The sequence below is a fragment of the Mus musculus genome, chromosome 7 (genome assembly GCF_000001635.26).
Source record: "Mus musculus strain C57BL/6J chromosome 7, GRCm38.p6 C57BL/6J".
Lineage (NCBI taxonomy): Eukaryota > Metazoa > Chordata > Mammalia > Rodentia > Muridae > Mus > Mus musculus.
This window is the reverse complement of record NC_000073.6, coordinates 140,350,431-140,422,519: the sequence shown is the minus strand read 5'-3', so window position 1 is coordinate 140,422,519 and position 72,089 is coordinate 140,350,431. Positions and strand designations below refer to the sequence as shown.

The following is a 72,089-nucleotide window of genomic DNA, read 5'->3' as shown; positions in this document are numbered from 1 at the left end:
GAGACTATGCCGGGGCCTAGCATGCACAGAAGTGGATGCTCACAGTCAGCTATTGGATAGATCACAGGGCCCCCAATGGAGGAGCTAGAGAAAGTACCCAAGGAGCTAAAGGAATCTGCAACCCTATAGTTGGAACAACATTATGAACTAACCAGTACCCCGGAGCTCTTGACTCTAGCAGCATATGTATCAAAAGATGGCCTAGTTGGCCATCACTGGAAAGAAGCCCAGGATTTGTTCCATGTAGGACAACCAACCAACCGAATGAAAGGCATTCAGGTTGGCAAGCTATTGGAGTGGCACACAGTAAGCCTAGCCCATGTAACCTTGGATTTTTATAGGTGTGTGAAGCTATTAACATATTTGTCTTCCAAGATCATAACTAAATATGGTCCCAGGAGTTCTTTATGTCCAAACTGCTGGAATAGACAGCACCATTACAAAGGGAAAAAAATGGGATTGAAACCTGGCATTAAACAGTCCCATGTGTACCAGCCCCTAGGTAGCTCCAGGACATCAACAAGTGGAGCTCCTGTAACCATAAACAATGGGATGAGGGACAGTTTGTTAACAAGAAATACATCTTTCTACAGTGATCAAGGGTACATGATGCTTAGGCAAGATGTTTTGGTGGCATCCCTGGGGTAGAAATCACCAAGGGGTCAGTGTCCAAGAGTTGTGCACATGATCTCAGGCATCAGCTTTCTCCATGACTTATGGCTTGGCAACTGTGGCCTATAGAGACTCCTGTTTACCTCACTGTTGGTAATTGCTCTCTGAGGGCCACTCCCAAGAAATCCCAGAGTCCACCCCAGTGGCTAGTCTACATTAGGACAAAAGTACAAAAATGAGACACAGGGCTCTTTGTGGACATAATGTATGAATTCTTCCAAACACATAGACCTTTTGGATTTAGACCGACTTCTCCTGTCATGTGAGTTGTTCCTCTATTCATTTTTTCTGTTTGGGCATCCACCTTCTTGTCTCTCTTTCTTTCTTTCTTTCTTTCTTTCTTTCTTTCTTTCTTTCTTTCTTTCTTTCTTTCTTTCTTTCTTTCTTTCTTCCTTCCTTTCTTTCTTTCTTTCTCTCTCTCTCTCTCTCTCTCCCTCTCTCTCTCTCTCTCTCTCTCTCTCTCTCTCTCTCTCTCTCTCTCTCCCTCCCTCCCTCCCTCCCTCCCTTCCTTCCTCTCCTTCCTTCCTTCCTTCCTTCCTTCCTTCCTTCCTTCCTTCCTTCCTTCCTTCCTTTCCTTGTTTTTAACTTCTCTGAGGATGGGATGATTATCACAAGAGATTTGGTTTTGCTCTGATCAATTTTAGTGTATAAAAATATAAAAAAACAACTCTTACCAGAATCACCTTGCTTCAGAGTTGCAGTTTGAAACTTTAAATGCATGACTCTATAAGTCTGCTCTGTGCCTATGACCAGTTGATCAGTGTGAAAAGAAATCTTGCCCTATGGCTTGGCTCCGTGGCAGAGCTGGATCTCTAGGGAAGACTGTTTTCTGTGAGTCTGGTATAGAGTTCAGCACTCAGAAACTCCTGTGACCTGAGGAGTTACAAGCACATAGGTACTGGGGATGAGACATAATCAGAGGAGGCTTGGAGGTTCATTTGAGTAGCCTTATGTTCCATAAGATACCTTGGGTATCTATAGGGAATACCCTTGGCTTTGTGGGCACAAGTATGGGTCCTGAGAGTTCTATGGATAGCTTAGCTCTTCAGTGGGAGGGGATGGGGTTATCAAAATCTCAGGCACTGTTCTCAAGTTTACCCTGTAGGTGAAAGGCCTTGATCTGTGCACTAACAGGGGGAGAGTGTCTTCCTTGTTCAGCACATATCCTGTTTAAGTTCTTTGTTTTCTTGTAGCCAACATCCCACTGATGGAGTCTCCAGGATGGGTCTGGGCATGTTCAATCCCATCACACAGTAGAAAGGGGCAGAGCTCTTTCTCTGCATGCTGATCAGTCCTCATCCTTCTCTACGTGAGAGGCCTATACACATGGAGAGTCATGGATGATTACAGATATATGTGTATGAGGTGAAGAGAGGACAGATGTGAAACTGGCAGTGTGATAGTCTAGAAATTTGGCTGGATTGAAGCTGGATCTATGCCATAGCATGGTCAGACGCCTTCTCTGGCAGGCACAAGCCTCCACCAGTGCAAGGTAGCTGTTGTCCTCACTGAGTTTATCATTCACAAGGGAGTGACTCGGGGTGGCAATGGAGAAATAGAAAGTGTGGTGTGCAGAAAAGAGGTGCTATGCTATAACTGTTCCATGTTCTAAACCACTCCAGATCCCAATCGTCCTCTCTCCCAAACTGTTTTTCTGCCTGCCTCTGAGAAGGCAGCCCACCCCTTGATAAGTTTGGTCCTTTCTAGATCCAAAAAAGTCTATGCTGTAAAACAGACTGCCCCTTGGTATGCCTTAGCTGACTGGCATACATGCTAAGAGAAGCTCCAGTTCTCAAGGTATCATAGAACATGATGTATGTTAAAGCAAGCAGAATCTCTAGAAGGATATTGCCCATCACAGGCAGGGCTTCCTTCTGATCTGGGTCTACTGTGTACAGAGTGGAGAGTTCATGCTCACACTGTCACACTGTGTTGAGAGATGATGTTATCATTTCTACAGAAACAGAGCCATGAGAAGCAATCCTGGACCCAGTGTGAAATGATGGCTGCCCCATACCCTGTGTCTCCTTGACCATCCCCAGCTGTTTCACAGTAAATCCCAGAACTCACTCTCAAATGGCAATAAACAATTCCACAACTGTGGTGGAGTTTGTCCTGCAGGGACTCTCTGAGGACCCTGGGCTCCAGGCTCTCTTCTTGGCCTTTTTCTTGCTCCTTTACATCCTGGCTCTTGCAGGAAACACCCTCATCATCATAGCCATCAGCCTCAACCCAAGGCTTCACACACCCATGTATTTCTTCCTTGCAAACCTGGCCCTGTTGGACATCATCTGTACCTCCACTGTTGTTCCCAAGCTGCTGGAGGGTTTGGTGGGTAAGAGCAGCCACATTTCTTATAAGGGATGCATGACCCAAGTCTTCTTCCTCATCTGGGTTCTAGGGGCTGAGCTGCTGCTGCTCACTGCCATGGCCTATGACCGCTATGTGGCCATCTGCCGCCCACTGCACTACAACACACTGATGAGCTGGCCCATCTGTGTCCTGCTTGCAGGTTTTGTGTGGGTGATTGGCATAGCCAACACATCTGTGCATATTGGCCTGCTGGTGCGACTCAATTTCTGTGGCTCCAACCAAATTCGTCACTTCTTATGTGAAGTCCCAACACTGCTGCTTCTGTCTTGCAGCCCAACCACCCTCAACAACATTATGCTTGTCATCGCAGATGTTTATTTTGGTGTGCTCAACTTTCTGTTGACTATGATATCCTACAGCTTCATCATTTCCAGCATCCTGCGCATTCGCTCAGCCGAGGGCAAGAAGCGTGCATTCTCTACCTGCTCTGCCCACCTGGTAGTAGTCACCCTGTACTACTCCACCATCATCTACACCTATCTACAGCCTGGCTCTGGATCCTCCTTCCAGAATAGCAAGGTTGTTACCTTACTGTACACAGCAGTCAGCCCTACCTTGAATCCCATCATTTATTCTCTAAGGAACAAGGATGTGAAGGTAGCCCTCAAAAGGTTATTTCCCTGTTTTCATTGAGGAGGCAGAAGTCACCAAATGTGATTTGATCAAGCTGTTGTTGAACTATATGGGATGTGTGACTGAGAATTTGATGTCCTGTCAGAGTACAGATAGTTAATTTATATTGTAGATGTACATCTTCTGTGCCCTCCTTGGAGGAGACACTGGCCATTTTCTTTTGGAAGTGTGGGCATCCAGGTCTGAGGAAGGCTGTGTGTATATCCTGGAAAGCTATCTCTTACATAGAGCTTTTTGGTATCATGCATTTGAGAAAATCACCCAAACACCTATATTGGACTAAGTCCTCTTAGTTTGTACTTGAGAACTGTGTCTGGTGGCACCATGGTCCTTACACCTCTGAGAGGAGAGCGAACAAGGAGCATTCTTTTCATATCAGCAATACCCAGGAAGGTGTGGCTTGACTCCTCTGTTCTTTTTCTGCCGGAACTTTTGCTATCATATCTTGTTTTGGGCAGAAATTTCTGCAGACTGAGTAGATGTTCAATCTCCCTCTGGCCTCTGGATGTCACTGTCCATAGCATCCTCCTGTACTCTCTTCCCTCCCCTACAGTTTTCTCCAGGCTATAATAAACACTCTGTTCTTTGATGCTTTTGCTAGCAACCTACAAATGTTCAGCTGCCCCTGTAATTCCTCACCTCTGGATCTATATGTGTACCTTCTTTTTAAAGACCATGAATTCTTTGCTCATCACTTGTTCCAAGACACTTGTTAGAGTCTATATTGTTTTGACCAATACCTGCTATGTCATGATTATTTTCTCTCCTCATTGGCACACTCATGATCGTGGGAAGCCTCTGTAAATGGCTCAATATCCTCCACTTAGGATACAAGCACACTCATGCACTACTGCACTTGCCAATGCCATTGTGCTCATGCTCATCATACATCAATCAGGTATAGGATCCAGCTCATTTGCTTTTCTACGAAGGGGACTCGTAGAAGTCAACACAGGTTATCAGGCTTGGCAGCAAGCACTTTTACCCACTGAATCATCTTACTGTCATGCACATTTGATCTTGAGATGTGTTTTCTACACTGTATCCAGGGTTTTAATGTCCACTGTGCTTACTGAAAGAGTTCAAGCAAAGTGAATTGGTCAGGATATAGCCGGACATCTACGATCTTCTCCCCACTGCTCTGCTGTTGAGTTCTTGCTCTATATTCACTTCTTAATTTATTTGTTCAGGTGCCCTTCCATTTCACTCATTTCAAAACAGGCTGTAATTATTAATTCACTCTTCCTTAAACAGTTTCATGTGCATATGAGAGACAATAATTTGTTTATAGGTTTTTCTTGCCTGGGCCCCTAAGGAAACATTTCAGACAGTGAAATGGGCAAGTCAGGCCATCACTTACTGAGTTTTGGCAAATACACATAGCTATGTAATGCAAGTCTCCTAGGAGAGTGGAGATGGCAGCCTTCAATGTAGGATATTTTAGCCAGGTTTGATCTACCTGTTGGGCCTGAGGTCATCAGTGCCCATTCTGGTAGTAGTTTCTGTCCTGACATTTCAGCTGCAGGTCAGTTTTGTGTATTATACAACTTTGTACACATGACATCATGCAACACACATTCTGACATGTATGCTCTTTCATAGCATGTTGTTTTTTTATTTTTTAATATTATTTATATGTATAAAGATTTTGACTGGATGTTTTTATGTGTACCACAAGCATGCCTGGTGGCCTCGGAGGTGAGAAGAGTGTGTTAGATCCCCTGGAATGAAGTGACAGATGGCTGTATGCCAACATGTGGATGGGCAAATAGAGCCCAGGTCATCTGCAGAGCAGTAAGTGTTCTTAAATGATGCGACATCTTTCCAGCCACACAACAATATTTAAAATGCACTCCTGTTCTCTTATGTACCCAATGCTATGTTCTTTTCCATTTTGGTGAGTACTAGGATCTAAGGCTATAACACACTTTATTACTCAACTCCCATAAACAATCATACAAATCCTCTTCCATTCCTTTCTTTCTCTGCAGTAAGAGACAGTGAATGGCTTCTCAGGGACTCAGGGTGAGTTGAGGCTGAGTTTTGTAACAAAGTTTTCACTGGGGTTTTACCCTTCATACTCTCAGCAACAGTGAATGGGATTTCTACTGGCTTTTACTCTCACTTACATTCATTGAAAGAAAAGGACTCAGGATTGAAGCCTAATCATCCCTGACTCCTGCTCAGTTCCTGAGAGGGTCCCTGCTGCTCTAGGAGTGACACTGGCATTGGGGTTGTAAGCAGTAGTTGATGTAGTTTGTAGGGCTGCACTTTTGTTATTTAGTGCAGAGGTGCAGTCCTACAAACTACATCAACTACTGCTTCACACATTGTTCTGCCCCTGTGCTCCTTAACACCCCTGGTGATTTCCTTTTTTTTTTTTTTTTTTTTTTGATGTGGTACTCAGGAAGGTATTACTTAAATTCTAAATATTTAGGCATTTCCCAGTTGGCACTGTTGTTCTAGCTTCCTTAGATTCTGTTGCTCCTGGAGAACCCTGTGCCTTTCAGTTCCGGAAAAACTGAGGCATTCCCCAAGGAAATTAAGCATTCCGGCTGTGTTCCCTAGAAGTCAGCAAAGCATATAGAAGATCAACAGGACAATTACTCTGAGACATTAACATTGCATACTCTGTGTAGCTTTCAAAAAGTGTATCTTGGCAACTACAATTGTAATCTCCCTGGGCAACCGCCATTGTATTCTGTCTCTGATAGAGGTCTCCAAAGTCTGATTGTTTGTAGTGAACTTGTCTTATCCTTGGTCTTGCTCAGACCCCTCCATCCTGGTCTGGTTTTCCTTTCTCACTGACTGTACGTACACACACATGCACATATATACACACGCACATATGTTCCATGGGTCATCAAAAAAAAACCTGTATCCTACAATATGAACTAACCAGTACCCCCCAGTGCTCGTGTCTCTAGCTGCATATGTAGCAGAAGATGGCCTATTCAGTCATCATTGGGAAGAGAGGCCCCTTGGTCTTGCAAACTTTATATGCCACAGTACATGGGAACACCAGAGCCAAGAAGTGGGAGTGTGTGGGTGGGGGATTGGTGAGGGGAGTGTATGGGGGACTTTTGGGATAGCATTTGAAGTGTAATTGAATAAAATACCTAATTAAAAAATAAGAGAAAAAAACCCTGTGTCCTGTCATCATTGTGTTGGTGCTCATGCAGAATGGAGGTTAAAGTTTCTGGAGGCAATTAGTTCGCGCTAATGTCCTTGTTCTGTTCATTACTGAGTGGAATGAGGTACTCCACTGTAATAAACCACTTCACTTTGCCTTGTACTTATATCAGTTTCTTTTCCTGTGCATAATAGTTCTGTTGCTAGGGGTAGAAGTGTTTTGGGGTTCTTCTGTCACACTGACTATTTCTAACTCCATGTTAACCCTTTATCAATCAATAATTTCCTTTATTCATGCTATTAACTTCTGCACTGAGCTTAAGACTGTCTGATATTAAAACACTAAGCTGGTCCATATTTCATTCGACTGTTGGTATGATGTATTTTTTCATTATTTTATTTTCTGCATAATTATATTAATTTTAAAATTTATTTACATCCCAAATGTTGCCTCTCCAGTCCCCTGCTCCAAAATTCTTCACCTTATCTCACCTCCTCTTCCCCTCTAAGAATTTGCCTTTCCTGGTCAACCTCCTTCTCTGTGGCATCAAGTCACTACAGTAGTAGGTAAATCCTCTTTCACTGGGGTCCAAAATGGCAGTCACTTCTCTGCTACATGTATGCCAGGGGCCTTGGATCAGCCCATGTATACTCTTTGGTTAGTGACTTAGACTCTGTGAACTCCTAGTTGATACCTTTGGTCTTCCTATGGCGTTGCCCTCCCCTTCAGTTCTTTTTAATCCTTCCCCCAAGTGTTCCACAGGGATCCCCAACCTCAGTCAAATGCTTGGCTGTGCATCTGTCTCAGTCTGCTGCTGGTAGAGCCTCTCAGAGGACAGTCACGCTAGGCTGCAAGCACAACCTACCATCAGTAATAGTGCCATGGTTTGGTCCCCACCCATGGAATGAATCTCAAGTTGGGCCAGACATTGGTCTGCCATTCCTTCTGTCTGCTCTATTTTTGTCTCTGCTTTTCTTTTAGACAGGAGCAATTTGGATAAAAAATTTTGATGGTGGGTTTATGATTCCATTCCTCTACTGGGGGCCTTGTCTGACTGCTGGAGGTGGACTCTTCAAGCTCTATCTCCCCAATATTGGGTATTTCAGCCAGGGTCACCACATTGAGTCCTGGGTGCATCTCACATTCCAGTTTCTGGGACTTTCTAGAGATCCCTCCTACATCCCACCCTCAACAACTGCTTATTTCCATTCATTTTCCTGGCCCTCTGGGCTTCTTTCCTATCCCCCCCCCATATCTGATCCTGACCCCCTTTGCTTACTGCCTCCCCTCTCCCACTCAGGTAAATCACTGCTTCTGCTTCCTATGATTATTTTGGTCTCCCTTCTAAGTGAGATTTAAGCATCCTTTCTTGGGCCTTTCTGCTTATCATACTATGGTCTATAGGCTGTATACTAGGTGTTCTGTACATTTTAGCTGATATTCAATTATCAGTGAGCATATGCCATACATGTCATTTTGGGTCTGGGTTACCTCACTCAGGATAATATTTTCTAGTTTCATCTATTTGCCTAAAAAAATCATGATATCCTTGTTTTTAATAGCAGGATAGTATTCCATTGTGTAGATGTACCCCATTTTCTGTATCTATTCTTCAGTTGAGGAACATACATCTGGGTTGTTTCCAGCTTTTGGCTATTATAAATAAGTCTTCTGTGAACTTTGTGGAGTTTTTATCCTCTTAGACACTGCAAACCTTTCTCTTATTCTTCCATAAGAGTTCCCAAGCTTTATCCACTGTTTGGTTTGGGTGTCTGCCTCTGTCTGAGTCAGTTGGTGGGTTGGGCCTCTCAGAGGACAGCTGTGTTAGAGTCCTGTCTGCAAGTATAACAGAGAGTCATCAATAGTAACAGAGATTGGTGCTTGAACATGAGGTGGATTTCAAGTTGGGTCAGTTGTTGGTTGTCTATTCATTCAGTCTCTTTTAAATTCCCAAGCTCTGCAGACAATATAAATTTTTCTTGTTGACAGTATAAATTTTGAGTCAAAAATTTTATGTGTGCATTAGTGTCACTATTGCTCCACTTGGGTTCCTGCTTGGCCACAGGAGGCAGCCTCCAGACTCGTTATACCCAATGCTGTGAGTCTCAGCTAAAGACACCTCACTGATTCCTGGGTGCCTCCCCTATCTGAAGTTTCTGTCTCTTCCTGGAGATGCACTCTACCTCCCACCCTGTTGGTTGTGGATTTCCATTCATTCTCATGGCAATCTTGGATTCCTGCCTATTCCTCTCTGCCCCTGACCCTGAACCTCACACCTTTTCTTCTCAGCCCCCTCTCCTATCCAGTTCCCTCCCTCCATCTGCCTTCAAGAACTATTCCATTTTCCCTTCTAAGTGAGGTTCAAACATCCTTGCTTATATCTTTTTGTTTCTCCAGCCTTCTAGGCTCTGTGGAGAACAGCATGCGCATCCTGTATTTGATGGCTAATAGCCACTCATAAGTGAATATATACTGTGCATGTCCTATTGGAACTGGGTTATGTTACTGAAAATGATATTCTCAAGGTCCATCGATTTGCCTTCAAAACTTATGATGTCTTTGCTTTTCATAGCTGAATAGTATTCCATTGTATAGATTTTCCATATTTTCCTTATCCATTCTTCAGTTGAGGGACATCTAGATTGTTCCTAGTTTCTGGTTATTATGAATAAAACAGATATGATCATAGTTAAGCAAGTGTCTTGTGGGATGGTGAAGGATCTTTTGCGTATATGCCTAGGAGTGATAAGGTTGTGTCATGAGGTAGAACTATTCCCAATTTTCTGAGAAAATAACAAATTGATAAAAAAAATTGTTTGTACAGATTTGCACTCCCACCACATCCTAGTAAGGGTTTTACTGTTGTGAACAAAGACCATGACCAAGGGCAACTCTTATAAATGACATTTAATTGGGGCTGGCTTACATATTCAGATGTTCATTCCATAATTATCAAGGCAGGAAGCATGGCAGCATCCAGGCAGGAATGGTGCAGATGTTGTGCCCTGAGTCCACAGGAAACCAAGATGAGCCCAAGAATTGCAAAGCCCACTGCAATTTGCAAAAGAGTCTTTTATTTTCAGGTTTAAACTTGGTTTGCCCTCCTAGCATTCACTGTGTTAATGTGAAAAGTGACCTTGAGTCCAGAAAACATTGGTATAGAAATAGAGTGAATATTTACAGAAAAAGGGGAGTAGAGGGTGGAATAGTACTGAAGCTGGAGAGGGTTAATGGGTGTCTGTTCAAGGACTAATTTTATGGCCAGTTGTAACTGTCTGTGACCTGACCTCTGTTTACCTTTTACTTTTTCCATGGTCTCCCCTGAGCTTGTTATTTCTCTAAGGTCTCAAGGACAGGCACCTGGAGATTTATCAGGAGGAGTGTTATGTGTTGGTTTTGGAGACACAGAGGTTGTGCCATACTAATGCTGGGGAAGTGGGGTGCTGCTACAGCAGAGAAACCAGCTGTCTGCATATCTTGCTTGCCATGAGGGTGGGGTGGGGAGGGAGGATGGGAGCCTCTGGCAGGGAAGACAGACGCAAACTCTCTGTATAACACTAAGGTCTCTCTAGTATCAGTAATTCGGGGGTAACAACACAGGAGGAACTGACAGTTCTAAATCTTCATCTGAAGGCTGCTAGCAGAATATTGGCTTCCAGGCAGCTAGGATGAGACTCTTATAGCCCCCACCCACAGTGACACTTCTACTCCAACAGGGCCACACCTAATTGTGCCAGTTCCTTGGCTGAGCATATGCAAACCATCACATACCAGAAATGGAGGAGTGTTCTCTTTGCTCCACATCCTAGCCAGCATGTGCTAATACTTGAGGTTTTTTTTTTATCTTAACTGTTAGGAACCAACAAGCTAATAACTAACAGGTGATCTTCCCGAGCTGGTCTGCCTTGAATTATAATAATCTACAACAGATTCATTCCTATAGACAAGGCCCAAGAGAAAATCATTTTAGGAAAGATTACTGCTATTAATGTGCTTTTCCTGTTATTATTAAACATATATGACAACCATTAAGTGTTATCCTACCCTTTTGAGGAGATCTCTCCAGATCTACCAAGATGCACTATATTGTAGTGATGCTATATAGACAAATAGATGACTTCTTAATTCTTTATGATGATCCCATTAGAATTCCTAAAATTACATCAGTATTTATTAAGCTTTTTTTTTTTATAGTGTGACTGCTCTTAGGTCTCTTCTCCAATGAGAACTCTGCCACTCTCCAATGTGGCACCAGTTAATTGCTTCTAGATAGTAACCAGACTTTCTACTACTCAGAGCACATTCCAAGAGGTTGTAAAACCATTAACCAACGATTATAAAAAGGGAGCTAATGATTTATTGTCGTTTCTAGGATAGAAGAGATAATATTGACTGATTTATCTATATAAAACTTCACTAATAACTTAGCTATGAATTTTAACACTCAGTCTTCCTGTTGAGCTATGACAGGTGATAAGTGTTTGGCCAGATAAACACTCCTAATGCACATTCACTGTTGTCAACTTCTTATTCGATTTATGACAAATTTATGTGTGAATGTGTGATGAACTTTTTATCATGTGACATGCATTCTGAAAAGATGGATAAGTACTGAGGACAAAAATAGAAGGGCAAAGAATTTTCTCTTATCCCCATTTTTTATTCATTCTTCCCCCTGCCCTTTTCTTCACCTTCATAGGCAACTTTTACAACTTAGAAATAAATGCTAAAATCACTTTTCAAGTGTCCCCTTTTTTCCTGTGACTTCGACTACCACTGGAATAAAAGTTTGAGTTGCCCAATTCCTGCTGAGATAGAACAAAGGCTACTTAATCCATCACACTTCCTCAGTTAGGCTACAGGTGTTAATCCCCTTGAACTGGCTAGTTTTGTGTCAACTTAACACAGGCTGGAGTAATCACAGAGAAAGGAGCTTCAGTTGAGAAAATGCCTCCATGAGATCCAGCTGTAAGGAATTTTCTCAATTAGTGATCAAGTGGGGAGGTGCCCTTGTGGGTGGGATCATCTCTGGGCTGGTAAGAGAGCAGGCTGAGAAAACCAGGGGAAGCAAGCCAGTAAAGAACATCACTCCATGGCCTCTGCTTCTTGACCTGCCTGAGTTCCAGTCTTGACATCCTTTGGTGATTAAGCCGAATAAATCCTTTCCTCCCCAACTTGCTTCTTGGTCATGATGTTTGTGCAGGAATAGAAACCCTGACTAAGACACCCCTATAGGTGTTAATTCCCTAAACCAGTGTCTTTTACCCCTCAGAATTTACATAGAACAGTCCCAGAGACCATCAGTCTTTAAAACCACAGTAGAGTCCTACTCTGTGTTCCCTTTCAAGCCATCAGGCTCCCAGAACTTAACCATTCTGACCAGTACAAGATGGAATATCAGAGTTGTTTTGATTTGTATTTTGTATATTTGTATTAATGAATAAGGATTGAACTTTTATTTTTTCTTTCTTCTTTTTTTTTTCCAGTTTACACATTCTGTCACTGAGACAACTCAGGCCACCTTTATTTTTATATCTATGTTGTCACAGCAAAAAGCTTTTACATTCACTTCTAATTTTCTCACATACTGTCTCTTTTAAGAACTAACTTTTAACAATAAAGTGCATACTGTATTTTCTCTGTCCCTTCTTCCCCTCAATTTCTGTTTTTCTCTGCTAACCCATGTACTATATCAAGAAAGAAGAAACGTAGCTTCAGCAAGTAGTTAATATCTAACACAACAAACACATTATTACATAACTGAGTGACTGTGATTGGTAGCAATTGTGGTTTCACTATGGAGAGGTGATAGACTACATACTCAAGAAATTCTAATTTAATTATTGGCACCTAACATCTCCCCATATCCTAATAAGGAGATCTAATTCTTTCAATGCTCAGGGCTCTCAGAAAATTAGTAACCTGAGCCAGTTGTTCATCCTTGCTTGGCTCATCTCTAAATGTTCCTTTTAGGTCTTGGAACCAATGATCCTGCAAGACATTCATAACTGATTGTTTTAAATTTATTTTTTATTTTTTTAATATAATTACTTATCTTTTTTTATTAACAGTCCAGTCATTCATCCCCCTCCTGGTTCACCCTCCAATAGTTCCTCATCACATTCCTCCTCCCCCTGTCTCCAAAAGGATGTCTCCACCCTCCTACCCTGTAACTCTCCCCACCGCCATCCTGCCAGGCTTCCCCACTCCCTGGGGCCTCAAGTGTCTCAAGGACATCTCTCACTGATTCCAGACCAGGCAGTCCTCTGCTGTATATGTGTCAGGGGGCTTGGCCCAGCTTGTGTATGCTGCCTGGTTGGTGGTTCAGTGTCTCAGGGGTCCAGGTTAGTTGAGACTGCTGGTCTTTTTATGGGATCACAATCCTCCTCAGCTTTTTCCTGCCTTTCCCTAATTCATTCAGAGGAGTCCTTGCCTTCAGTTCAATGGTTGTGTGTAAGTATCTGTATCTGCATCTGTCTCAGTCAGTTGCTCATTTGGGCCTCAGAGGACAGCCATACTAGGATATAAGCACACAATAGCATCATTAAGAATGTCAGGCCTCAGAGCCTCCCCTTGAGATGAATCCCAAGTTGGGTTGGTCACAAGACCTCCTTTTCTTCAGTCTCTTCTTCATTTTTTGTCCCTGTAGTTCTTTTAATGGGACAACTCTGGGTCAGATTTTTTGACTGTAGGATGGTAAACCCCTCCCTCTACTTGATGCCCTGTCTTTCTCGTGGAGGTAGACACTACAAGTTGCCTCTCCCCACAACCCCACTGATGGACATTTCATCTAAGTTTCTTCTTTTTGAATCCAGAGTGTCTCTCACCTCTCTGGTTGGTAGCCATCCAGCAGCCATGGAGAACTGGGTCTACCTGAAAGGGGGGGAGTGGAAATGAAAAAGGATGGGTTCAAGAGGTGGATGAAGCCAAAACAAAGTTTCTGATGAAGGTTCAAAGTTTAATATTCAGCACTGCATTTATATAGGGAGAGCCCAGAGACCCATCCTTTGTTTCAGCTGGATTGTGTTACAAAGCAAGCTCATAGGTATTCTACTCCTGTAGGAAATTGAAAATGCAGAGAGGGTAAAACCATGTGGCAAGCACTCAACGTCAAAACTGGGGGAAGGGCATAATTCCACCTTTTGTTATTTTTTTAAAAGATGAGCTGGATGGTGGCACAAGATTTTCTTGTTTTCCATAATCCCATCTAGGGTACAGAGTGACCAGCTGACTATGCCCCTCTTAGGTCTATATTGCTCCTTACCCATCATTGAGGACAAAAATAACTTTTTGATATATTTTTCTGTCTTAGGTTGATAGGAGCTCAAGTACACTCTTACCATCTCTGACCACAAGCCTTCTATAGCCCACTCTTTCCCATTCAGACCAAAGCCATGAAAGACATATGAACATGAACTCAATGCATTTCTTCATAGCACTGTATAACTGCCATGGTGAATAGCTGAACTTGCTGAAAGCTATCCTATGTGAAGGCAACCAATCTGTTTAAGATACAAGGTCCAAAAGTTAAAAGCAACAAAATTATAATTAATGGTCCAAGCAGTGTAGAAATTAAAGTTGTAAGACATTGGGAAGTGGAGAATCAGGATTCAAACCATCCTGGATTCTGTCCTTTTTCTCTTTTCCTTTTGGCTAGTCCTTCTAGAACTTTAGCCATAAAATCCTTTACTATTCCTGAGTGATCGATGTAAAAGTAACATTCCTTCATGGAGGGCTGTACATAGTCCTCCCTGTTGAAGGAATAAAAGACTAGGAGCTTATACGCATGTACTAACACTTGTTCAAAATCCAGATTCTGCCCAATTTTATCCACTGCAAATATACCTTTATAAAAAATATAACTAACTTCCAAATATGTCTCTGAAAATGTCCAGAACTAGCCTTCCAAATGAAGACTGCCATTTCCTTTTATCCGATATTGGATTATTTCTAGACCAGTCCATGATTGAGTCAGGATAACTATTCACATTAAAGGAAAGAGCAGAGTCATTATAAATTCTCTTTTTAATTAATTTTTCTAAGTCAGTTTCCACAGTCTCTATGTTCTTTGTCCCAAAAGGTCTAAAAGCTTAAAGCAAGGCAGCTTGTCCAATCTGGGATATAGGCAAGAAAAGGTGGGTCAAGAACATATGTCCAATATAGCTTTCCTGTCTCCATTGTCAGTGCACTCAGCAAGCTCACAGGTCAGCCTCATTCTTTGTCCCAGCATCAGCATTCCACACCAATCACTCTGGTAGCTAGCATGCTCCTGCTGTATCCTGTGGAAAAAAACCACAAACATGCCCTCCTCCCATATTAAATACTTGATTGGGATCATGGCATATGTCAGTAAGTGGATCCTTCCATTTCACCTAGGCGTAAGTATGCCTAGTTGTAGGGTGCCATAGACACTCAGCAGAGAGTTCCTTGGCATACAAATTTAAAATTTTTAAAAATAAAAAGCACAATTTAAATAATTTTGTGGTATATGTGGATATAATTGTGCCTTTTTGTTTTTATGAAAATATTGTTTTAAAGTTCTATGGGCTTGTTCCACAATACCTTGTCCTTTAGGATAAAAAGGAATCCCAGTAATATGTGTAATATTAAATTGCCTACAAAACATCTCAAATGCTTGAGTGTAGTAGCCAGTTCCATTATCTGTTTTAATCTGATTTGGAAAACCAAGCGTAGAAAAATCATGTAGGCAATGATTGATTACTTTTTTAGATGCTTCTCTTGTTAAAATGCAGTTGCAATTAGAAAGCCCAAAAAGGTGTCAAGTCACATGTACATATTTTAATTTTCCAAAATCAGAACTATGAGTACCATTCATTTGCAATAATTGATTAGGTATAAGTCCTTGAGGATTAGTACTATTATGTGTGACATAAAGAAATTGAGGACATTGAGAACAAATCTTCACATTCTCTAAAAATAGCAAATTATTGTCTCAAACTATTACTATTTTGATGATATAAATTATGAAATTGTATGGCCAACTGTTCCTGTGTAAGGCCTGTAATATTGTTTGAATTTGAATTTGTCTTGAAAGATCCTGTTTTCTCCGAGTTTTACTAGTACAGTAGTCTAGGTTGACATCTGTGGTTTTCAGAGGTTGAAAGATATGTCTAGGCATTTCTAGCTTTTAGAGTCTCTTTTGAGAATTCAGGTGTAATTCTGATAGGTACACCTTTGTATGTTACATGACCTTTTCTCCTTGATACTTTTAATATTCTTTATTTGTTCTGTAGATTTTTGTGTTTAGATTATTATGTGGCAGGAGAATTTTCTTTTAGAGTCCAGTCTAATTGGTATTCTATAAGCGTCTCATATGTTTATAGGCATCTCTTTCTATAGGTTGGTCTATGATTTTGGTAAAAATATTTTCTGGGTCTTGGGGATGGAACTTTTCACCTTCTTTTATTTCTGTTGTTCTTAGGTTAGATCTTTTCACAGTATCCCAGATTTCATGTATGGTTTGTGTCAGGAATTTTTTAGCCTTAACATTTTCTTTAACCAATACATAATTTCTTCTATTGTATTTTCTATGCCATAGATTCCCTTTTCCATCTCCGGTATCCAGTTGGTGATGCTTGCATCTGTTGTTCCTGTTCTCTTCTCTAGGTTTTCCATCTCCAGGATTCTCGTAGTTTCTGTTTTTAAAAGGAGAGACTGTTAAAGCATCATCTACTTACTCCAAATATTCAAGGGGCTGACAGACCGAAGAAAGATTCTGTCAAGACAAGCTTGGTGAATAAAAGATTTTATGCGCAGCTGCATTAATCAAAAGTCCCACCCCTAGATAATTTTGTTATCTGTACACTTTAGCATCTCTGAGATTTGTATAGACAGCAAAGACTGGTGATTGGATTCCCAGGAGAGCACCCTGTGACCTTTTCCAGGGGAGCATGCCAACAACCTGATTACCATTACCACAGATCTAGCTCCATGCTCTATCACTCTGCTTAGTTCATTGCTATTACTGGAGACTAACATCTCCTATGAGCCATTGAATCCACTGTGCTTCTGGGTGGCAATAGATGTATCAAGCTATACGAGAGGAAACATTATTGCTTTCTCTCACATGTTCTCCAACTACAGCAATTGTGATGCAATTCAGAGGCTAATTAATGACCTTTACACCACATTGGGTTAGGTGAGGATTTTATTCAAGAAGCAAAGTATATTCTAGATAAATAAAATGTTGAAGAAGGCTATATTGTGACTTTTGGGGTATTACTATTCTTCAGGTTCTAAAGTGTATGAAAGACTTAATGCCTTCTGGGCATACACCAATGCTCATTCTCTCCACTAACTAAATAATTAAAAGGAAGGGAAGACAAGAGACTGGAAATTGTAGGGAATTTGGAATATAATTATAGCCATTATATAATATCAAGAAAGTTAGGGTCCCTTTTTGGGTTCTAAGTGTTATGGAAGTGATAATTTAAGAAATAACTCGTGGAAGTGCAAGGAGAACTTATTAGAGATGAAAGGAAAAGCCTGGGCTTCAGGCAAGCTGTAAATCTTACAGCTTCTCAGAGTAAAAGAATGGAGATGAGAAGGCAGGACAAGGAAACATTCTGTCTGAAATCAAACAAGTAAGCAAGAATGCAAATAAACAACCATAGGTCCGCCACATTATTGGGGAATTGATTTGGAAACAAGAAAGAAAGCCTAACACGCTAGGGAATTTTTAAAAATCCAGGGTAAGCAAACTGTCCATCTTGCAACTGCCTTGGGGGAAAGGGATGGGAAAAAGAAGGAAGAAACCCTGTTTGAAAATCACCTGAAGCAGGGTCTGACACATACAACAGATAACCAGGGGTGGGGAGCAGAGTGAGAGAGAGAGAGTGAGGAAGCAAGACAGTGCTAGTGATCTCAATGGCACACATATGCTCTGTCCAGCATCTGAAGGGACATGGTTAGGACTCAGGAAAGCTGCCAGACCCAGCCAAGCCTCATGGCAGCTCCCATAGACTGTGCAAGTGGCAGGGGGATTCTAGGAAGGAAAAGTACATTATCTTGAGGCTAACCCACCATTTTAAGATTGACACCTCCACCTGTTCCACTTCCGCCTCCCCCATCCCCACTCAGTCTGGTCCTTGACCTCCTGCCCACTCAAGGGAGGCAACAGGGGCATGGCTCTACCTAGAGGTAGACTTCATTTTTACTGTAATTGGCTTTGTTTGGCCTGTGAATTTGAAAGCATCTCCAGCCATTCCAGGACAGTGCATCCAGGGCACAGAGCTGAGGAGAAGAGTCAGGATAAATTTCTGATTCATCTCCTTACACTGATCTGGGCTAACTCTGAACACTTCATCTCATGTCTTCTGCCTCATAAACACAACCATGTCATGAAAAGCCAATGAGCAGATGCTTTCCTCTAACCAAACTGGAGAAAGATTGTTCACCCCAGAGGTTTGAGCACTGAGGTCTTGGTATCAGCTGATGAGCTTTTATGAAGTGGTTATATACTGAGAACATGTCCTTGTCTCTACATGTAATTATGTCATATCGGGAGTTGAAGGCCTACTCTTGATGACAGATATAGGCGGGAGCTGGGCATTTGGAAGAATGACTAAAGCTCTTGTCACTAATGCAGCCTCTCCTACACTGCGCTGGCCATGCCTCCTGCTAGTCTGTAGAGTAGGGAGGTTCCTAGTGAGGCAATCCCAGCAGTGTTCCCAGAGGTTGCTTTGGGACCTGGTTCATGGCTCTGACCAACAAATTGTGATTAACCACATGGACGGCTGGACCACAGGCTGAAATCATGTGTACTGGGGCACATGATTCAATGTATACATGTCAGTGATTGTTGGTAGTGTGGAGAATGTGGAGTAGACAGAAGCATGGAAGAGTTGGAGGAAGATGGTGGACTAACACACCAGTCCTTATTCCTTTAAGTAGCTCAGTGAGATGTGATTTGACCTCTGGATCCAGGAAGGCAATTAAGGCATGAATCTGATTATAGAGGCAAGGGGAGTTTATGTCAAGGTCCAGCCTCAGCCTGGAGAAGTGCCCTGTCCAGAGCCTAGGTGTCAGACAAGGCCTCTAGTTTGTCATGGCCATAGAAGAACCAGCTAACCATGTTGCAACATAAAATGGTTTGTGTACCTGAAGGCCATAGCAGTCATGTGATCTTTCTGGGAAGAGAGCAGCTTCCTAGACCCTGACCAGCACTAGTCTAGCACTATTGCTAAGGGCAGGTCACTTCAGATCTGGGATGGAATGTTATCATGCTTAGGTGAAGTTTGTTCTTGCTCACTGACTGAGGTAAGTGGACATGAAAGAGCAGAATTCTGGCAGCTGCATAGCCTGAGAACATTATCCACTTAGAGGAGATGAAACTGCATGGTGACAGGTGACAGTCTGTGCCAAAGGACAGCAGACAGGGCTGGGGAAAGAGCTCTGACCTTGGCTTCTCAAGTGTTTTTATCTGGATAAGGGGCTCTTTGAGACTAGAAGAAATTGTGGTTTGGGTAGTTAATTGGCTCAAGGCACAAACATCATCCCCTTATCTGCTTTAGTGCTCCCTGTAACCTCCGCTGTCACTGGTGGTATTGGTAGACAGCAAGTCCCTGGGTAGCAGGAAAGACAAGGTGCTCTTGGATCACCAGTGCTATAAGGGTGTATTGTGTTGTCTGAGAAGAGGCTTGGTCATCTCCCCAGCCAGTCCTGCTCAGAAAGCCAGTGTGGTTCTGCCTAATTGGTCTCTCAGGGCCTGGCTTCTCCCTGAGTACTTGTCTTTTCAATAATAGATGATGCAGGGCCCCTGGTCCTCACACAGGCATCTTAATGTCCCCTCTGTACTTAGAAATATTACCATTTGCTCTTTAGAAGTTTTAATCTGATTCTGTTTTCTAATGAATGCTGATGGTTAACTCTCTCTCTCTCTGTGTTTGTGTGTGTGTGTGTGTGTGTGTGTGTGTGTGTGTGTGCACATGCACACATGCACATGTGATTTATCTGTCTGTCTGTCTGTCTCTGTGGTGCTGAGAAAGAAGTTTCTGGAGAGGACACCTTGGAAGATTCTTGCCATAGGCTTTACATGTGAGTTTTGTATTGACTGTGAATTTACATGTGTTACTTATTAATGACAGAGTTTTAATGGGTTTGGGTTATTGAATTTTACTGTGTGACCAGGTGTATGGGATCACTTAAGCTGGCATTTTCAAGAAAATTCTGTAAGCATCTGAAAAAAAATCTAACAACTTGGACAAATCCTAGCATAATCTCCTCTTGAAGCCTCCCAGTAGCTCCCTGATTTCTGTGTCTCTCTGCCCTTCTCCTTCTCTCTGCTTTTCCCTGTCTCTGTCTCTCTGTCTTTCTTTACGTCTCCTACTCTATCACTGTTTTCTATTTTTTGTCTTGCAGTCTTTGTTCTTCTGTGTCTTCCCAGTCTCTCTGTCTGTGTCTTTCTTTGCTTCTATATCTGTCTATCACTGCCCTGTGGGTGGAGTGGGATGGGTGGGGCACATATCTATTTCTGTCTCTTCTTACTTTTGCCTCACCTGCCTTTCTGTCCCTGTACTTCTGTCCCTGTCCTCCTATCTCTCTCTGTCTTTCTATCCTCACCTCTTTTTCTTTCTTCCCTTGTATCCACTTCTCAGATCTCACATTGGAATATATAGCATCTCCTGTGTTAAGGAGCACCCTCCGTGGTGAATGGGGTCTACTACTTTCTGGCCGCCCCTACAGGGACACAACTTTGAAATATTCATTCACCTCTTAGACATTTTCTGAAACACATAGGAGTGTTGAGGCCCAAGCCCAAAGCAGTAAATTATTTGTATGATGCTGGCTTTATACAGGTGCATGAAATAATAGAAATCTTTCATAAGCAAATAGAATCTAGTGAACTATTTGCAAACATAAACTTTGAGCTCCAGTACTTGTAAACTTAATCAATAGTTTATATAGTCTGTCTTTACCTTATCACTTGGAGGTTGGCTCTTATGTATCTTAGCATCCTTGATTTAAGGCTTTCTAAATTCAGCTGCAGACTTTTAACTCTGACACAAATATGTGGCTGCATGACTACAGGGGTGAGACAGGACTCAGTCTTGCCTGGTGCCCTACTTAAGTGCCCTACTTTAAAGCCTTCAACCCCCTAGCTTCAATAACGAACACACATAGGACTAGAGTTTGTATAGGTGAGTGCACTAGTCACCTGTGAAGACCATGGTTAATGCTGTTTTATACGGCCAGCTGAGGGACATTTTGCCATCTTCCTCCTTTTTTCCCTGTTCCTACCCACTGTCTGAGCTCTTAAATAGAAGGCAATCACAACTATCCCTGTTACCAGGAGACACAGACTCTCACTCCATGGACTCTTCCTGTTCTTGCTCCATACTCACCGAGGTCTGAGGAAAGAAACCTCCCAGTGAGGAAAGATCCCGAATCTCTAAGGTTTATGAGTGGCTACATCAGTGTCCTAGAAGTCCTGTATCTAGAATGATGTCTACAGCACTGGCTGGCACAGAGTTCTATTCTTATGCCATGCGATACTGAGGTTTGGGCTCTAGGTGAGTCTCACCATATCTGGGCTGGGTAGTTAGCACACACTGGAACTGGAGCATGTCTTTCACCTTCAGATCCTATCAGAGCTGTTACAGGAAACCCACTACCCCTGGATCCTGAGGTCTCCCCAGCTCTGTGATGAATGGGACACTGGTCACTGAGTTCCTCATCCTGGGATTCTCAGATATGCCTCACCTTCGGATACTACTTTTCCTCAGCTTCCTATGCCTATACATGGCTGCAGTCTCAGGAAACCTGCTCATTATGGTGACAATCAGTGCCAGCCCAACCCTGCATACCCCTATGTACTTCTTCCTGGTCAACCTGGCTGTGGTGGACATCCTTTGCACCTCCACCATCCTACCCAAGCTACTGGACACCATGGTGGGGGGAAGGACCATCTCTTACGGGGGCTGCATGGCCCAGCTCTTCTTCTTCACATGGTCACTGGGGGTGGAGCTTCTACTCTTCTCAGCTATGGCCTATGACCGCTTTGTGGCCATCTGCTGCCCTCTGCATTATAGTACCTGGATGGGCCCCAGAGTGTGTGCATTTCTGGCTGGCATTGTCTGGGCTATCAGCCTGACTAACACCAGCATAAACTCAAGCCTGGTGCTACGTCTACCATTCTGCAGCTCCAATGTGGTTGAGCACTTCTTCTGTGAGATTCCCCCACTGTTGAAGCTCTCTTGTGCTCCAACACAATTGAACGAGGCCATGGCTTTCGCTGCAGATGTGTTCCTGGCTGTAGGGAACTTCTCTGTGATCATCCTCTCCTATGGCTTTATTGTGGCCAGCATCCTGAAGATCCGCTCAGCTGAGGGCAAGCAACGAGCCTTCTCCACCTGCTCTGCACACCTCATCGTGGTCACCATGTACTACTCCACTGTCATCTACACCTACATTCGCCCTTCATCCAGCTACTCACTGAACAAGGACAAGGTGGTGTCCATCATCTACACCTCAGTGGCACCCACCTTGAACCCTCTCATCTACACTCTGAGGAATAAGGATGTCAAAGTTGCACTCCGGAGACTTTTCTCCTGCTGCTGAGCCTGTGCCAGCACCACTGCCTTCAGCCCTGCTGGACTGGGGGATCACAGGTTTGGTAGAGGTCTCTGTTCCTTTTTCTGAGGACACACCCAGTTCAACCATAAGGGACAACTGTTGGACTGCTGCACTTCACAGAGAAGCCCTGGGACCATGTAGCAAATTCCCAGGAAACATCAAATGTGGATGTGGCGTATTCCTATCCCTGTCTGGTTGTAGCAGTCATAGAAGCCAGGAGCTCTGTCTGGATAGACACTGCTTTATGCCCATATTGTCATTTTATCCACAAAAGCTACTCAGTCTTGGTTGTGGGTGGCATGTAGGTAGGAGACCTGGGGATGTAAAGAGGTCTGGAGGTTTTAGGACAATTGTTCTGCCTTCTAAGTAAAATATCTTTTAAAAAAATGATTCCTTCCCCTTTTTAGTAGCTTTGAAAGAGATTTCTGGTGCAGGCCCTTGCCATGCTGTGAGCATGTGTGATGAAATAAGACCTGCCTTTGCCTTATGTTCTGTTCTGTCCACTCTGAATGAACAATGCCAATCAGCAGCTTCCCTGGCATAACTGGCTCTCACCCAGGAGGGTGTCAGCAGAAGTTTGCTAGATGTTCGATTTCTCGGTGCCGGGGCCTTATAATTCCCACCATGAAGTAATGCAGCAGGGCTGCTGCTTGCTTGGGACCATGTTGTTTCCAAGGATGTGGCCAGAGAGGAACTGTGACAGGGAACACAGCTGCTGTGCCTCGGGAGCTGTTCACGTCTACAGAAGCCTATGCCCCATCCAAATCCTCACTTCTAGGCTGGGCTCTCTCAGGTCCATATGCTAAACTCTGGTGGCCTCTCTTCCTCTTCCTGGTTGACCCCTGTTCCTTTCAATGTTGTTTTTTATTTTTTTATTCCTCTTTCAATAATAATTTTATTAGTTACTTTTGTATTTTTTTGTGATTTTGTTTTAAATTTCATGTCTGTGTGTAATGTTTCTATCAATCTGCCTCATCCCTTCGCCCTTTCTATGCTATCTTCAACTTCGTGGCACTGTTTTCCTTATTCTTATCATCAATCTATAGGTGTGAATAAATATAGAAATACAACTTGTTGTGCGTTAATGTTCCTGATATTTTTATGCATTTAGAGCTGAGCCCTTAGTATTGGACAACCAATCAGGGGGCTAGTCCACGGTGAAGACTGCTTCTCCCTCTCAGCAGTCACTAATTGTCTGCCACTCCTCAGATTCCCACCATCTATGTTAGTGTGTCAACTGGAGTTGCCATTGTTTGGGTCTTGTTTAAATAACCTTATTCTTGGGGGGTTGTAGGTACAGCTTCCCTGCCATATATAGAAGACACAATATTACAGCAGACATCTTCGTCCACTGGGTCATAATTTTTTCACTCCTTCTTCCCTGATGATCCTCGGGACGTAGGTATGGGGTTGGGTTAGAGCAGCATCCATTATGACTGAGCACCTCACAGCCAATTGGTCTCTGTATTTTGATCAGTTGTGACTTTGGTAATAGTTTCTCTCTCTCTCTCTGCTACACCAAGCGCTTCTTTGATATGGGGCAAGAGCTACACTTCTCTGTGGATATAAAAATAAGTACAAAGAATACAGATAGACTGTTTTAGTTTGGGAAAACAGTAGTAATAGGTTCTATCCTCGTGTCTGTGACATGTCCACCACAGGTGATTGGCTAGGTTTACACTACCAAACTGAAACTATGCACTAATGAGGGTGCCTTATGTCCAATTACACAGCTGTTGGATATGGCCGAGATATAAGTGCTACTATCGTACCTTTAGGATTAACTTGTCATGTTTCTCCTTGTTTTGGTTCATAGGTATCACAGTGTGTGTGTGGCGGGGGGAGGCTCCCAATAGGAACTAACCCACCCTGGTACATCAAGTTTCAGCAGGACTAAGTCCATTTCCTTCCATTGAGGCCAGACAAGGCAGCTCAGTTGTGGGAAAGGAATCCCAAAGGCAGGCAACAGAGTCAGAGACAGCCCCTGCCCCCGCTTAAATTGCTAGGGGACCGACATGAATAACAGACTGCCCAACTGGTACATCTCTGTGGAGGGCCTAGGTCCATCCCATGCATGATCTTTGATTGGTGGTTTGATTTCAGTGAACCCCCATGGGCCCAGGTTATTTTACTCTGTAGGTTTTCTTGTGTGTCCTTGATCTCTCTGGCTTCCTTAATCCTTCACCCCACTATTCCACAAGACTCCCTGAGTTCTGCTATTGTTCGTTTGGCTGTAGGTCTCTGCATCTGTTTCCATCAGCTGCTGGATGAAGCCTCTCAGAAGACAGTTATGCTGGGTTCCTGGCTGCAAGCATAGCACAGTATCATTAATGGTGTCAAGAGTTGGCTCTCTCTCACTCATGGGGTGGGTCTCAAGTTGGGCCAGTCATTTTTGATCATTCCCCAGATCTCTGCTCCATCTTTATCCCTGCACTTCTTGTAGACAGAACAAAATTTAGGTTGGAGGTTTTATAGGTAGGTTTGTGTTCCCCTCCCTTCACTGGAAGTTTCACCTAGCTACAGGAGGTGACCCATTCAGGTTCCATAGAGGCTGGGGTCACCCCCATAGACTCCAAGAAGCCTCCCCTGCTCTGGAGATGACTTACCATTGATTTCTAATCTCTCTCCTCCCTCCTCTCTCCTCTTGTTCCCCTCCCTGTTCCTCTCTCACCCAGTTCCTTCCCTCTAATTATTTCAGACATCCAAGCATCTTCCTTTGGACCCTCCTTGTTACTTAGCATCTTTCAGTCTATAGATTATAGCCTGGTCATCCTGTACTTTATGGCTAATATCCACTTATAGGTGAATACATGAAAATTGGAAATAGTTCTACCTCAAGACCCAGCTATATTATTCTTGGGAGTACACACAAAAGACACTCTACCATATTGCAAAGACACTTGCTCAACTATGTTCATAGCAGCTTTATTCATAATAGCAACCTAGATGTTCCTCAACTGAAAACTGGACAAACAAAACTTGGTCCATTTACACAATGGAATTCTACTTAGCTATTAAAAACAAGAAAATCATGAATTTTACAAACAAATGGATGGAACTAAAAAATATCCTGAGTGAGATAACTCAGACCCAGAAAGACACATATGGTATGAACTCATTATAAGAGTTTAGACTTCTTACAGAAGCTTTCTAATTTTATGAGGTCCCATTTGTCAATTGTTGATCTTAGAGCATAAATCATTGGTGTTCTGTTCAGGAAATTTTTCCCCTTCCCCACTTTCCCTTCCATTAGTTTCAGGGTATCTCATTTTATGTGGAGGTTATTGACCCACTTGCACTTGAGCTTTGTACAAGGAAATAAGAATGGATCGATTTGATTTTCTTTCCGGTGACTCTCTAAGGTGGATCCACTCAGGAGTGCACAGGCCACAGAATCTGTAGAGCAGCTGTGACATGATCCTATGGCCTATATCTGCACCCAGGAGGTGGGGCTATTCCACAGACCTCTGGGCACTGGTCTTGCCAAGGGAGAGCATGTCTCCAGGGAGTGCTGACACAGGCTTACAGACTCACAGGAGGAACAAGCTCCAGCCAGAGACAGCAAGAACATCTAACACCAGAGATTACCAGTTGGCAAAAGGCAAACACAAGAATCTTACCAACAGAAACCAAGACTACTTGCCATCATCAGAACCCAGTACTCCCACCACATCAAGTCCTTAATACCACAACATGCCAGAAAGGCAAGATTTAAGTTTAAAATCATATCTCATGATGTTGGTAGAGGACTTTAAGGAGGACATACATAACTCTCTTAAAGAAATATAGGAGAACACTGCTAAACAGGTAGAAGTCCTTAAAGAGGAAACACAAAAATCTTTAAGTAATTACAGGAAAACACAACCAAACAGGTGAAAGAATTGAACAAAACCATCAGGATCTAAAAATGGAAGTAGAAACAATAAAGAAAACACAAAGGGAGACAACTCTGGAAATAGAAAACCTAGGAAAGAAATCAGGAGCCATAGATGCAAACATCACCAACAAAATACAAGAGATAGAAGAGAGAATCTCAGGTGCAGAAGATTCCTTAGAAAACATTGACACAACAATCAAGGAAAATGCAAAATTAAAAAAGATCCTAACCCAAAACATCCAGGAAATCCAGGACACAATGAGAAGACAAAACCTAAGGATAGCAGGTAGAGATAAGAAGGAAGATTTCCAACTTAAAGGGCCAGTAAATATCTTCAACAAAATTATAGAAGAAAACTTCCCTAACCTAAAGAAAGAGATGAGCATGGACATACAAGAAGCCTACAGAACTCCAAATAGTTTGGACCAGAAAGGAAATTCCTCCTGACACATAATAATCAAAACACCAAATGCACTAAACAAAGACAGAATATTAAAAGCAGTAAGGAAAAAAGGTCAAGTAACATATAAAGGCAGACTTATTAGAATTACATCAGACTTCTCACCAGAGACTATGAAAGTCAGAAGATCCTAAACAGATGACATACAGACCCCAAGAGAACACAAAGGCCAGCCCAGGCTACTATACCCAGCAAAACTCTCAACTATCATAGATGGAGAAACCAAAGTATTCAATGACAGAACCAAATTTATACAATATCTTTCTACGAATCCAGCCCTTCAAAGAATAATAAAGGGAAAACTCCAACACAAGGAGGGAAACTATGCTCTAGAAAAATCAAGAAAGTAATCTTTCAACAAACCTAAAAGAAGATAGCCGCAAGAACAGAATCCTAACTCTAACAATAAAAATAACAGGAAGCAACAATTACTTTTCCTTAATATCTCTTAATCTCATTGAACTCAATTCCCTAGTAAAAAGATGTAGACTAACGGTCTGGTTACATAAACAGGGCCCGATATTGTGCTGCATACAGGAAACCCACCTCAGTGACAGAGAGACACTAACTCAGAATAAAAGGCTGGAAAACAATATCCAAGCAAATGGTCCTAAGAAACAAGCTAGGGTAGCCATTCTCATATTGAATAAAATCGACTTTTATCCTAAATTTATCAAAAAAGATGAGGAGGGACACTTCATACTCATCAAAGGTAAAATCTACCAAGACAAACTCTCAATTCTGAACATCTATGCTCCAAATTCAAGGGCATCCATATTCATAAAAGAAACTTTACTAGAGCTCAAAGCACACATTGCACCATACACAATAATAGTGGGAGGCTGCAACACCCTACTCTCATCAATGGACAGATCCTGGAAACAGAAACTAAACAGAGACACAGTGAAACTAACAGAAGTTATTAAACAAATGGATTTAACAGATATATACAGAACATTTTATCCTAAAACAAAAAGATATACCTTCTTCTCAGCACCTCATGGTACCTTCTCCAAAATTGACCACATAATTGGTCACAAAACAAGCCTCAACAGATACAAGAAGATTGACATAATCCCATTCATCCTATCAGATCACCACAGACTAAGGCTGATCTTCAACAACAGCATAAATAATAAAAAGCCCACATAAACGTGGAAGCTGAACAACACTCTACTCAATGATAGCTTGGTCAAGAAAGAAATAAACAAAAAAATTAAAGACTTTTTAGAGTTTAATGGAAATGAAGCCACAACATACCCAAACTTATGGGACATAATGAAAACAGTCCTGAAAGGAAAAATCTTAGCTCTGAGTGCCTCCAAAAAGAAAGTGAAGAGAGCATACACTAGCAGCTTGACAGCACACCTGAAAGCTCTAGAAAAAAAAAAAAGAAGCAAATTCACCCAAGAGGAGTAGATGGCAGGAAATAATCAAACTCATGGCTGAAATCAACCAAGTGGAAGCAAAAAGAATTATACAAAGAATCAACCAGGAGGAGCTGGTTCTTTGAGAAAATCAACAAGATAGATAAAACCTTAGCCACACTAACCACAGGGAACAAAGACAGTATCCAAATTAATAAAATCAGAAATGAAAAGGAAGATAAAACAACAGAAACCTTGGAAATCCAAAAATCATCAGCTCCTACTACAAAAGTTTATATTCAATTAAATTAGAAAATCTGGATGAAATGGAGAGTTTTCCAGACACATACCAGGTGCCAAAGTTAAAACAGGATCAGATAAACCATCTAATCAGTCCCATAACCCCTAAAAAATAGAAACAGTCATTAATAGTCTCCAGCCAAAAAAAAAAGCCCAGGACCAGATGGGTTTAGTGGAGAATTCTATCAGACCTTTAAAAATGACCTAAGACCAAGACTCTTCAAACTATTCCACAAAATAGAAACAGAAGGAACACTATCCATTTTGTTCTATAAAGCAACAATTGTGCTTATACCTAAACCACACAAAGACCAAACAAAGAAAGAGAACTTCAGACCAATCTCCCTTATGAACATTGATGCAAAAATACTCAATAAAATTCTTGCCAACTGAATCCAAGAACACATCAAAACGATCATTCAGCCCGATCAAGGAGGCTTCATCCCAGGGATGCAGGAATTGTTCAGTGTATGGAAATCCATCAACATAATCCACTACATAAACAAACTTAAAGGAAAAAAAAACACATGATCATTTCATTAGATGCTGAGAAAGCATTTGACTAAATTCAGAATCCCTTCATGTTAAGTCTTAGAAAGATGAGGAATTCAAGGCCAGTACCCAAACATAGTAAAAGCAATATACAGCAAACCAGTAGCCAACATCAAACTAAATGGAGAGAAACTTGAAGCAATCCCACTAAAATCAGGGACTAGACAAGGCTGTCCATTCTCTTCCTACCTACTGAATATGTACTTGAAGTCCTAGCCAGAGCAATTAGAAAACAAAAGGAGGCCAAAGGGATACAAATTTGAAAGGAAGAAGCCAAAATATCACTATTTGCAGATGATATAATGGTATACTTAAGTGACCCCAAAAATTTCACCAGAGAACTCCTAAACCTGATAAACAACTTCAGCAAAGTAACTGGATATGAAATTAACTCAAACAAATCAGTAGCCTTCCTCTACTCAAAGGATAAACATGCTGAGAAAGAAATAAGTGAAATGACACCCTTTACAATAATCACAAATAATATTACATACCTTGTTGTGACTCTAACTAAGCAAGTGAAAGATCTGTATGACAAGAACTTCAAGTCTCTGAAGAAAGAAATTGAAGAAGACCTTAGAAGATGGAAAGATCTCCCATGCTCATGGATTGGCAGGATTAATGTAGTAAAAATGGCTATCTTGCTGAAAGTAATCTACAGATTCAATGCAATCCTCATCAAAATTCCAACTCAATTCTTCATAGAGTTAAAAAGAGCAATTTGCAAATTTATTTTTAATAACAAATCCAGGATAGTGAAAACTATTCTCAACAACAAAAGAAATTCTGGGGGAATCACAATCCCTGACCTCAAGCTGTATTACAGAACAATAGTGAAAAAACAAACAAACAAACAAACAAACAAACAAACCTATATAGTATTGGTACAGAGACAGGCAGGAAGATCAGTGGAATAGAATTGAAGACCTAGAAATGAATCCACACACCTATGGTCACTTGATTATTTTATAAAGGAGCTAAAAAACCATCCAGTGGGGAAAAAAAGACATCATTTTTAACAAATGGTGCTGGTTCAACTGGTGGTCAGCACATAAAAAATGCAAATTAATCCATTCTTATCTCCTTGTACAAAGCTCAAGTCCAAGTGGATCAAGAAGCTCCACATAAAAACACACACTTCAATAGATAGAGGAGAAAGTGGGGAAGAGCTTCGAACACATGGGCTCAGGGGGAAATTTCCTGAACAGAACACCAATGGCTTATTTTCTAAGAACAAGAATAGACAAATGGGACCTCATGAAATCGCAAAGCTTCTGTAAGGTGAGACAAGCTTCTAACACAACAGTTGGGAATCCTCTTTCTCTCTGTAGAGCCCCATGGACATGGCATAATGAATGCACATCAGCTCTCAGTACATATGATGAGTGCCTGTCTTTCCCTCATCAGAATGCTTGGGTCAAAACTAAAGGCTTGTCTTTGAGCTGAGGTTTCCCTCTTTAAAGATTGTGTCCAGGTTACATCACCACTGCTGCTCCTGCATACCTGATCCTGTCTTGGAAGAAACTGCTCCTATCTGCAAGCAGTACCTTGTCTGGTGTTACCGATCAGTCAGATAAGGCCTGATAGACTGGATCAAGTCCATCACCTCAAGCCCATAGGATTCAGGGGTCCCATGGGATTGTCATTTAGCAGAAAATTAGCAGGGCTGATGGCTGGCATCTTATAAAATCAAATATATGGTTGGTCCAGAATCAGGACTTAGTATTACATCACCTGAGCATTAGAAATGCAACCCTTGGGTGCCCTCTCCCACGAGGGTTTCAACATAGTTGTGTTATCAAGAAAAGTTCTTGTCCTAAAGCAATTAGTCACTTCTTTTACCAGCTGGCAGTGGTAGCTATGGCCCTTATACAAGATGGCCATCTGGCTAGACTAGGTAAGTTCCTCCTTCCATAAGAGATGGTGGCTCTGAGTTTTTGTAATCAGTCCCATCCAATCAATGGATATAGGTCTTGTCAGCTGAAACATGAATGTCTTCACAAAGCAAATAGCACAGGTAATTTACAGACTATCTCAGTTATTGATTTCTCCAAAAAAAAAAAAAATGCATGCAACTGAACTTTAAAAAGGCTAGCCCTAATGACCAGGGACTGGATAAACAGAGAGTGAGCAACAAATGCTACAGCAAGCTTTTTTCAAACTAACCGTTTTTTCCCTTGGGGCCCATACAGGAATTATTCAACCAAAGTCAGCAGGAAGCAATTTTATGAAGATCATTGCCATAGTCCCTTAAGTTGGGGGGATAGGTTTGGTCATTTGCTGTGTTATACTTATCATCTAGAATGAAAGGTTATTATTGGTTATGATCAGGAATTTATAAAAATCTAAAGTTGTTTTGTTTGAGTTATTGTGTATTGATAGACATTTAAGGTTTTTTGTTTAAGTATTACAAATTAATAGAAATTTAAAATTGTTTTGAAGTATTGTATATTGATAGAAATCCAACTATATTGTACACATGCCATTTATTGAAAATGTAATGATTCTTAAAATTATTTCTATTACGAGTAGATTGCTAATGGTAGCAGAAAGGACAATTCTTTTTTTTTCAACAAACAATATCTGTATGTTGTATTCAATATTTATGATAGATCTTCATTTTTAAAGCTGGTTTCAACCTATATTTGCTATTTTCATCAAATCACTATCATGAAATACATACAGTACATGATTCTTTGGTCAGGAGCATGGAAGAGTACATATTTTAAGATTAAAGTTATGTATTAGTTTAGGTTATAAAGGTTGACTACATGAGAAACCCAAGGGAAGTAATAATGTTTGTTAGATTGTTCTCTTTTTTATATTTTATTAGGTATTTTCCTCATTTACATTTCCAATGCTATCCCAAAAGTCGCCCTTACCCTCCCCCCCCACTCCCCTTCCCTCCCCCACTCCCACTTTTTGGCCCTGGCGTTCCCCTGTACTGGGGCATATAAAGTTTGCATGACCAATGGGTCTCTGAAAGGACAATTCTTAAACATAAAGGGGGATATGAAATTTTCAGTGTCTTTGGGAAGTTAGTTCTGTCAAATGGTGTTTTGCTGGGGTACACAGATGAAATGATGACTTGCTAAAGCAAACACCTGAAAGACTGCTTTCCTGAAGCAGGTACAGGTGAAAGGATGCTTGGATATAGCAAACACTTAAAAGGACACTTGATGAAGGAGTATAAATATGACTCCACAGACAGTGGAAGATGAGCACAGAGCCTTGGTTTGGTTTGCCTCATTATGTTTGGTAAAAGGTGTCCAATCCCCTCTCACCTTCATTGGTTGTGTGTTGTCTAGTTTTTGTCAACTTGACACAAGCTGGAGTTACCTGGAAGGAGGGACCTTCAACTGAGAAATACCTCTATAAAAACTGACATTTTCTTAATTAGTGATTGATAGAAGGGGGTCCATCCTATTATGGATGGTACCATCCTTGGCCTGGTGTTCCTGGATACTATAAAAAAGAAGGATGAGAAAACCATGTTGAGAAATACAGGGTGCACCCTTTACCACCATGGCCTCTGCATCAGCTCCTGCCTCCAGGTTCCTGCCCTGCTTGAGTTCCTGTCCTGATTTCTTACAACGATAGACTACATTATGGAACTGTAAGTCAAATAAATCCTTTTCTCACTAAACTTGTTTTTGGTTATGGCTTCACCACAACAATAGAAACCCCAACTAAAATAATTGGTATTATAATACCAACTGGATGTGGTGGGTGGGAAGGACCACTCTATTTGGACCTCTATCTCTAGTAATGTTCCACTGCCCAGTTCCAGAGATTACTTCCTATTTTCCAGCCATCCATCTTGGTCATCAGCTGTACACAGAGCAGCTATAACAGCTGCTGGCAAGCATCCCAAGTCAGCTGGTGTGTACAGAGCAGTTTCCAACAGACTGATAAGGACCTGTAGCTTCTCTGAAAAAGAAGGGTTTTAGGTCTTCCAATTATATAAATCACTGGTAGGAAGGGGGCATACATCAAAAAATAGGATGGGGGCTCTTCTCTCTCCCTCTTCTTTCTGTTGTCTGTAAAGGGGTCCCACCACTACCCACAAGGGAAAAATGAATGATGGTCCTGCAGCCTCAGAGAAAGCCTTTCTGAACTCCCCTTGGGAAGACTGTAAAGATGATAAGAAGGAAGAACATAACGGCTTCTGTCTTAGTCAGGATTTCTATTCCTGCACAAACATCATGACCAAGAGGCAAGTTGGGGAGGAAAGGGTTTATTCAGCTTACACTTCCACACTGCTGTTCATCACCAAGAAAGTCAGGACTGGAACTCAAGCAGGTCAGGAAGCAGGAGCTGATGCAAAGGCCATGGAGGGATGTTCCTTACTGGCTTGCTTCCCTTGGCTTGTTCAGCCTGCTCTCTTATAGAACCAAGACTACCAGCCCAGGGATGGTCCCACCCACAAGGGGCCTTTCCCCCTTGATCACTAATTGAGAAAATGCCTTACAGTTGTATTTCATGGAGGCATTTCCTCAACTGAAGCTCCTTTCTCTGTGAGAACTCCAGCTGTGTCAAGTTGACACAAAACTAGCCAGTATAGCTTCTATGCCCAACTAAAAGAAAAGGAATCCTTTAATAAGCTAAATGGATTAACATTATGACACTTGTCCATGGCCATTTTTTTCAATATTTGCTCATGAGGCTTTTGCACTTCTACGATGTGCTGATGTAATTGGGCCACATCCACACTGTTGTTATTGTGTTCCAAACACCCAGGAGATGGGCTCCAATTAATTTCCAATTACATCTGCTCTCATAAAAGAGTTGCTTTCACACATATGTGCTGATAGTCCATGAAACATCAAATCTTGTCTAAATAGCTGGGAGATGTGGACTTACCTGAATGGTTGAGCAGAGCCATTTGACCTGGCAGTTAGAGGAGTAGGCTCTTTCCTCCTCCCATGGTGGAACTTTAGCAGAACCATTGTATTTGGCAAGAATTCTGGAGTGATGGCACCTGGGCTTTGAAGTAGCCTTTTTGTTGGTGACTGTTATCTGAGATTTCATGGGCTCGTTCCTTTGAAGGATTCTCAGAGCCTTTGCGTAACTTAGTCTGGAGACCTGCCTAAGGATGTGGGAAGCAGAAAGAAACAGGAGTCTGACCTTTCACAGATGTGACTGTGTTTACTAACATAGAGAGCAAGAGTCTCTCTCTCTCTCTCTCTCTCTCTCTCTCTCACTCAGTTGAAGAGTCTGCCAGGGGACAAAGCTGGCTGGGAACCTTTAAAGGGTCAGAGTGAGGAGCCTGAGAATGAGCACGTTGTTGGAGCCATAGTTTCCTTTCCTGCGTCATCAAGCAAGGTTGTCTGTAATTGTGTAGGAATCCTGCTTTAGATCTGAGGCGCTCTTGTTCTGAGCCCTAAAAGGATAGAATGGGGATAGAGAGGTAGATCCTTTCTTAGCGGTTTCCTCCTGGGGAAGGTCTTGTTCATCTGGAGTAATTCAGGGTCCATTGAAGAGTGGCTCCTCTGGTCAGAGCTGAAGAGTTTTAACTTGATCATCTGTGATGGATTTTATGATTGCCACCACCACTCCCCCCTTTTTTTTCCTTGGAGGGACTTTTGAGAAAATGATCATTAGAAGGCTATAATCAGATGATTTGGTTACAGAGTAAAATTGAGAGATTTCCCAGGAATGTGGGGGAATCAAGAGGAGTAAAGGTGGGCAGGACAAAGTGAGATGGTAAGAGGAAGTGGATAAAGAGATGATTTGGGGTGATAGTGACAAATACCACACTTCTGGGACCACTATACCAAAATAAGCTAGCAGAAACAACAGGTACGAACAGAGCCCTGAAAGAAGGGGACTGGGGAAAATAAAGGGCTGATGTAAACGATTGTATCTGGCCTGGGGTAAAAGGATGCAGATCCACTTGCCACCAGAGTTTCTCCACGGTGCCTAAAAGGCCTTTCAGTAGATGGATCAGGGGCAAATGAAGCTGTTGTACGGTGCAAGTCATTAGAGCTTACACGGAACATTCTGGGTATCTGGTGAAGTTCAGTAAGTAAAACAATTTTAAGACTAGGTGTGATGGTTTTTATATTCTTGGACCAGGGAGTGGCACCATTTGGAGGTGTGGCCTTGTTGGAATAGGTGTGATCTGGTTGGAGTAGGTGTGTCACTGTGGGTGTGGGCTTAAGACTCTCACCTCAGTTGCCTGGAAGTCAGTCTTCCACTAGCTGACTTTGGATGAAGACGTAGAACTCTCAGCTCTACCTGTTCCATGCCTGCCTGGATACTGCCATGCTCCCACCTTGATGATAATGGACTGAACCTCTGAACCTGTAAGCCAGCCCCAATTAAATGTTGTTTTATTAAGACTTGCCTTGGTCATGGTGTCTGTTCAGAGCAGTAAAACCCTAACTAAGACACTGGGTAATGGCAAACACACAGGGATAATAATGGGGAAAAGACTGATGCCAGAGTGAGAGGGAAGCCCATACAGAGGGAAGCCCATCAGAGGAGGCTTGGGGGTTCAACTTTTGTCTGTTATCTTTGTACCCATATCAAACTAGTTAGAATTTGTTGGTGCTGAAACAACATTGCTCATGCAGGAGGGTACAAATTCTATTCTTAATAATTGTCAGATCTAGTCATGGAGTACTGCAGCAGCTAAGGATTGGAGTTGGTCCTGAAAGATGTTAAGCTAATCTCAAATTTCTTAAAGGTTTGGGTTTTTGTTTGTTTGTTTGTTTGTTTTTGTTTTTGTTTTGTTTTGTTTGTTGTTGTTGTTGAGAGATAGTGAGACAAAGAAGTTAATTGATGCAAAGAAGGCTTGCTTTAGCTCTGAGTCCTGAAAACATTGCCTAGTATGGCAAGAAGAAGGATGAATTGGATGGCCCATGTCCCATTAGTCTTTCCCTTATGGTTCACCCAAACTGCTTTTAGGAGTTTGTGGAAGCTGGTCTCTCAGTTACTACTTCCAGCTGGCAAAATGGGCTATGTAGAAGGGGCAGCAGTTAGAGTGCCTTAGACGATGGTCAGTCCAAGGGGTCAGAGTAAAATTTAGCAGGTAGTGACACTGTCCCGCCCCTCCGGGAGGTCCTCGCTCCTTCGCAGGAGAGTGGGGGAGGGGTGGAGGGCTCGCCTCAGCCTCCACTTCCGTCCTGGCATCCCTATGCCCTGCAAGGATCCCACAACCCAGAAGCACTCAGGCGCAGGCAGAGCAGTGGGGCTTGTGTAGCTGAGCCATGGCCACGTGGCGTGGTGTTGCCTGCGCTGCTGCAGGGACGGTGCGACTGGCCACATTCCTCTCAAGGAGATGCCAGCCTTACCGGTGGACAAGTGGCACATGGGAACAGATGTTGTCATCGTGAAAAACGGAAGAAGAATCTGTGGCACCAGAGGTTGTTTAGCCAGGGCACCTTTACATCAGAACAAAAGCTACTTTGAGTTCAAACTCCAGTCTACTGGAATCTGGGGTATAGGTGTTGCAACTCAGAAAGTTAACTTGAACCAGGTTCCTCTTGGCCGCACATGCATAGCCTGGTGATGAGAAATGACGGAGCCCTGTACCACAACAACGAAGAGAAAAGCAGGCTGCCAGAAAACAGCCTTCCTCAGGAGGGTGATGTAGCGGGTATAACATATGACCATGTAGAATTAAATGTATATTTGAATGGGAAAAACATGCATCGTCCGGCATCAGGTATACGAGGGACAGTGTATCCAGTTGTATATGTTGACGACAGTGCAATACTGTCAGTCAGTGAATTTTATCATACACCACCTGGTTTTGAAATAATACTATTTGAGCAGCAGATCTTCTGAATGAGCTTGTTTTCAAAACTTAGACCTCTGCACCGTCACACAAGCGCCTACCACTTAATAAAGCTTTCCTTGATCTGGAGACACGAACACATGCTGAACACTGAGATTATTGTTGTTGTCCAAGGAACCCATGGATTCATTATACCATGCTGAGGTTTGATTTAAAAGACCTAGGCAACGTATTTAATCTTATTTAAGCCAATATATGTATACATGGGTTTGATTAATAGTTTAAAAAAGAAAGAAAGAAAGAAACTTAGCAGGTACCAATGAACCCAAGTCAGGAGGTGATAACTGTAAAACCTTGTAGAGAACATTAAGAGACAAAGTTGATGAGGCGAAAATTCACATTAAAGTTAACATGAGTTGATATGAGGTTAAATATAAAGTTAATGTAAGGTTAAATTCAACTGTACATTGGCTGGACCATGAACTTGAGTTCTGTAGTAGGGTAAGGTAACTGTATTAGCTGTTTGTTATATCAGACTCCTGCATAAGAGACAAGTACCTGAAAGCTATGTAATTAAGTCAGTTAAATTCAAAATTTAGACTCAAAATTGAAAAGAGAAATAGGTTCCTACTGAGTCATTTTATAGGATTGCCTAGCAAAGTTCCAAAGACACCACCTGGATATTGTGAATAATTTCAGATTTGATGACAAAGTATCCGGCAGCCTTCTATCATCAGGGAACGTGGGTAATTAGAATATGGACTCTGAAATTAGCTTCTGCTGAGAGGAAGAATTAGAGGCCAGGGGAAAGGGCATCGCCAAACAAACTAGCATGCATGTTCCACATCAGTCGGGTGACAGCTTAAGTACTAGGTTGTCCTGTTCACACATGTTCATATGTCAGTCTGGGAGACATTGAGTGAGGAGTAACTGCTATTTGCCTCTGTGTTGTTTAAGCATTTAGGATGTGGGTGCAGACTCTGAGATCTTCCAGTGGACAAGAGAATCCATGTCCCTATCATGTGAGATGTGAAGAAAGTAATTCATCTTTCCTGTAGATAAGAAGGAGATTTTTTTCTGACTTGGCAACACAGCTGAAGCTGGTTGTTTCTACACAGCCAGAGACAGAAGCAGCAGCTTTCTAGCAGGTCTTATTTCCCCACACTTCTTGCCCTGGAATGAGGCTATCACGTAGCTTACTCTGGTGGAATTGTTTCATCCAAGGGAACTACAGAGGCCTGAGGACATTCTGCCATGCAAGTATAACTTGTTTTACTTAAGGAATAAAATTTGCATAACCAGCTTTTTAAATAGACCCAATTTTGAATATTATTTGAAATTGAATACCTTTCAGTTTACTTTGAACTTGTTTAGAATTATTTGACTTTGACAATAAAGACAGAAGACTATATAACCGGGAACATAAATCGGTCTCTCTCACGAAGCTTGTTCTGTAAATGTACATGTCTATTTAACATTACTGCAAACATAGTTCTGAGAATGCTAGAGAATTTGGTTATTTATAACGTGCTGACGGAAGCAGAAGTTTCTGCAGATGTCAGGTGATGCAGACTCGGTGGTGTTTTGCTGAGGCAAGACCCCTGGGAGGGCGAGTGATGTTTGGAGAGACAATAAATAGGACTCAAAGGACAGTGATGGTGCACTTGCATAGCTAGTTTTGCAACGCTCCATTGGACTCATGTCTTCATCTTCACTGATCTTCACATCATTGGGAAAGGCACGACAGAGAACTTCTCCGGGCATCTCAGCTGGTACTGTTCACGGCTGTTGACTTGTGCTGATTCAGTGATGGAGGCCTGGCTGTTTCTGCTAGATTTTGCCTTGCTGCTAAGGCTATGGTTGCTCTCCACAAACTGATGACAAGCCAACCGCTATATAAGTCATTGAAGATGGAGAAGTCAAGCTTTGCCTAACTAGAGCCTTCACCCCTACTTGACAGCAGCCTGAGTGGTTTGGGTGGGGTGAGGGCAAGTTTCTATGGGTCACCCCTGGCCAACAACTCAATTAGCTGTGACACATTCCTGGCACTGAGTGTTTAATTTGATGGGAAGAGAGGACTAGTTGATGGTTTTTTTTTTCACCCTGTTATTTTGTGATTATTCTATTTAGATTAATTCCATATATGCATTATTTCAAGAAGTTTCTATTGTAGTAGTTTCCATATGACCTTCAAATCATCCTTAGTGTTACTTGTTATTCCTGATATTCCCCTTTCCCCACCTTCCTGGTACTAGAAGGAACACCACATGCTATGAGAGGAGAAATATAAACACCAAGTCAGCTACAAATCTTTCAATCTACCATGGTGACCTGAGGAGAACAATGGCTTCCCTTTGGTTCTGGCCTGAAAGGGTCAGAGCAGTTAACTGGGGGAAGGTTCGGGGGTCATCCCTCCTGAAAGGGAGGGATGTCCTAACATGACTTTTTGTGGGCCAGAGTTTTTCCTTGTTCCTAGTCAAGAGTTAATATTTACCTGGAGAGGAGGATGTCCCTGGGTCTGCTGATAAACAGTTTCTTCTTCTGAAGTTCGTTCTTGGTATGAGAAAATTACTCCAAAAATGATAATATTGTGTGCCAGGTGCAACTAAGTAAAAATATTATTTTTTGAGCAAAAATTGCAAAGTCATACCCCATGTTTATAAGCTGAAGAAATCAGTAAAGCTTTGCTATTTGCCACCAGAGTGGTAGTCCATCTGTCTCTTTAAGGCGTTCTCGAAGCTGGTCTTCGTCAGTGACCTTTGTGCACAATAGGTTATTGCAATAGTAGCATAAAAGTTGTGAAAGGAACCAGTCACTGCCTGCTTGGATGGAAGGTCCATTCCATGAGACGGAACCCATGCCAGGCATTGCTCAGGTGACCAAGAACCTGAGACTAGATCATCTGTAAACCCAGAGAAGAGCAAACGCTACTGTTCTGATAAAGAAACAGAGCAGTAAAATGACTTAGTGACATTCTGCTATAACCATAGGTCAGCGTCTTGCTCATCCAACGTTAGAGAAGATTCTCTTACACAAGACAGGAAATAATAGAGAGACCCATATGGTACACATATGAATTCAGAGACTGAATTGCCTGTACAGGTGCAAGCCAGGTAGGAGCCCAGCACTGAGAGAGGAAGTGAATACAAGCCCATTCCTAAGCCAGAAACGATCTCCAACTGACAACCACTTGCAAAGACAGAATTCGTTTTCTTTATTGGAGTATCAGTGAGTGTACAAACCAAAATTGAGGGAGGTCTCATGCCCAGCAGTAAATGAGCAACACAAAATAATAGTGGTTTGGGAGGTCTTTTGCCTCAATGTGTTGTTTGAGCCTTAAAAACAAACAAACAAACAAACAAAAACAACTTGTTCTTTATTCATCTATAACAGTCTAATTTTGTGTTTCTAAGAGTTATGTGTGTGCATGTCTCTGGGTGTGTAGGTGTATCTTGTGGTTTTTCTTGTATCCTTCTCTCCTGTTTTTCTGTTTGCTTTGTTTTACTCTGGTTTGTTTATTTGTCTGTTTTTTTTTTTTTTTTTTTTAGAAAGTGAAAGAATCGAGGCATGTTGGTGTTGAGGGAGGGGAAACAATGATCTGAATACACTGTATATAAAAGTTTATTTTCAAGAAAAAAAAAAGAAAAAGAAGACAAAAATGAAAGGAAGGAAGGAGAGGGAGGAAAAGAGAGGAAGTGGAGAGAGGGGGATAGGGAAAGAGGGAGCTTATCTTTTAGAGCTTGGTAGCTCACAAAGTACGAATGCTGTACTATCCCATTTGGGTCTCGTATAAAGCCTTCTCTTTGAAGATGGTAGGTAGTTAATTACTCTTCTATGGATGAGGATGGGCTTCCAAAACATGAAGCGGTACCCAGTAGCTGTGTAGATGTGTGAAGCTCAGAACAAGATACAGTCTTGAACCTACAGCTAGGCATTCTACTTACATGATATAATGATTTAAAAAAATATCTGGCAAAATGACTTGCTAGAAACAGGGTTGAAAAATCTAAAAGCATCGTGCCAAATTGCTGCCATGCTGGTCTGCAAAGTACTGCTGTAGACTCTTCAGGAAGCAAATAAAACTAACCCTGAGGCCCTGCTTGTGCTGATGTTCACAGAGAAGAAACAGGAAGACAAGATCTCCCTTCATCAGCACTGTTATGTCTTTGGAATTTTCATCACAGATGAGCACTAGGGTGACCAGAAATGTTAAACACTCAATGAGGGGAATGTAGACTTGTTTACTACCCTTCTGGGAATGGATGTGCTTGATAGCCTTCTGATTTGTGCTTTCTGTAGGACCAGGCCACATCTGAATTCCACAAACTCTTACGTGTACTACAGACTCTTCCTTCCCAGTCTTTTATCTTCAGCATTATTTCACAGCCAATAGAACTCACCCATATGGGAGAAGTCACATGTACCCAGGTGTCCTCAATAGGGTCACGTCAAACGTGTCTCCCATAGATTTTTATGTTTATCTCAGAAATTCTCCCTAGGCCCTTATTGTGAGCATTGTTTCTCAGTTAACAAGACTCCTCTTTATTGGAGGGGGCCGTATGTACTTTGAAAGAGTTTCAATATAAACATGCCTTAAGCTTCATTGAACATGTGGATTGAGTTAAATTATCATCAGGAAACTTTTTCCCCAAAATTTTGCTGTGCTTAAATATGCCTACAATATAACTGCCTGGTGTCAGACTGTAGAAGTTTGAAAGCACGCTGGCTACCAAGGTCTGTTGAATCACATTTCCTTCTTGCCCCATACGGATCACTACTCTGCTGGCCTGGAGTGTGCAGAGATCCTACAACTTGTTTAATAAATAATGCTGTTATCAATATCCTGAATTTATTGTCTATGTCTAGAAATGCAAAATTAATGTGTCTATTGATATTGACATGGAAAGATCTCATGACAAAACTATGAACAATATGAACTATCAAACAAGTTTCTTCTCTAGAAAATATACCTGTCCTGCAGAACTGTATCTCGGTGAGAATTACTGGAACAATCCCTAGGACACAGAATTGAAAAATAAACAAATGAGCATAACACATAAAAGATTCAGACAAGACTCTCAGCGAGGGCTTGTTCTGAATGCTATCAATCAGTCTTTTTTAAATTCCCCTTTGTCCATGTTTTCTATTTTCACTAGAATTCAGCACATACTTATAATGAAAATTACCTGTACTTCTTCAGGAGATGGAGAAATGAAAAGCAATAGGAACCAGGTTAAGGCATGTCCGTAAGGATTCCCAAGCTAGGTCTTCACACTTAGCATAGACACTCCCCTCAGCACAGAGTGTCCCTGATATTCCGGACACTGTAGAGACCACACTCATACAGACTTCTGTACTCATAATTACCTCTGAAAGTGCATCCTGCAGCTTCTTGTCCATGGAGATCAGAGTAGCAAGGCAGGCACAGTAAACACTCTTAGAAGTCTAAACTCTTTTTGTTGTTGTTGTTGTTGATATTATATTTATTTACATTTCAAATGTTATCCCCTTTCCCAGTTTCCCCTCTGCAAACCCCCTATCCCATTGTTGCTTCCCCTGCTTCTATGTGGGTACTTCCCCATCCACCCACCCGCTCCCGCCTTCCTGCCCTGGCATTCCCCTACACTGGGGCATTGAGCCTTCACTGGACCAAGGGCCTCTCCTCAAATTGATGTCCGACAAGGCCATTCTCTGATACATATGCAGCTGGAGCCATGTACTTCTTGGCATCCACAATAATGTCTGGGTTTGGTGTTTGCATGTGGGATGAATCCCCAGGTGGAGCAGTCTCTGGATGGCCTTTCCTTCAGTCTCTGCTCCACACTTTGTCTCTTTATTTACTCCTTTGAGTATTTTCTTCCCCATTCTAAGAGGGACTGAAGCAACCCCACTTTGATCTTCCTTCTTCTTAAGCTTCACATGGTCTGTGAATTGTATCTTGGGTATTCCAAGCTTTTGGGCTAATATCCACATATCAGTGAGTGTGTACCATGTGTGTTATTTTGTGACTGAGTTACCTCACTCAGGATGATATTTTCTAATTCTAACTTTTTGCCTAAGAATTTCATGAACTCATTGTTTTTAATAGCTGAGTAGTACTTCATTGTGTAAATGTACCATATTTTCTGTATTCATTCCTCTGTTGAAGGACATCTGGGTACTTTTCAACTTCTGGTTATTATAAATAAGACTGCTATAAACAAAGTGGAGCATGTGTCCTTGTTATATGGTGAAGCATCTTTTGGGTATATACCCAAGAGTCATATTGCTGGGTCCTCAGCAACTTTCTGAGGAACCACTAGACTGATTTCCAGAGTGGTTGTACCAGATTGCAATCCCATCAGAAATGGAGGAGTGTTCCTCGTCCACCACATCCTCACTAGCATCTGCTGGTCACCTGAATTTTTTATCTTAGCTATTCTGACTGGTGTGAGGTGGAATCTCAGGGTTGTTTTGATTTGTACGTCCCTGATGACTAAGGATGTTGAACATTTTTTAAATTAATTCATTATTTTTCACACTCCATAGTCTATTCCCTGCCCCCTCCCATCCATCCTCTGACTGCTCCACATCCCACACCTCTTCCCCACCCTTCCTGTCTTCATGTGGATGCCCACACCCACACCCCACCTTACCTCTAAACTCCCTGGGGCATGCAGTCTCTTGAGGGTTAAGTGCATCATCTCTGAATGAGCACAGACCCGGAAGTCCTCTACTGTGTGTGTTGGGGGCCTCATATCAGCTGGTGTATGCTGTCTGGTGGTCCAGTGTTTGAGGAATCTCAGGGGTCCAGATTAATTGAGTCTGCTGGGCCTCCTACAGGATTGCTCTTCTCCTCAGCTTCTTTTCACCTTCCCTAATTCAACAACAGGGCTTAGCTGCTTCTGTCCATTGGTTGGGTGCAAATATCTGCATCTGACTCCTTTAGGTGCTTTTTGGGTCTTTCTGAGGACAGTCATGCTAGGTCCCTTTTTGTAAGCGCCCCATATCCTCAGTAACAGTGTCAGGCACTGGGACCTCTCCTTGAGCTGGATCCCACTTTGGTCCTATCACTGGACCTTCTTTTCCTCAGTCTCCACTTCATTTCCATCCCTGTAATTCTTTCAGACAGGAACAATTATGGGTCAGAGATGTGACTGTGGAATGGCAACCCCATCCCTCACTTGATGACCTGTCTTCCTGCTGGAGGTAGGCTTTATAAATTCCCTCTCCCTACTGTCAGGCATTTCATCTAAGGTCCTTCCCTTTAATTCCTGAGAGTCTCTCACCTCCCAGGTCTCTGGTGCATTCTGGAGGGTCCCCCCCCCACCCTCCTATCTCCTGAGGTTGCCTGTTTCCATTCTTTCTGCTGGTCCTCAGGGCTTCAGTCCTTTTCCCTCACCCAATACCAGATCAGGTTCCCCTCATCTCTCCCTCCCCATCCACTTTCCCTCCCAGGTCCCTCCCTCCCTCCCCACTTGTGATTTCTTTCTTCTCTCTCCCAAGTGAGACTGAGGCATCCTCACTTGGGCACTTTAGCTTGTTGAGCCTTTTGAATTCTGTGGACTGTATCTTGTGTATTCTGTATGAAAGGGTTTTTTTGTTTGGTTGGTTTTGGTTTTTGGCTAATATTATTAGTGAGTACATACTATGCATGTCCTTTTGGGTCTGAGTTACCTCACTCAGGATGATATTTTCTATTTCCATCCATCTGCCTGCAAAACTCAGGATGTCCTCATTCTTAATAACTGAGTAGTATTCCATTGTATAAATGAACCACACTCTCTTTATCCATTCTTCTGTCGTGGGACATCTAGGTTGTTTCCAGCTTCTGGCTATCATAAACAAGGCCACTATGAGCATAGTGGAACACGTGCCCCTGTGGCATGGTGGGACATCTTTTGGGTATATTGCTGGGTCATCAGGAAGATCTATTTCCAGTTTTCTGAGGAACCTTGAGATTGATTTCCAGGGTGGTTATACCAGTTTGCAATCCCACCAGCAATGGAGGAGTGTTCCTTTCTCCACATCCTCTCCAACATGTGTTGTCACTTGAGGTTTTGATCTTAGCCACTCTGAATGGGGTAAGGCAGAATATCAGGGTCGTTTGATTTGCATTTCTCTGATCACTAAGGACTTTGAACATTTCTTTAGGTGCTTCTCAGCCACTTGAGTCTGTTTCTATGCCAACCAATCAGAGGTAATTAGGGAAAACCTTGCCATTGTCAAGAAACACCTCAGAGAAAGGGAAGAAAGTGAATATAGATCAAATAATTATCCGTCTCTGTTTATTTATCTAGTTCCCATGACTGACCACCATACTGTCAGCATTAGCCTGACCACTGATAATTATCCTGATCAGGCTAACAGTGGGATCCTGCATCCTCAACTGCATGGCTACCTACATAAAACAGAGAATAAACTCAGATAAGCTACTGGCCCTTAAGACCTATGACCTACACCCCAGAACAGGATCAGTCAGCAATTTTACTCATGCCCATAGCACCAGTGGAGAATGTGACAGGGCAAGATGCATGGCAGTGCAGAAGATTCTTGAGCCTATGTTTTTGAAAAGGCCACTTAGGTTTGAATAGAATTTGATCTTCTTGGTGGGAAGCCCCATGGAAAATTACTCATGAAATACACAGTGAGGATGAATCAACCAAGTTATCTTTGCTTTTGTTAAACTGCTTGCCTGTGCAACACACCTCCATAGCTGCTGAGCGATATATCAGGATGTGGTTTTTGGGTTTTTTTGTTTTTGTTTTTTGTTTTTGCCTTCATGTACCCCTTATTCTAACCACTCTATGCTACACTTGGGTTCCAAATACCTGAATGTAGTCATAGCCAGCTGGAATAAAGACTTTCAATTGGCTGTACACTCTGTCTGAGCGGTCATCTTTGGTGGGCTCCTCAAAACAAAGTAAGTGTGAGAACCTAAACTGGAGAGATGAGTCTATTTGAAGGTACATGGCTAGCACATTTAGGAGTAGCTAGTCTTTAATAATATCAGTCTGATGAGTGCCCAATACCCCACAGCTCCTGAGGGGCCAAGACTTGTAACAGGGCAGCCAGACATATTGGATTCTGACCTCTTCTAGCTCACATTGGTATTCAGTCCCTGTCTGTCAAGGCCAGGATGCAATGAGCATGTTGTAATACTCTGCTGACTTTTATATCCCAGCCCCAAATGCAGACAGTGATGACCCATGAAGTTGGAGAAATTTGACACCCTTTCCTGATGAACGTTAGCTAATAAATACCTGAACCTATGCCCTCCCTTGTTCTTTCCAACTGAGATTTGGATGGGAAGAAGGGAAATCCTGCTGGGAACATGCCTGGCTTCTTGCCACAGGAAGCAGAAACTCAGCAAGACATCTGTGCCCTTCCTATCTGCCCTTGGGACCCAGCTCCTCACCACCTCCTCTTTCTGTTGTAGACTTGATAATGGTTGCAAAACCACCTCAGCAAGGACCCTGGAGCAGGCCATCCCAGGGGCCATTAGCTGTCTTAGGTTGCATCATACAGCCAAAGCTATCTAGATTTAAGGCAGAATTACTTGAAACAAACAGACACCTCTGTACTCCTCAGGACTAAGACATCCTTGCAGTCCAAATGGTGTGGTGAGTACGTGACCTCGCTGCCCCTCCTCTATAGGGTCCAGATGCATCTCTCTGGGCAGAAATAACCAACCCTATGTCAGTTTTAGACACTCATCTGGAAAATATCACCAGTTTCAAAAACCCTTAATGTGTATTGCTGCTTAAGTTGGTTGTGTCTCTTCTTTCCTATCAGCTTTTAAATCAAGAGATTCATTTATTGAGTCTGTGATGTTTTAGGGCCACAGGGTCTCCAATATCAAAAGAACAAAGATGTGTTTTTGTGGATGTTTCTGTATCCACAAAGGAGGAACAACAGGTCCAAGAACTATCACAAAGAAAGACGAAGGCTGGAGGACTGGAGAAATGGGTAATAGTGAGTCACACCCTCTCCCTCTCTCTGTCAGGTTCCTTTCCACAGGTTCCTTTGTTGAACATCCAACCTCATGCCTGTCGAGATACAGGTAGGTTTCTTATGACTTTTCTAGACATTTGAAATGAAGACATTTTCTCCCCATATAGATGGTTCATGTGTCTTGTTCACAACTACACAAAGACATAGTGAATATGTGCTATGTGACTAAGGAGCAGCTAGGGCTCAATCTCTCACAGGGGAGGCAAATGGGTGATGGAGAATGATGGGGATAAAACCCACCAACAGTTCCTGCACCCAACTCCTTTGCTGCTCTGGGGTACCATGAACATTTCATCCTGATCCCAGTGGGAACAGCATGCAGAGGTCACTTCACTTTCCTCAGGAGGAGGAATGGCCCTGGACTTTATTCTTTTCTTAGCTTGCCAGGCAGCTTAAACAGCACAGACAGAAAACTGCTCCTCACCCCTCTGCACGGGTGACTGTAAGGCAAGTATTGGAGGTAAGTGTGGGGCCAGGAGTGTATTTCTAGGGCAGTTCACATGGTGGTTCATCTCTCAGATACATCCTGACACAGGGACATTATCAGTTGCTGCTGGTTTCAAAGATACATTAAGAAGAAGGATACATGGACTTGGGTGAACTTCAGTGGCCAAAAAAGAGAGAGAAATACAAACCAGACTGCATTTTAGACCAGTAAAACATACTTTGTAGAGCCAGGATTTCCTAGTCAGGAATTGAGACATATTTTTGTAAGGGTGCTCTCATTTATCTCAGCTTCCTGTATTTTGTCTGCTAAACCTGACAACTGGGTCTGTTATCCTTGGTGTTCAGGGCATTGTGTGCACACCCTAGCCACTGTTCAGTGATTAGTAGAGCTCTTTGTGAAATAGAGAAACTACTGGTTGTATGCAGCCTGGTCTGAGGCCCTATGAAAACATGGAATGAAGATCAAACTCAGGAGAGGGCCTGCCAGCCCAGGTTAGACCATCATTACATCGAGCTTAGTTTGCTGGGTGGAAGATGGGAACAGAGCCAGCACAGCACGCCCCTCTCCCTGCAAACCCCTCTGGAGCATTGTGGGATGGAGTAATGGGGGTGGTGCATATTGTATTGGGGCTCCGGTAAATGACTCTCCTGGCCTATTTTCAGTTTTAGAACATTTTACTCTGGACACATGTAAAATGATTTATTTTGAAACCTGAAATGTCATTTCATGCTAGATTTGAGAATTAGATGAAAGCAGTCTGGTAATACCCTGCTTTCCACATGACAGGCCACGTTGGAAAGTCCTGTCACCTGTCCCTGTCAGTCTGACTCTTAACTCACACCCAATGACCAATCCTTCAATACACCCTAACTGGCAGTCTTGTAGTAGGAAGTGGTAAATAAGCTCTACACACACAGCACAGCTGGCCTCAATATGGGTCACCACCATATCCTGTCTTCTTAACAGAAGCCTGCTTTCTCAACATTCAGGGTTTTGTGTGTTCCAGATGCTTGCTGGACGGCGACTGGCAATGTGAAGTCCTATAAGGAATGTTCCAGTCCCTTAAATGGCACGCTGGGAAATCTTACAGGAGCTCGGTTTGGGAACAGTTGAGTTCTTTCTGCTCAAGCTGTTCACTCACCTGAGACATCCTAGGCCCCTCAGGAAATCCTGATTTCCCTTCCATGTTATGTATAAGTCTAATTCTGTTCCTTGGCTTCCTGTCCTGGTTAGAATAGAGTTCCAAGAAAGGAAATTCTAGGTTCATTGTTGTCACCTAGATGAGGAGTCACATTGTCATGACCCACACTCTGGGACCAGAAGCTGGCAATAGAGTAAGCCCTTCCTCACTGCCCTTGCATCCTTCATAGTCCCATTGATGATAAGCCATGTCTTTCCAGTACCAAACCATACTCTCCAGTCAGTGTGTCCTGGTTGACAGACTTAAATATGGCAATCTTTCCCTCAATATGGGATGAGATGTTGCATGTATAGAATAATGTGCTCAGGGACCTTGTATTCAGGGTGAACTCATGTTCATATGTTCATGGAGTCTGTATTGGGTCTGTCATTGGCCTGTTCTTTCTTTTAGTCCATGACCCAAGAGAATAAAACCAAAATATTATTTTTATACCAGAACAAAATGGTCATTACACAGAATTGTTACCTGAGTTTTAAAACTATTGTTAATTAGAATAAATCTCAGTACTTCTTTTGCCAGAGGCCCAAGCTACAACTCTTATCCTGAACCTAGACAGTGTTTCCCATGGCGCTGGTAAACCAGTCGGTTGTGACCATGTTCATCCTGCAAAGGTTTGTTGATGACCCCTGGATCCAGGATGTTCTCTTCTGCCTCTTCTTTGCCTTGTTCATGGCAGCCATAGCTGGCAATGGCCTGATCATCGCAACCATCCACAGCAGTCCCAACCTCCACACTCCCATGTACTTCTTCCTTGTCAATCTTTCCCTGATGGATGTGATCTGCACTGTGACTGTCTTGCCCAAAGTCCTGCAGAGCCTGGTGGCAGAGAACAGCATATCTTATGGGGGATGCCTCACACAGATGTTCGTCTTCTCCTGGGTCCTGGGCTCTGAGCTTCTGCTTTTCTCTGCCATGGCCTATGACCGCTACCTTGCAATCTGTCGGCCACTGCACTATGGCACCCTCATGAGCGGCAAGGTCTGTGTGGCCCTTGCAACCTTTGTGTGGTTCACTGGAGCTCTCAATTCCTTGGTGCTCACTTGTCTGATGTTGCCATTGTCTTTCTGTGGTCCCAATCTCATCACACACTTCTTCTGTGAGATCCCTTCTGTATTGATACTGTCCTGCAGTCCCACCTTTATCAATGACATCATGACTGTTATTACAGACATGTTCCTGACAGGCCTAAACTTCCTGTTGACTATGACATCCTATGTCTTCATCATCGCCAGCATCCTGCGCATCCGCTCAGCTGAGGGCAAAAAGCGTGCCTTCTCCACCTGCTCTGCCCACCTGGTTGTGGTCACCCTTTATTATTCCACTGTTCTCTATACTTATGTCCGGCCAGCCCTAGGAACTGCTGGGTTCCTGGACAAACTCATTGCTGTTCTGTACACCACTGTGACCCCATCTCTGAACCCCCTTATCTATACCCTGAGAAATAAGGAATTTAAAATATCCTTTAAAAAACTCTTATTTCCCCATTGATGACTTTGAGCTTGGAGAAGAGCTCTAGAAGCAGTGGGTAAAGAGCTAATAAGTTCATTCAAGCCTTCTTTTTCTCTTTTCTGACTCTGTAGGGCACAGTCTAAGTTAGAGCCTGGGCTGCTGTCCAAAGTTTGTATGAGGAAAATCAGACTGTCTACCAAATAATACTAGTCTTCGACTCTTTTGAATGTGTTAAATAGTTTTAACCATTCCTATTCTACCTAGAAATGTGTGCTTAGAATTCAATGCTATTAAATGTGAATATATATCTATGACACACTGAATCAGGTCTACTTAAATCTTGAGTGTAGTCCTTTTAATGAATTCTCTTTAAAATTTTTTGATTCTCTACAGCAAAGGCCAAGAGTAAATGGTTACAGAAATAAAGAATAATAGACCCTGCCCACACTTCATGTAGATGTTTGCTGATCTGATTTGACTGTTTTCATTTGTTGTATTATTATCTGTTTCTCCTGGTACTTAGTTCATCCACAAGATTCAGGGAAGAAAATCCTCATAGATAGCCTGAGTTAGAGGCTGAGTCTAGGAGCCTCTAATTTCTATGAAACGTTTCCTGATTTCAGTATCCATGGATGTGAGACCAGAATCAGACACTGGCATGGTGGCCTCTTCTCAGACCCCATGTCATTGTAAAGGTTTGCTAAATCATAACTATAACTTGTACCTCAACATATCTCCTGCCTGGATGAGTTTTCTGTGACTTGACCATCATCAGGGGTTGCTATTATCCAATACTGAATGTCGTATTATAATGTTAACCTGACATGAGTTCAGTTTCACTGTGACAGGAACTTAGAAATAAAGAGCTTACAAGATGTATTTATGTTGGTATGAGTATACTTTAAGTATTTCACATGCTGTAGTGTTTTGGGTGATTATGAGATCTAAGCTTACATAGTGTCATGTGACTTGTACAGAAGAGATGGCCAAAAAAAAAAAAACCCATAGAGTAGGGAAGCAGGATGGGCAGAACTCAGTGGGTGAGAGAGAACCATGACAATGATTCATGGTTGTGATGATTCATGTTCATGGTTACTTTAACTGGAGTAAGATCTCCTAGGAAACTGCTGAGAGATACCTCCATGATTATCCACAAACTGTTTCCAGTGAGTATTTATTAAGCAGCTGCACCTTGTCTTTAAGGTGGGTTGTACCTCCACATGCACTGGGGATGATAAATCATAGGATAAATGAATGGAGAAAACAGTTTAAATTTCTCTGTTCTTAGCTGCTACAAGGTCAAGAAGCATCCCCACCATACATTCTACTGCTATGGGGCTCTGCACCCAATGATTCCATAGTGGCATGTCACTTTTGACTAGTAAGGGAAGAGTAAGGGGTAGCATCTGGACAACTGAAGAAGAGTGCTTGGCCGCATGGAAAGTACAGAGGATATGCTGAGAACTGATTCTTGATTTACCAGTGTTCATACTAAGATAGTAGTGTATCATACAGACAGTAGAAACTGATGTAAGCAAGAACTTAGGTCAGAGAAGCAAGGCTCTTTTGTGTACCTTTGATAAAGCAACATGACTTTCTCTCTAAAAGAAGAGCATCTGTCAGAACTTGGGGTATTGGTGGTGTGGCCTAAGCTTTTATTTGGTGCACATCGATAAGCGTGGACTAAGCATAACAACTAACACAGAACAAAAAACACATATGTGTAGAGTTATGGGTCCTGCATCTGCTCCACCACAGGGCTTGGCCACTTAGGGAGTCAGGACACGAGAAGTTTGATCACGCTTAACCCCATGCTTTCTCTGGGTGGATGTTGGAACGTAGGGAAGTCTGAGGCACCAGAAAGCAGGAGCTGGCTCAGGAGTCCCTGGACCTGCAATGGGACAGGGCCATCTGGTTCTCAGGCTCTTGGACATCCAGGCACCACTGGAAGTTTCAGAAGAGCTGAGGACGGAATCTGGGCCTCATGGTAGCAGCAGTCTTAAGCTTGGGCTTGGTGGAGGCTGTGGTTGGGAGCACAGAGAGGCCTTCTATGGGAGATTAGACAGCTGCTCTATAGGTGAAGACCTTCTCCATGGCTCTCCATGATGGATTCTGATGAAAAGAGACAGTCCATGGTTCTAAGACATTTATTGTCATGGTAAAAAGTGGATATGTAAAACCATATCCCACTTCTCAGGATGGGTCTGAGATTAAATACCTTTTGCAGGGAAGAATGCCTGGGAAGGAAAGCTTATTGGCTAAGCCCTCTAGGGCTTAAATCCTCATTAAAATGGAGATCTGCATTGAGCCTCTGTGACCACAGGTCATGTCCTCTATATGTGGAGGGGTTTGGGGCAAACCCTTACCTGACTGATGGTCACAAATTTATGGCAAGCTGCAGCTAGTGACTGGAGCCTGGTGCCCAGGAGTCAGGTGAAGTGCCTATGTCCCTTCAGGGTTTCCAGGACTTCAAGCCTTAGCTCAACCAGGGACCAAGCTATCTTTCATGGTTCCACACATGTGCAGGTTCTAAGTTTGAAGGCACTTTTCTATAACGGTCGTTCTAGGTAAGGCAGATGGGAGACAGGCTTACACTGTCAAAATGGCCTGCATATTTTTACCTAACATTGAGAAGGGTACAGGAGTATCTTCAGAGCACGCCTGACATTCTTGTTCCTCTGTGTATAGGTAAAGAGGTTCAGGATGTGTCTCAGAACCTAGTGCAATTAACTTCTCTCTGGATACAGTTGGAAATAGGCACAGAACTTGAATTAGTAACACAGAGCCCAATAAGGTGGGATGTGTAGGTGAAGGCCTTCTGGTTCCTCTCAGCTCAGCACATGTGCTGAATGCTGCTGCTGCTGCTGCTGCTGCTGCTGCTGCTACATCCATAGGACAGCAGAGAAGCAGGAAAGTTTATGCCTCTGCAATAGTCATCCACACAAGAGTCACAATGCACACTTGAGGGGCTTCAGAAGAGCAGCAGTAACAGAAGGATCTCAATCTCATACAAGCAGTGGGTGATGACCTTGGATACACAGAATGACAGCCACCGTGTCATGACACCAGCACTAATAGGATCACATGTCTATAGCTAGATCTCCACATACATGTGGATTTATTCTAGAGCTATATATAGTGCAAAGGAAATCAACTGGCTGTGTAGTGATCATAGACCACAACCATGTGTGCTGGTCTGTGTACTGTACACTATCCGAGGAGATCTGTGGGGATCTAGCCTGGCCAGAGCAGCCAAAGAGTTGCTTTCTGAAGAGGAGGGGGAGTCAGATCAAGGCGTGCTGCTGGGTCTCTTCTGCAGTCTGTGCTACTCCAGAGGAGTCTGTGAGACACAGAGGATGCTCCTAGGCTTAGCTATGAAAGCTTCAGGAGTGAATTTCTCTTTCCTAAAGTGTTATAGCTCTATACAACAGATGTTGTCAGGTCTTTGAAGAAATAACTTGTGTGTGTGTGTGTGTGTGTGTGTGTGTGTGTGTGTGTGTGTGTGTGTTTTATTTCTTGTGGACAGTATCTTATATACATTTTGGGGTAGGTTGGGGTCTAAGAGCAGATGTCTTCTACTAGCTTGGTCTGAGATGTTAGGAATGCCTCATCTACATGTGGAGGGGCTTTGAGTACTGCACCTACATGACTAATTGTCACAGTCCTGTCCATGGGGTGTCATGGTCATGTGTTTCAGAATAGGAACCTGGTTGGGAGTAGATGAAACTCCTACCATCCTCAGGTATGAGAGTACTGGAGTTTCTGAATCCACTTGACCTTTTATCTGGTGACACAGTTCTGCTTGCCTCACACATGTGTATCAGCAGCCCATAAGATAAGAACCACACAAAAGAAGAAGAGGTAGCCATTCTCCCATTGAAAAACATGGTGTTTTCCTTAGACATCAGACCAACCAGCACCTTAGGCAGCACAAAAGATATGCAGATAATGACCATGATGGCAAATTGCACAGAAAAAAAAAAGATACAGGGCTATGAAGTCTTGTGCAGGAACTGACTAAAGGAATAATTCAAGTATTTTCTATGAACATAATATTATACAGGGATAAGAAGTAGCTGGTCAGAAACAGTTATAGACAAGGTACTATGAGAAGCCCTGAGGCATGAAGTCAATTACCAGTGTCTGGTTAGGACTCAACATCCGTATGAACTGTCCCAAACATACTATGTCTTCAAGTATCTGAGAACAGATCAAAATTTTAAAGTTTGGTTTCCATACTTGATCATTTGGAAAGTTTCCCTGCTGTCTGTGTATTTCATATTTCTTTGGTACACATTCTTGCTAGGTAGCCTAAGCTGACTTAACACTTAGATTAGAATCTTTCTGCCTCAGACTCACAACTATTGTGATTACAATCCTGTATTAAGGAACTTAAAGTGGATCAGGCAAATATTCTCAGACCATTTTCTAGAGAAGACCCCATGCATGAGGGAAGCATGTCTACCTCAACATCCAGTCAGTCTCAGACTTCATGGTAGCCCCCACAATATTAATTTTCATAGTCTTTGGACCAGATATTTCCAAGTGGATATAGGATCTATGCATTCACTATTAGAGGTTGGGCCCAGATCCATGAACCCAAGCTCCATACTGGTATATCTGATAATATTTAAAAAGGAAAAGGGTCAGCCTTAATATACATTCCAGTAGCAATCCCTGAGCCTATCTGTAATTACATACCAGATGAGATAACTGCAGAGAGACACTACAAATGAAAGCAAGTGGATTCACAGAAATGGTTTAAGAACTGCCCGACAAACAATTAAAAGTAATCAGCTTAACTGTGCTCTTTGCGCTAAAAGATGATACACAAAGACTAAGCAAATTCACAAACCAATACATGAATAAAATGTTTGCAAAGAGCTATGTAGCACAATAGGGAAAAACAAATTCTTTAGATAATGAATACAATGATTGAACCAAAACATTGCATACACAAGCCTAGTTCTAGACCTCTTCCTCTGTAAGCCTCCTTCCTGGTAACTTGCTTTTCCATTTGCCACTCTTTCCCCTGAGGGCCACTATTTCTAAGCCTAATCATGTACTTTAGCCTGTGGACCCTCTTTGTTTCTGAGATACCTTTGCTGAGTAAGTTGCTTCCTTTATTTCCAATCCCTATTCCCTCATCTTCTCCTGACTATAGCCATCTCAAAAACCACAGGCCTTGCTCAAGATCAGTGGCTTATGAATAGGCTTTCTTCAAGAAATACCTTTGAATGATGAGTGTCTTAGTCAGTGTTCTATTGCTGTGAAGACATACCATGACAATGGCGATTCTTATAAAAGAAAGTATTTGACTGGGGCTTGCTTGATTACAGTTTAGTCTATTATCATCATGGTGTGAAGCACAGCAGGAAACAGGAAGGCATGGTGCTAAAGAAGAGGCTGAGAGTTCTACATCTGGATCTGCAGCAGCAGGAAGAGAGATAGCCCCTTGGCCTGCCTTGGGTTTTTAAAACCTCAAAGCCCATCTTCAGTGACATAGTTCCTCCAACAAGACCACACCTACTCCAAGAATGCCACATCTCCTAATTCCTCCCAAGTAGTGCCACTCTCCAATGAATAAGCATTTAAATATATGAACCCTTCTTATTCCAACCACCACATTCCATTCCATTTGGTCCAACTTCAAAAGAACCCATGGTCTATCATAGTCTCAACACTGTGTTGGAGCTTGGCCTGGTGTATATGCATACAATGTGTGTATTTGTATAATATATATATATATATATATATATATATATATATATATATATATATATATATATATACACACACACAAAGGCTAAATTCTGAACCCTAAGATCTGTTTGCTGCTGGGACAAGTGCATTCTCATATATACTGGCCTTTGTTGTGCAAACATTGCTCCCCAATTTAAAGTTGGTTGGTTAATTAAAAAGGCTAGACAACCAATAACTGAGTGGAAGAGAAGTAGGTAAAGTTGAGATTCCTGGGCTTGGGGCCAGAGGTGAACCATGCAGGAGGAAAGAGAGAGGAGAGGAGAAAAGTGGAGATGGGGATACAGAGAAAGAGCATGGCCTAATAGAGAAGATCCATCCCAGACAAGACAAATATTGGCAAGTAACTTGGGGTGTGTAGCTGGGAGGTAGCCAGACTATCTTAGAAAACTAGTTTAAAGGTACCTGCCCAGTTTTTGTACTTTTAAGCCTGTTTGAGTAAATCTCAATTACTTGAGAACTAGCTGGGTTAGAAAAATATAAAAAATATTAAATATTCAACAACATTAACACTTTTCAAAAGTCCAAAGTCTCTTCTGAGATTCATGGCAGACTCTTAACTGTAACCCCCTGTAAAATCTAAATTAAAAAGCAGATGACATACTCTCAACATACAATACCATTCCACTAAGTATTCAAACATGTATCTATGGAGGACATTCTTATTCAATCTACCACCATGAATCACTCCTTTCCTCTCCCTACCTATTGTTATCTCTGTACCCACAGGTCTAATTGCAGACTTGTGGTTGAGGAGAATTCATTTCCTGGTCCATATAAACAGCTCATTTGTCAGTGTTACCTGACCTAATTCATGTTGCACATCTCCTACACTGGCCCAATCTAAAGAAGGCCAAATTATCACATCAGACACACATACAAAGATAAGAGAAGTCCACATGCCCAGGACAAATCAGAGGAAAAAACCAAATATGAATGAATAACCAAGACAGCATGTCTATGACAAAGCCCACTAATTCCTAGAGAAATATTCCCTAACAAGAACTGCCTAAATGAACCCCGAGATACAGAATTTAAAAGAACAATCATAAACTTGACTGTAGACCTCAAGGCCATTAAAGAAGACATGAAGAAAATAGAAGAAAAAAGACCTCATTGTACTCCAGAGGACAACAACAAGTGCTTGAGTAATGTACAAAAAAATCAAAACATTCCGGGTGTGGTGGTGCACGCCTTTACACCCAGCACTTGGGAGGCAGAGGCTGGTGGATTTCTGAGTTCCAGGTCAGCCTGGTCTACAAAGTGAGTTCCAGGACAGCCAGGGCTATACAGAGAAACCCTGTCTCGAAAAAAAAATTAAAGCATATGGTTAAGTGAAGTGATAAAGATAATCCAGGAAATAAAAATGGAATTCAATAAAGAGATAGAAACAATGAAAAGGATACAAGCTAAAATGAAGATGGAATAGAAAAAGCAATATTTCAACTAGAAACTCATGGAAAGCCTTGCAAAGAAAGAATCAAGCATAGGATCGAATATCAGGACTCGAAAATATAAGTAGAGGAGATATAAAATAAGCAAGGACAATAAAACTTTTGAAAAAGCCCAAGAAAGGAATATAGAATGTTGGGAGCTATTAAGACAACTCTTGATCTCTAAGTTGGGCCTCTCCCCCCGAGAAGAAAAAGGAGTCAAAAGTGGGCCACCGACACATGGATTCCGAGAACAACCACGGGATGTTCCAGCCCTAAGTCATCGCCTATGTCCTGACCACACCCTGATACCACCAAGTTCCTGCTTCCCCGTGTAGCTGCCAAAAGAAAGGATTTCTATTGCCCCCCCCCTCCCATAAGTACGTTTCCTTTTGCTTGTATTGCCCTACCCCTCCCACTGATAAGTATCTGTACTTCCCCTTTTGCTTGTGCATTTAAACCTCCCCGGCCTGACTAATACATTTGGGGCTTTGATGCATTCCAGAATGGTTTCTGTGTCGTTATTCGCACAAGGCCCTCATCCCTCTCTACCCATTTGGTTCTTAGGAGGAGGTCCCCTCGAGGCACTCGAATAACTGGACCTGCTGGACGGGTCAATAGAAGAAATGGAGACAACTATTAATGATAACACTATCTAATTATCAGTGTAGATAAGGGAGAAGAATGCTAGGCTAAAGACATAGACTGTAACTTTAACAACATCTTAGACAAAAATGTTATTAAAACAAATAAAAAGAACATACCCATAAAAATGCAAGAATAGACAATCCCATCTAGACAAACCCCCCGCCCCCCCCAAAAAAGAAGCACACCCTTGGCATATCGTTGTCAAAATATACAAAACAAAAAATGTTGAAAGTTGCAAAAGAAAGATCACAAAACACATAAAGGAAAACCAGTTAGAAGAACATCTGACTTCTTAGTGGAGTCTCTGAAAGTCAGAAGAGCCTGGAGCAATACACTAGAATTCCTGAAGGATCTCAACTGCCAACCTGTGGGAAGCCATTGCAGAGTGGCAGTTACAGAGTGGCAGTTGCAGAGTGGCAGTTACAGAGTGGCAGTTGCAGAGTGGCAGTTGGCTACTGCTGGCCACCACACATACATAGGCAGTCAAGGTTCTTTTGCCAAGATGAGGTTTTGAGAATTAATCAAAGTTAACCAATCAGATGAGAGACAAGTTAGCCAATCAGATGAGAGACAAGTTAACCAATCAGATGAGAGAGAACGCCTCTCCTAGGCCTATATAAACAGCACCAGTTCTGGGCTTGGGGTCACTTCACCTCTGCAATCAAGCTCTCCCAATAAACGTGTGCGGAAGGATCCTGTTGCAGCGTCGTTCTTCCTGGCCAGTCGAGCGCGCGCAAGACCAACCAAGACTATTGTGCCCAGAAAAGTTATCTGCCATAGTTTAAGGAGAAAGAAAAACGTTCCATGATCCTAACAGCTAAAAATTCATAGCCGACAAGAATTTTTAAAAAGCTAAACAGAATTCTGAAAGCAATACCTGGGACACCCATGGAATAAGCTCAACCATGACAACATAAAAAGGAGCAAGAGAGGCTTACAGTTAATTTTTATTAAAAAAGCACAAATAAAAACACAAACTATCAAACACAAATAAGACTGCAATCAATATATATATTTAAATAATAACTTTGAATATTAATGGACTTAATTTTTAAATCAAAAGACATGGACTATCTGAATTGATTAAGAAACAAAATTATCTACCTCTTCTTTACAAGAAACTCAGCCCGGCTTTAAACACAGGTACCATCCTATAAGATGAAAACTGTCATTACAAGCAAATGAGATCTAGAAGCAAGTAAGCATTGCTGTAGTAATAGCTGACAAAATAGAATCCAAATAAAAACTAACCACATGCGATAAAGAGGGACATTTAATCCTAATCAAGTAAACAGTTAACCAAGAAAACATTTCTATCACATGTATGTGCCAAACTCTGGGGCAACCAGTTTTATAGAAAAGAAAAGAAAAGAAAAGAAAAGAAAAGAAAAGAAAAGAAAAGAAAAGAAAAGAAAAGAAAAGAAAAGAAAAGAAAAAAAGAAAAGAAAAGAAAAGAAAAGAAAAGAAAAGAAAAGAAAAGAAAAGAAGAGAAGAGAAAAGAAAAGAAACTACTGGATTTGAAGACACAGATTAACATCAATCCCTTAGTAGTAGGAGATTCTAGTACCCCACTTTCTCCAAAAGGCAGGACATCTGAACCATTATTAAATATCAAATAGTAAACATCCTACTCAGCAGCAGACAGAAGCTTTTCTAAAATATACCACATCCTTAGGTAAACCATAAATATTTACAAAATAAAAAGATGAAAGTAACTTAATATAGCCTATCTGACCACAATTCAACAGAATTTAAAACTGACATTAAAAACTCTACTGAAAATAAATTTATGGAAGAAATATAAAACAAACAAAATCTAAAATGCCTTCATGATAAAAGTCATAGAGAATGTAGGGAGAGAGAAACATACATCAACATAATAAAGGTTATATACAAGGGACCCGCAGTCAATATCATCCTTATTAGAGAAAAGCAAACATGAAGCAATTCCACTGAGGCCATGAATGATACAGAGATGTCAACTACTTCCACTTCCTCTGAATATTGTACTGGACATACTATCTGAAGCAACAAGGCAAAAGAAAATTAAAGGAAAAAGGTCATTATCCTTACTTGCAGATGATATATTATACACTAGAGACCCCCAAAATTCTACTAGAAAACTTTTAGAAATGATAAACCAATTCAGTAATGTGGCAGGGTACAGAATCAACTTGCAGAAATCAATAGCTTTTCTGTATGTGAAGAACAAACATAGCGAGAAGGGGCTCATGAACATGCCCCAAGTCACAGAAACCTCAAAAAAGAAAAAAATAAAAATACTTACAAGAAACCTAACAAAACATGTAGGTCCTCTATAGTGAAATGTAGAGGATTAATGTCCAGAACTTATAAAGAACTTGGAAAATGAAGTGACCTATACTAGCCATATCAGGGTTCCTGACAGGGTCCCAATGGAGAGGAAAAGAAAAGAAAATTAAATAAAGAGACAAGAAAGGAAAGAGTCAAAGCCAGGAGGGCTATAGTGACTAATGACTCAGACAAGAGAGTTTATTAGCAGCACACAGCCCATTATAGCCCTTGGGCAGTAGGGTCAGAAAACATGTCAATGAAAAGCATCAGACAGCAGAATAACAGGGAGCTAAGACTTCTCAGGTTCCCTTTAGCAAGGTATATTATGGGATGTCAAGCAAAGCATTTCATATCTCCCAGTCAGGAATATTTAACCAGACTCACAAGGGCATGGTGTCAAGGGCCAGTTCTCAGACTACAGTCCCAGAGGCCCTAGCACCAGTTCATAGCTGGCCTTGCCTGACATGACCCTGGAAAGGTGAGGGATAAAATGCCCACATGCTATCATCAGATCCTTTGTGAAATCTCCACTCCAGCCTAGCCCCTAATAACAAAAACTTCAGATGAAGTACTCTCAGCAGAACACAGAGAAGTCAATGTAGACCACGGTAAGACCTTCCATACAGGACATGAGAATCCCACAACGTCTCAGGAGATTCAAGCAGAGGATGTGTAAATAGAGGGTCTGGGAGAGGAACTTCTCCTGCCTACAGTATGTGACTCCCCTGACCATTGTCCCCCACATCAGTCTGGAGGGAGCTTGGGCCATGCAGCCATGAGTCCCCTTTAATTGATCCTAAGAGCTTTCTCCTCGAGTTTCTATCCCAAGAGGCACCAGGACAAGTACCTGCCCCTGGACACAAAAATGACAGGCATTTCTGAAAGCCAATAACCTCTACACAAAAGAAGACAGAGCTTCAGAGTGACACAAGACTTGCTGCTTGCAGGAAAGAAGAGTCTGTGCTCAGCACAGTGTCTACTTTTGTGGAAGCCACCTGTCACTTGAATTCACTATGACATGATAAGGTGAGTGAAAGCTAGTCTTCCACTACGTGACTTTTAATGGCTAACAGGGGAGCTCATAAGCAAAAGTGTCACTATAAACGTGACATTTGTCCCAGTGTTTGGATATCACCACAGAGACAGAAAGAGCATAGTTATACTCTCAACAAGGCCTGAGATTGAGGAAGAGCAATGGGTTAGAGAATAGATTAAGATTTGCCTTCATGCTCCATGGTATAAACAGCAGGATGTCTACCTTCTGGGTTCTCTCCCTGTTTAAAACCTGACTTCTTCACTTATCACCCATAGTGCTCACTAATTTTGAAACGAAAACAGCAGATTTGGGTTAATCTAGTATCTATATTTATGACTAGATAGAATTTGAATGTTGTCTTGTTGAGCTGTGGTATCTACAGAGGGTGGTGAGGAAAAGCTGCAGAAGAAAGTCTCTTCTCTTCTTGTCCCACTCTTGAAGGGAAGAATATGAATTTCACCTTCCAGAGGGGTAGAGGACCAGGAGAACACAGCCACCAGGATCAAGTGAGCAGGGCTCCTAGGAGCTCACAGAGACTGAAGCGTCAATCAGAGCACCTGCATGGGTCTGCACCAGGCCCTCTGCATAAGTTAGGGTTGTGTAAGCTTGGTGTTCTCGTGAAACTCCTAACAGAGGGGGAGTGATGGTGTCTGACTCTTTTGGCTGTTCTTTGGGATGCTTTTCTTCCTACAGGGTTGCCTTGCCCAACTTTGATATGAGAGCTTGTGCCTAGTCTTATTGTATCTTGTTATGTCATGTTCAGTTGGTATCCTTGGGAGGCCCGATCATTTCTGAAGGGAAACAGAGGAGCAGTGGATCTGTCAAAGAAGAGAGGACAGGGGCAGGTGGGAGGAGCTGAGGGAGGGAAAACTGTAATGAAAACAAACAAACAAGCAAACAAAACCCATCAGCCCAGCCCTGCTGGTTTTAGCCATGCCCTGTCTGCTGCAGATGAGAGCTGGGATGACTGGGAATCACCCAGAGAAACAATTTCTACTGTCTGACCTAAGTATCAGGGAAATTGCCAAGTACAGAGGGAGAGGTCTGGAGGGGTAGATGCTTTCTCTATCAGTTTTGTTTTGTTTTGTTGGACAAACCATGATATCCGCAGACATTCCAATTTAGGACCTTGGTGGGGATCCTCGGCTGCTCTACTCTTGGTTGAGGCTCAGCTTCTGAAGGTTTTCAAGTCAGTCTTGCTGAGATCTGGGTTACATGTAGCTATGTGTGGTTGTTACAAATTTGCTCCCCTCAAACTCTCCACCTAGATGCCAGATTCTCCATTGTCCTCTTTGGCACAAATGGCAACACTAGCAATCAAAATTAAATTCCCAAAAGATTCAGTTGGAATTATGGAAGGAGGACTTGGGTGGACCCAGCTCATCTCTGTGCTTCACAGTGTGTATGGTTGAGCAGTGGAGAAACACAGATAATTTTCCCTCTGTATAGCAATATCACATCTGAGTAAGATACTACTGTCTGACGTGCCTACAGGAAGGACAGGAATCAAAATATGACTATGGTTTTCCACAAGTTCCATTCTCCTCTTTGTCATGCATGAAAAATATCCCACAGAAAACCTCTGCATAACTAACTGTTGAATGCACCAGTGTATGGAATGCCCCAGGTAGCCCAATGAGGCAAAAATGGCCATCATTGTCCACCAAAGTCTCATAGACCTCTTTTCTCTGTAGTTTATCTTTGACGATGGTATAAATACTGAGGCTCCTCCAAGATACTCTACAGGGGATGTTTGGTTTGATCCACATGAGAAGACACACCTGATTATCACTTGGTGAGGCTCACAGGGTGACGTTAGTACTTTTCCTATGAAGATAGTGCCTATTCTGCAGGGAACTGAGGCTATCTGAAAGTCCTATGTCTAATCCGGCCTTTTCCCATCCACAGATTCATGATCTTGCTGATTTAATCTTCTTTACAATGTTTATTCTTCAAGAACAAAGCCTCCTCTGAGTCACTAGGCAGACTCAATGTGGAGTGGGGAATCCCAGTGTCCCACCTGTCTGATGTCATTAGTTGTTCCTGTTCTAAGTAATTCCAGGGTCACAAACAGGAGCCCCTTGTGGTGACACCTGCTTCTTACTCAGTTCCTCCTTTTTTCACAGCTCTACAGGATCTTTCAGGTTCCCCACACACCCATGCGATGGCCTGACCAAGCCTAATTCCCTGTACAGAAAGACCCTGTTTATCAGGCTTCAGCTGTTTGTTGTAACTATTCCGTTTTATTTCTAAGTGTTCTTGGTGGACACCCATGGAATGTGTTAGTTTGCAATGTGATTCTTTAGCTTTGATCAGAAAACTCAGCATCATGCTGTGGAATCGTTGGTGTTTTCCTGTATTCAGCACAGACCTGCCACCTGTGGTGTGCACGCTCACAGTCAGTCTCTGATATAATGTGAATGCATGAATGTAGATATGGCCATGGGATAGCTCCGGTTGTAAAGACATTGAGTTAGGCTGGTCAAAAGGCATGTCTCCATCAGACCTCTCCAGTAAAAATCCTACTCCACAGAGGTCACACTCCTCTTTCACATTGGTGACTCTTCTTTCCACTTTAAGATATGAGGCTGTCTCCTGTGAGGCTATGCCAGTGTCTGGCAAATACAGAAGTGGATGCTCACAGTCATCTATTGGATGGAGCACAGGATCCCCAATGAAGAAGCTAGAGAAAGTACCCAAGGAGCTGAAGGGGTCTGCAGCCCTATAGGAAGAGCAACAATGTGCTAACCAGTACCCCCAGAGCACCCTGGAACTAAACCACCAATCAAAGAAAACACATGGTGGGACTCTTGTCTCTAGCTACATATATAACAGAGGATGGCCTACTTGGTCATCAATGGGAGAAGAGGCCCTTGGTCTTGCAAAGATTCTATGCCCCAGTATAGGGGAATGCCAGAGCCAGGAAGTGGGAGTGGGTGGGTTGGGGAGCAGGGGGAGGTGGGAGGGGATAGGGGATTTTCAGAGAGGAAACTAGGAAATTATATTTACATTTGAAATGTAAATGAAGAACATATCTAATAAAAATATATTTTAAAAAACATACAAAAAACCTTTTCTGAAAAACAAACAAACAAAAAAAGACACGAGGCCCTGATTACCCTTAATAATCATTCTCGTCAGCTCTAACACACATTTTGAGAGTTTTTATCAAAATAAACTTAACACGTGAAGGGGATTTTCTTTATAGTTTTCAAGGTACACCTGAGGAAGAGAATTACAGTTTTTAAACCATTTTATGGTTTTGCAGAATGCTTTATTTCAGGCAGCCCAGTTCCATGCAGATGAGGGACATTTTTATGATTCCTTGAAGTCTTCTCATACTGCCTTGTTTGGATCTCAGTAATTAAGAGGTAGTTGGGTGTTTTCTGCTGCGGATCTGGGTTTGAGAGCATTTCCTTCCATGTGAAAGCATATAACTCCACTGTGAAGTTATTTTGCACATCTTTTTTCCCCTAACATAATTATTTGGGAATTTTATACAATGCCCATTCTTCCCAGGTTCACCCTTTCACCCTTGTCCCTCCTCCCCCCCACCCCCAGAGTGTAGCTCTTCACAGTTGATGGATTCTGGCTGGGGGACTAGGGGCATGGAAAAGGACTCAGTTTTCTTTCAAGGGCTGGCCACTGATAGTTTGGCATGCTCCAGTGAGTATATGGGCACCACAAATTGGACTTGGTTGGTGTTTTGGTGTTTTGGCTTTATTTTTTTTCTTTTCTTTCCTGTCCTGCACATCTTAAATTGTCTGTTTACATTCGTCTTTTCTGTGATATATTCTTCTGAAGTGGTATATGAATAAATCTGCCATGAATGTCATAAAACCCTGCTGTTATCTGTAACAGAAGGTCATTGCATATGTCAATGGGACATAGGCTGATATTTCAATATGTTTACACATATTCAAAGTAAACATTTCTGTTTCTGTGACTTTGTCATCTCTGTCCTTTCAAGCTTTGAGCTTATCTCTTCTTGCTGTTTGTGAATGCATGAGATGAGTGTGGAGTGTAGTCACTCCACTATGCAGAGCCCTAGAACTTACTTTTCTTTTTAATGTGCTTATTTCTCATTGTCCTGTCTTCCTCATCACTCCATCACCTTTGCTACTACCATGTCTATTGATCATTCTACTAAAGTGGATCATTCTACTAAAGTTTCCACAGGTAAGGATAAATGTGTCTTTCTTTCTGTGTCTGGCTTACTTATCTCATCATGTTATTCTCTACTTCTGTCCACTTTGCTGTACATGTTCAGGGGGCCATGCTTTCATGGCTGAGTAGTGTTCCACTGTATGTGCATGCTACCTTTCCTTTATCCCGCATCACCCGATAGACACTGATGGTTATTATTTGTTATTCTGACCACTTCCCCACAAGGGAGGGTTGGTGTCTCTCTGCTGTGCTGATTTCATTCCTTTCAGTTACATACCCAGCAGTGAGGTTCTGATCTGCATGCAAGCTTTAACTCCAGCTTATTGAGGACCATTCATACAGTTTCCACAATAGCTATGCTAATTTATATTGATGTAAGTTTGATTTTCTTAAACTAACATTTGCTGTCTTTGTTTTCCTTATGGCCATTGTGCTAGGTGAGATGACATCTCCTTGTTTTCTGACTGCCATTCCACTGGTGGCTAATGAACTTATTTTCCTATATTCTGTTAACAGATTGTAATTTTTAGAAATACAAAATCAGATTACGTGTTCACTTATCAAACCGGATTATTTGTTTTTCCTTTTACTTTGAAGTTTTTATTCTGGATATTAATCTCCTATCAGATGATTACTTTGAAAAATATTTGTTAATTTTCATTTGCAGTATTGGCATTTCCTAGGCTGATATAATCTCACTTGTCTATTTTTGCTTCTTTGTGCTTTGGGAGTCTTATCTGAAAGAACATTATTTCCTAGGCTGATATAATTTCACTTGTCTATTTTTGCTTCTGATCGCTTCTTAGCCTTTTGGCTAAGATCAAGTGTATTTTTGCTTCTGCTGTGCTTTGGGAGTCTTATCTGTAAAAATGTTGCTTATTCAGATGATTTGAAATGTTTCTTCTTTTCTTTCAGGCATTAGCTTTGATCTTTGATCCATTTTGGATTGGTTCTTAAAGAAAACAAAGGAAATATCTTGTTTCATTCTTTAGCATGTGAACATCAAGTTTTACCAGCATACCTATTGAAGAGCTTGTCCCTTCTCTCCTGTATGTTCATGGTACCTATGTGGAAAATGGCTGGTGGCAGTTTCCTCCACTCATTCCTTGGTTCTCTGATCTTTCTCAGGGTCTACTCTCTCATTCATGCTGAGATCAAGTTCTCTTGGTCAGGACAACGTGGTGGGTGTCTTGAAACCATGCATAGAAATGCTCAGACGTTGTTCTTTTGCTCAAGACTGCTATGTTAAGCCCTGACTTCAGGCCTACAGTGTTTTCATATGAATTTTGAGATTGTAGTTTTCTATTGTTATAATGAATATTATTGCATTGATGCTAAAAATAATTTGAATAATACATTTTTAAAATATTAATTTTTTCCACCCAGTTCTTTCCTTTCTTTTCTTTTTTTATTAATTATTTTATTTTATTTATATTTCAAATGCTATCCTCCTTCCCGGTTTCCCCTCCACAACCTCCCCCACTCTATCCCTCCTCCCCTTTGACACTAAGAGGATGCTCCCACACCCTCCAACCTCACCCCTCTAGCATTCTCCTTTGATGGATAATCAAGCCTCCATAGGACCAAGCACATCCCCTCCCACTGAGGTCAGATAAGGCAGTCCTTTGCTACATATCTAGCAGGGACCACAGACCAGCCCATGTATGCTCTTTGGTTGGTGGCTTATTCCTGGGGAGCTCTGAGGGGTCTGGTTAGTTGGTACTGCTGTTCTTCCTATGGGATTGCAATCCCCTCCATCTCTTTCAGTCCTTCCCCTAACTCTTCCCCTGGTTCTGTTTGAGATAGGATCTCTCTACATAGCTCTGGCTAGAACTCACTCTGTAGACCAAGCTGACCTCAGACTCAGAGAAATCCAACTGCATGCCTCTGCCTCTGAGTGCTTGGATTAAAGACCTATGCCACCACTGCCTAACTTGTTTTGTTATTTTCATTAAAGAGGTTACTCACATCCTTAGCTAAATGTATTCCTAACGTATTAGGGGTTTTCCTACCTATTGTGAAAGATTCCTTAGCAATTTTGTTACTAGCAATAACATCTATTGGTATGTGAAATGTGACTCATTTTTTTTCTGTGATCTTGTATCCTTAACCTACTTTCTGCTTTTTTGTGGTGTGGTCTGTTGCTGTTGTTGTTTTGGTTTGGTTTTTGTTGTTGACTTTCTGGGGGCCCAACTATTCCCTTTACTCTGTTTATGGTCAAGGTTGTCATTATCAGCGTCTTCTGAGCTGTTTCATTTTTCTCTGTTGGTTTTTAATATCTCTTATTATTTTCTTCCTCTCCGCCACTGTGACTTGATGGTTTAGTGTATTGACTGGCAAGGTTTTATTCTTTTTATTTCCTCTTGTATATCTGTCCTTTACTTATTTTACACCTTTTTCATAGGTATTATTTTTCTTCATCTCAAGATGTGAGGCTGCCTTAAAAATATTTTGTAGACTTCTCTGGTGGTTGTGAATTCTTTCAGACTTGCTTGCCTTGGGAAGTCTATATATCTACTTATTAATGACATTTTTTTGGATATATTCTTCATTGGAAGTTTTAATTTTAGTCTAGTTGGATTCCCTTAAATCTAATTTGGCTTTTTTTCTCCTGATGAGTTTAGAATTCTCTTAGTGTTTTAGGATCTTTACAGCTTACATATGAGGTGTCTAGTGAGGCCACTTTCTCATGATGTCTACTTGCAATCCTGCTGCACTGAGGAGATGTCTGTCTCTTCCAACATCAAGGCTTTACAAGTATCATTTCATTTAGTAGGTTCTCTATGATTTGGGACTTATTTTATAGCTTTACCATTTGAATATAGCTGATAGTGATAGAGGGTAAAACATTAGCCTGTCCTACTATGAAAAGGTCTCTACCTGGTACTTGGACAAGACTAGAAGTTGTGTGCAGGATCTGTGGCCTAGGTATGAAGACTATGGTTTCTCCATGATGTTAAACTTCAACTCAGAAGACCTGACATTGAGTTCCAAGGTGTGTTGGCTAGTTTTATGTCAACTTGATACAAAGTAGAGTCATTTTGGAAGAAGAACTCTCAACTGAGAAAATGCTTCTATAATTGCCTGTAGACAAATCTGGAGTGCATTTTCCTAATAAAGGATTAATGTGGAATGGTTCAGCTCACCATGGGCAGTGTCACAGCTGGGTTAGTGGTCCTGGATGCTATAAGAAAGCAGGCTGATAATGACATTCTATTATATTCATAGATCAGTGTCTTGCTCAGTCATCTCCAAAAAAGCTTCTTTCTGTAGTATATGAAAATTAATACAGCCACCCATAACCAGACATCATGCTGAGTGTGAGAGAACTTGGAACATTCAGTCTTAAATGGAATGTCTCTATCAAATAAGCACCTCCCCTCAGGGCTCAGAGAACCTCATAAAAGAGAAGAAAGAAATAGTATAAAAGCTGAAGATGATGGGGAACACCAAGAAAATAAGGCCCTCTATATTAGCATGATCAAAGCTCATGTGAACTCGCAGAGACTGAGGTAGCTTGCACAGGGCCTGCCCAGGTCTGCACCTCTACATATGTATTATGACTTCCAACTTAGTGTTTTCATTTCATTCCTAAGAGTGGGTGGGTCTCTGATTTCTATCTCTTGGGTTCTTTCCTGCTGTTTGTTTGTCTAGTCCAAATTTAGTGTGTTAGTTTTGTTTTATCTTATTTTATTATAATCTCTTAGAAATCTGTCTTCTAATGAGAGGCAGAAAGTGAGTGGATCCAGATGGTAGGGAAGGTGAGAAGAAACTGGGAGGATTGGTGAGAGGAGCAACTGTAATCAGGTTATATAATGTAAGAAAAATATTTTTAATAAATGGAAAAATTTTTTAAAGGTTGAGCAAGCCAGTGGGCAGGGTTCTTCCATGTTTGCTGGTTCAGTTCCTACATTCAGGTTCCTTCCTTGGGCTCCCGTCCTGACTTCCCTTGATGATGGACAGGAGTCTGGGGAGGGTGTGCATATCAAATAAATCCTTTGTTCCCAGGTTGCTTTCAGTCATGGTGTTTTATCACACTGAAAACACTAAATAAGACAGAAGGCAAAGATCTGTATTTGTTTCCCTGTCTTGCTCCCTCATCAGTACAATTGTCTTCTATATTATGTTGCCCCATGTTTAAGAAGATGTAATGGTGATGGTGCCTTTGTTCCTTAGCTAGTGGTCCAGGTGTTTAGCTTTTAGGTACTGGCTGAGGAAAGGGGTCATATGGCTCTGATCTGTAATAGATTTCAGTGGTGCAATCCAGTACTGAGCTCAAGCCTATGGGCTTGATTTCTCTCTGTCTCTCAAACATAAGTCGTCTCACTGGCAATGGGGAGGGGAGGAGGGGCTCTTTCCTCTATGTCATCCTCAGTCTACAATGTGTTATATTATACTGACATCTATGGTGCCTCTCCAGATTCCTTACTTCTTTTAAAGTTAGGTGAATAAACAACTTTTACAATTTGTACATCTGTAGTAGATTATAATCGATGAACCTTAGCCATCACCTTCCTAGATGGGATTTGAACTCCTGGGATAAAAGCCTTTGTAATCAGAAAGGCTTATTATTTCATATAGTTTGCTGTTTTGGTCCATATTCAGCATTTATAACATGCTTTCCTGCTATGTGTGTTTAGTAACTTGTGCTGATCTCATAAAATGAGTGGGAAGAGGGATTTCTACTGTGAAACTCGGGTCTGAGCAGAACTGTATGGCCCTGGGTTTATTCATTAGCATACAATTCTCCATTAAGTCTCTCCAGTATAGCCACTGGGTACATTTCTAAAATAACAATTTCTTACAGATACAGATGTTTTTGATTTGTCTGTAATTGTTTTCAATTAGTCTGTACCATTTTTGTATCTTCAATTATAATTGACATATTTTTCAAAACCTTTACTTTGAATCTCTTGAAGCCCTACTAGATATTTAAACTCCTTCCACTAATCTTATTTATGATCATTTCTTTTATTTTATTTTTGATTAAATTTCCAGACTACTATCAGAGTTGCACACTTTCTAAAGGATAAGTGTTTAAATGTGATTCTCTCCATTGTTTGCTTTCTAGTCCATTGTTTCCTTCTCCTACCTCCGCACTTCCTCATACCACTTTGGATTTAATTGTGTGTTATTGTTCCTTAATATGGAAACAATAATCATTGATCTTTAACCTTTCTAATTTTCTTGGATAAATTTGTTTTTGATTGACATCATGGCCATATCTAAACATTTCTTTCCATTGATTATTATTTCCTTTGGTTATTGTTTTTTTAAAAAAAAAACAAAAACAAAAAAACAGTGTCTTGTTAAGTAGATCTGGCAAATCTAGAACTCATCTATCTAGAACAGCTTTGAATTTCCTGTCTTCCAGTAGCTGAGATTAAAGATGTATGGTATTACCACCGTACCCAGATTTCCACCAATTTTAAAGTGTTATAATTTTTTTCCTTTTTTATTAGATATTTTCTTTATATACATTTCAAATGCTATCCCGAAAGCTCCCTATACCCTCCCTCTGCCCTGCTCCCCTACCCACCCACTCCCGCTTCTTGGCCCTGGCATTCCCCTGTACTGGGGCATATAAAGTTTGCAATACCAAGGGACCTCTCTTCCCAGTGATGGACAACTAGGCCATCTTCTGCTACATATGCAGCTAGAGATACGAGCTCTGGGGGTACTGGTTAGCTCATATTGTTGTTCTACCTATAGGATTGCAGACCCCTTCAGCTCCTTGGGTGCTTTCTCTAGCTTCTCCATTGAGGGCCCTGTGTTCCATTTTGTAGATGACTGTAAAAAATAATATTTGTATTAATTCTTTGAGAATTTATTACAATGTTTTTATCATGTTCATGTGCTCTCTTTCTCTCTCTCTCTCTCTCTCTCTCTCTCTCTCTCTCTCACTCTCTCTCTCTCTTAAAACTCACTAAGTTCAGTTTGTGTTGGCCAACAACTCTTAGGAATCTACTTTGGAATGTGGTCTCTATACCAGAATTACATCAATTAAATAAAACTGACTACCTTTCCTAGCAGCTACAGTTGCCAATAGCTCCTCAGTGAAGGATGGAACTATGTGCCCACCTCTTCCTCATGCTGGGATTTTGTCTGGTTTGAGCTTGTACAACTATTGTGTATGCTGTAAAATCACCATGACATGTGCATCTGTCCTGTTGTTTGCAGAAAACACTGTTTCTTTGAAGTCATATAACACCTCTGGCACTTATAATCTTCTTTTCTTTCCCTCTTCCATGAAGACCCCTAGGTCTTGAGGAAAGGGTGTGGTCTCCCATTAAAGCCTGAGCACTGTGACCAGTATGCCCATAGCTAGCACGCAGTCTTTGTGTTAATCACTGTCTACTACAAGAAGACGCTTCTCTAACTTTTAAATGAGATGCCTTCAGCAAACCTCTCTCCTTTTAGGGTACATGAATTTATGCAGACGAGTAGGCAGAGAGACTATAAGAGCCAGAGGGGATGGATGACACTAAGGAAACTGTCTTCAAGACACAACAGGATTGAGGCACAAATGAACTCAGAGACTTGAAAGCATGCATAGGTGCAGGGCCTGTGCAGGTCCAAGCAGGAGGGAGTCCCAGTGCTCAGACAGGAAAGTGGGTACAGGCTCCCACCCCTAAGAATTGATCTCCTTGACATCTTTTTGCAATAGAAAAATTAGTTTTCTTCAATGGATTCCCACTGGGTATATCTACCACACTTAAGGATAGGCTCTATGCCCAGTAGATGGCCAATATGAAATAAATTAATGATCTTCCTGTAGATTTTTTTGTCTTATATTTTTTGTTTGGGTATTTTAAATACTATTAGTCTTCTGCTTCTATATTATGGTTTTTAATTTTGTTTTCATGGATTCTGATTTTGTATGTGTATGTATATTTCTTGTGATTTTTAAAAAAAAAATTTTTGGTTTATTTGTTT

At 41.8% G+C, this 72,089-nt stretch overlaps 3 protein-coding genes and 2 pseudogenes across 3 annotated transcripts; 4 read left to right on the top strand and 1 right to left on the bottom strand.

Annotated features, from left to right (window-relative positions):
- Nucleotides 1-2,748: 2,748 nt before the first annotated feature.
- Olfr532 (olfactory receptor 532) lies at nt 2,749-3,678 on the top strand. Its single transcript, NM_147026.1, has one exon. It carries the CDS (start codon nt 2,749-2,751, stop codon nt 3,676-3,678), a length of 930 nt encoding a protein of 309 aa, NP_667237.1.
- A 17,797-nt stretch (nt 3,679-21,475) lies between these two features.
- Olfr531 (olfactory receptor 531) lies at nt 21,476-22,390 on the top strand. Its single transcript, NM_146953.1, has one exon. It carries the CDS (start codon nt 21,476-21,478, stop codon nt 22,388-22,390), a length of 915 nt encoding a protein of 304 aa, NP_667164.1.
- Nucleotides 22,391-30,218: 7,828 nt separating this feature from the next.
- Gm6376 lies at nt 30,219-36,755 on the top strand (annotated as a pseudogene).
- Nucleotides 36,756-48,911: 12,156 nt separating this feature from the next.
- On the top strand, nt 48,912-49,835 carry Olfr530 (olfactory receptor 530). The gene has a single exon (NM_146519.1). It carries the CDS (start codon nt 48,912-48,914, stop codon nt 49,833-49,835), a length of 924 nt encoding a protein of 307 aa, NP_666730.1.
- Olfr529-ps1 (olfactory receptor 529, pseudogene 1) lies at nt 53,579-53,957 on the bottom strand (annotated as a pseudogene).

Bases quoted from the DNA above. Each gene is read 5' to 3' on its own strand.
- Olfr532 (NM_147026.1), top strand. From the start codon at position 2,749: ATGGCAATAAACAATTCCACAACTGTGGTGGAGTTTGTCCTGCAGGGA.
- Olfr531 (NM_146953.1), top strand. From the start codon at position 21,476: ATGAATGGGACACTGGTCACTGAGTTCCTCATCCTGGGATTCTCAGAT.
- Olfr530 (NM_146519.1), top strand. From the start codon at position 48,912: ATGGCGCTGGTAAACCAGTCGGTTGTGACCATGTTCATCCTGCAAAGG.